We start from the raw sequence: 60,948 nt of genomic DNA, 5'->3' as shown, positions 1-60,948 counted from the left end.
GGACAACACATAAGTCAGTTTAGAGCAATTCCTTCCATTAAAAAGTAAACGTAAAATTCTTGGGACTTACTAAGAACATTTAATCAAAAATAGGAAGTGAAGGTGAATACAAAGAAAAGATGCGTCATTGCTTCCGAGACCATTGTGCAAGGCGACATTTATACGCGACCCCTACATCCACTGCGCCCACACCCCTCCCCCCACCCCCAATTACTCACGAATATTGCCTCATCTGCTAGAGCGCAGTGGCCGAATCCTCTCAAGTGGACAAACACTCAAACATGACACAGACATCTGAAGCCATTTCGCAAAAGCCTTACATATTCTGCAATGACAGACGTACGTTTTTTTGTGAGGTAATTATTCCTTGCAGGATGGGTATCTTTGCCAGCGCCTGCACTTTCTTGGGTCGCCCGTCTGGATGCACGTTTCGCGATCTCGTCACCCGACTGTACCCTTAGCTACCTTCAACCACATTTGCTTACGCTTACGTAGTTACCGTAACGGACCACCCAACATTGCAAAAATGGAACGCCCTGATACAAGTCTACCAACCAATTCGCTTATCGTACCTATGCTATTTCTCTAGCCACTGAAATTTATTAGCGTGTTAAAGCCCTGATTGTTCTTATAATTATGGGTTGCGATAATAACTTACCCTTGTTTGCGGTCTAAACAATAAAAGCCGAGTTTACGCCTGTAATTTCGTTTCAATGTTCGCTACCCTATCGCCAACTTTCCCTTATGTTTATCAGATGATTGAAGCTCAAATGAAAAGTGAAATTGCTAAATACAACCAGATGCCATTTTATAAACCACTATTGCCACGAAGAAGTACCAGACTTAACTAAGAAATAATTTGGGGGGGGGAACCTTGCATAAATGGCCTATACTTCGAAAGTGCCAATGCGCGTCCATAACGCCGGAGCAATAGCCACCTTACTTTTCAGAACGTGAACGTAAGAGAGACTGGAAATGGCATCTTGGGCGAATACCACCCGCTCCTACTTCACCAGATGCAAAACTCGCACGCTTCGCCACCTCCTCATCTTGTAGTACCATATAGGTACAAAGAAACGGCTTCCCACATTCGCACGGTATTTCCCCATCGTGATGCCCAAGAGAAAGAGTCCTGATCAAATCGGTTTCAATATAGCAAATTATATCCTAGTCAACGTGTATTCAAGGCCCAATTGTCGTCGTCTGGGGTCGCTTACTTCGTGGCCACGTCACTGCTCCGAGATGCAATCGTCACCACATATCACTCCGAAGACTTGCCAACCTTAGCGCAAACCATGCGCAGAAATAAGACCAAGTGCGTAATTCAAACTCATTGAAAGAAAAGGTCACAGAAGAGCACTGCACGCTTATACGGGAAAACAACCCGTGGTAGCACGCTCGGTTCTTTCCCACGTTGTGCCCAATCACGGCAACGAGGCCTATGTAAATTTTCTTTTTCAAAAGGAGTTCGAATATGCTTAGGGGTTTTCTGTTTGAGGAGGAGCTGCTTCTTCTCCCGCCTTTCGGGGCGGGTCCTCGTCGCGGGGCTTCTCCCGCGCATGCGCCGTCGTGACGTGCCTGAAGAGGCCCGACCGCCGCGCGTACCGCCTCCCGCACTCGCCGCACTCGTGCGGCCTGACGCCCTCGTGCGCCGTCGCCATGTGCTCGTCCAGGGCGGCCTTCTTCGGGAACGCCGCCTGGCACAGGTAGCACGCGTGGCGGCGCCCGTCGCACGCGTGGCGGCGCAGGTGGTCCGCCAGGCTGCACTTCCGGGTGAACCTCTTGCCGCACCGCGGGCACTCGTGCGCCTTCTCGGCCGCGTGCGTGAGCCGGTGGTTGTTGAGCGTCGTCTTCTCGCAGAAGCGGGCGCCGCACTCGCCGCACGCGTGCGGCCGCTCGCCCGTGTGCGACCGCATGTGGCGCACGTAGGACGACTTGCACGAGAAGTCGCTGCCGCACCGGTCGCAGGCGAACGGCCGGCAACCCTTGTGGGCTGAGACGTGCACGTCCAGCGTGCGCTTGCGGGTGAACGCGGACGGACACAGGTGGCAGGCGTACGGCTTCTCGCCCGTGTGCGTGCGGCCGTGGATGAGCAGGTTCCCCCTGGCGGCGAACCGGCGGCCGCACACGCCGCACTCGTGCGCCTTCTCGCCCGTGTGCGAGCGCAGGTGGCGCACGAGGTTCCCCTTCTCGGCGAACTCGCGGCCGCACAGCCTGCAGCCGTACGCCTTGACGCACGAGTGCACCACCATGTGCTTGCGCAGGGCGTAGTGCGAGACGAAGCGCTTCGGGCAGTAGTCGCACCGGTAGGCCCGCTTCGCCGCGCGGCTGCCGCCGTCCGGTTCTGACCGATCCGTTCTGCTCTCTTCGGAGGTACTGTAAAAAGACATGACAATGTCAAGATTGTAGTAATATAGGACAGTGTGGCTTGTAGGAGGGCCCAGGGGTATGTAATATATATATTGCGCTTGTTCATACCCCACTATAAATACTGAAGGTTTAATAAAGTACTTTCTACAGTATTCTCCGGGTGTATCCATGGTACAGCAGAGAAAAAAAATATTTAAACATTTTTGCAGATTAGAACGAAACGCATGCGCATTGATCCCGAACTTGTTCGTGAAAATCTGATTGCTATTAAGGTGGTGATTTTTGGTACGTTGGAAGTAAATTATCACAAACGAACCAGCGCAGGAAAAAAATAAAAAGATTAAATTATAGGATTTGACGCGCAAAACCACGACGCCATATATAGGCACGCCGTAGTGGGAGAATAATAAAACGAAAATCAGACATCCACCTAATCTTAGCAATTGTTACAAAGGTTACCCATACAGGTTTCTCAAAAGAAAAGCCTCGCAGTTGAAGAAAAAGTTGTCCTGGTCCCGGACCAGGGCGATTTCTTCAAATGCGAGGCTTTTCGTTCGGGGAACACGTATGGGTTTCCTTTGTAGCAATCGCTACGATTGGGTGGATGTCCGATTTTCCCTTTATTAATTATTCTCTCCATCTTGCTGGTTTCCGTAAAACTATTACGTCAAAACGTAGTGAACTACTTCCGACAATCTGGGGTTCTTTAACGTGCACATAGATCTAAGCGCCACGGGTGTTTTCGCATTTTACGTCCATCGAAATACGATTGCCGTGGGCGGGATTCGATCGCATGACCTTGTTCTTAGCAGCCCAACACCATAGCCACTAAGCAACCACAGCGAGTGGAGCAATCGTGTACCCTTTTGTCAAGTTGTGTTTCTAGTAGTCCCAGCTACCTATGGCGTCTAAATAATTCATTGGCACTAAGCACTCTGCGTAATTTGTTGTGTAATTTTATCAAATGGCTTACATCACGCAGTAGAACATGTTGTGGGGTAGTTGGTTCATAGCTTTGAAAAGCCTTCAAAAATGAACGTTACTGGTACGTCGTTAAAAACATCTGTAGCAAATTGGTGGTTGGACAAACCTCACGAAATCGTTGTTTGCTATTGTACCGTATGACAAATATAATTCAAACGATAGACATGAGACAGTGGAGAATGATAACGAAGTGTTCTATATTGGCTAAATAACAAGCGATATAGTGCAGCTGACTTTTCGCGGAGAAGACGCATCTGCGCGTCATGGCAACAGCGAGGTTCCTTGACAGCGCTTATATGACCAACGAGAAAGTGGAGAAGAGATTAGGAAAGAAATATGAGGGCTGGGTAAGCCAAGGGGAAGTGACAGTGGAAAAGAAGTTGCATCTTCATATCATGAGGAACAATTACGTCAGTACAGATAATTCCAATTGGCTCATTAAAAAAAAATTAAGTATCCTAGCTAGTCCACTAAGGGCCCACCGCTGCAAGAGCCGCACTCAACAAGTTGGTAGCACAAAATTTAAAAAAATTATGGCAATTATTTCGAACACTGAACAGACCCTCGCGACCCGCCGTGGTTGCTCAGTGGCTATGGCGTTGGGCTGCTGAGCACGAGGTCGCGGGATCGAATCCCGTCCTTCATTACGGCGTGCTTCATAATCAGAAAGTGGTTTTGGCACGTTAAACCCAATAATTTAACAGACCGTCGCAGCTTGTGTGCTTGCTCTTGAATTCTAAACACGCGGCGTTCGCGGTTTGCGGACGTCGTTCTTAGAAGTTTTGACGCCACCGTCATCTCTAGCGCCATGGAGGGCACAGAGCATCACTGTTATCTTTGAGTGTGCTACCTACGTGAATCGGAGCTCCAGTCACAACGACATTAGCGAGAGCTATAGACGGGAACTCGCCACGCGAGGTGCTTCCGTGGACAAATGCAGACGCTAATAAAAAAACAACAGCGTTCGCACTTTTCACAAAGAAATCAAAACTTTTACGCAAGGCCAGGAAAAAAAAAAGACCCCGCTGGCTCATCCCCGTGTAAGGGCCGCACCTCGTCTAGATTGCGGAAAAAAGTGCGGCTCTTAGACGAGTGCATAGAATCTGAAGAAATTTAAGCTTCGGACAGTCGGAAGACGAGTAACACTAGATGAGATGTATCAAGCGGTTTCCAATTAGAAGTAAAAGAAAAATTCACTGCGATCAGCAGCTTCTGCTAGTGCTCCGGTACTAGCTTCCGGCCCAATGACGAGTGCATTCTTCCAGTGTTGTCAACGCACGCTTGGCTATTTTCGACAAAAGTTGTCGCCAGGGGACACTGACACGTCTGATGAAAAATATCGCCGCTGCTGAGCCAGAAAAGTTTGATCCATTTTTTCTCGCTCCTAGCCATTGTTCGGAGTAAAACAAGAAAAAAAACGGGCTTACAGTATTGCATAGAGCATTTGTTTTATAGCCGCTACAGCGCCGCTTTATTTCCTAACAGTGTTGCACTTTTTTCATTATTCAAGAATTTTTCACATCCCTACAAGTGGGTGGACGAGTTCAGCCTCTTTTATTGCTCACCACTGCCTTTCGCAGCAAGTCTACTGAAAAGAAAAGAAAGCAGTCGGAGCGAATAGGTGTCTTCTCCAAAGGGTGCGATAAACGCACCAAATATAAAGTACTTTATAAAGGGTACTAATATAAAGGACGGTAATGTTCAATTGAGCGTGCTAACAAAGTGAACAGCACATATTCTTAAAAAGGAACTATTGCGTAAAAATATAGAGGCATTTCGTTAGTTCTGTTATCACTGGCACAAGACTGCATAGAAATTGTTGCTGTAGTTTGAGCAGCCCCTCCCCCCCCCCCCCCCATAGCATGAGCGGCAGGCGTCGACACTAATTCTGACCATGCATAAAAAAAATAATAAACTCACCCAGCATCGTCAGTGACGTCGATTGGGTCTCCTTGATTTCTGGAGCTGCTATGCTCTTCGGCTGCATGCCGGCTGGTGGCTGGTCCAGGTGATGGTTCCTCTGACCTCTCTGACCCTTGTGGTACAGCTGACCCTTCCTTCTCCGAATTTCCTGAATAAATATCGAGACCAATTGTTTACAATAGCGAACAAGCACCATCAGGAACCTAAATACGCTTACCCGATAAACGACTCTGCACACGAGAAGAATCTCCCCCGAGGGATTACTGCGACATTAGTGGACACAACAGATTACATCGCTAAATTTTTTTATCGTGTTCACTCAGTCTATTTCCCCCACGCCTACGACGTGCAATACGAACACTTCTGCAGCTATAATGGATGTTATTTACTAATGGGTACTGTTGGGTTGGTTAGTAAATGGTTCGAACTTCAGACAGGCAATAACTACTTCCCGAATTCGTTTAAGGAAATCAAAATGAGGAGCCTACAGTGCCAGTGCTGTCATTTTTCTCTCTTTATGCGATATACTTCAGCTTAAATGTTTATATGTCGCTTTAACTAATCACTCAGTACAACACATTTCCGCTTATATTCTCCCGCTTCCTATTCTTAAAGAATGCCACTTGCAGCATTGGACGTGGAAAGGTGCCCCCCCCCCTCTCTCCCTCCTCAACCTGCATGCAACATTCATGAACTCCTTTGTCCACGTCGTTAACGACCAAAAATGTTATCTTGTATGTCGAAGCCTTCATAAAGATACCCACAACCTCGCTGTAGTCAAAGGGTGAGCTTGCCATACTTAACTGTAAACCTAACCTAACTTCACTCCTGCTTACCGGGAGATGCAGCGCGCCTGGCTTCCTGCTCCTCGTTACCTCCACTGTTGCACCCGGCGGCTTCTTGTTCGCAAGGTGGCTTGCTCTCCATGCCTGTAATGGTGGCCGCAACAAATGTAGGTGGTGATGAATCAGTTCGTTGGCGGTGCAACCATCGCAAAAACGCGCGGCACTGGCTTTTCGCTTAAGACAGGCTGCACCGTATTCAGCATGACACATTCGAAGCTAGCGTAACATTGAAACGAGCAGTGCTGATAGAACGCATCTCGTTTTCACCTTTCGTTGTTCCCTAACGCAATGCGATCATCGAGGAGATGGCAACAACTTAATTAGTGCCGTCTTTCTAGGACGTCAAGCTTTCTTGTACGTTGCCTGTTCTTTTTGAGTGTAGAAACGTGGCTTCCAATGTGGTATCAAATGTAAGAAATAAAATTGAGCCTGAAGTCAGTTTTACAGGAATTGAGAAAAAATTTCGGAGCATTTCTGCGAAAAAAAAAAACAAAAAAAACATCGTGTTTGTAGGAATCTGGGGAGGAACAACTAATTATTATACTACGGAGTGCACTAATACGCCCCCCGAATAGGCGAAATATATTATGGCTTCAGACAGGGAAAAAAATACGTAAGGCTGAACCTTAGCACACAGCAAATCTATACAAGTGGATGTCATTGTCTTTTTTTCTCCTTTAGAATTCAATGTAGTCCATGTTTCCAGTTTAAAAATTAAGCAGGACCGAGCAAGGCCTCCAAAAGCTATGACGTCACGGTGAGCTGACGCGGGAATTTGATGGCAGCATCGCCAACGTCACTGGATTTTGTCCATTTTTTTGTTCGCTTACCTAACCTCTTCTCACGGTAAAAAGTGACTTTCTTTTTACTATTGCGGAAAAACAGCTAAAATTATTTTTTTCTTTCTTAAAGGGACACTAAAGCTTAATATTAAGTCAACGTGGACGGTTGAAATACCATCCCAGAAACCTCGAAACGCTTGTTTCGTGCGAAGAAGAGACTTATTTTAAGAGAAAATGCGTTCTGAAGCGTCCGCGTACCTCTAGCGCAGTTCAAATCACCCGCCCTCCAATCGAGGAGTATAGACGTCATGGTCTCATAGTGACGTTGCGCCGTCAGTGAGTAAAACGGCTCCCGTAGACGGCGCTACGGTTGTTTTGCACAAAACGCAAACGCGCGGCCAGAAACAGACGTAAGACAGAGCCGACAGCAGCGCGAAAGCGGAACTATGGTGGCTAGCGGAAGGGAAAGCACACGACGATAAGCTGGTTCTTTATTTTATGACGCCAACTTCGACGCTCCTTGCAATGGATGACCCTGACAACGACACATTAGCTCGCGATGGTGGTCTCGTGTTCAGCGATTTGAGCACTGATGAACGTGACCTGCTGTTGAGGGCTCGCGCTGCCGGCGTCGTTGGGTACTACTACGACGGCGGCCTGCTTTGAAAGGCACTTCACGCAACTTCAGTAAGTCGGCGTTGAACTCGTAATCCTCTGGACGAAAGTGCAGCGAGCACTCTACGTGATTTTTCGGCTCTTTGCCAGCACGCTGTGGCAGAGGTACGGCACTTAACCCCTTCGAACGGAGAGGTTCACTCGGTGGCACACAGTGATAACTAACGTTGCATTCGTCGCTGCATCTGCCCTTGGCCAAGTTCCGCGGACCGTTCGCGCATCGCACGGCATCACATGAACGTGACAATCTCGCTGCTTGTTCCAAATGCAAGTTTCGCGAGCCAGCAAGACCACCACAGCACGACGCGATAAAGAAACAACTGAAACTCCAAAGTGCGTGCGGCGCAAAGTCGAGCGCTGTGTCGAGCGAAAACGAAGCCTTTCGATCACCCATACTACTGAAGGTAAAGTCAAAATGTTATTTTTTCTTAGAATCGAATAGAAGTAGACAAGTAGCATTTACTTCCGTCTTATAATCTAATGAAATGATCTTTTTAATACGAGTAGTTGAGTACTAGCGACATAAACTTTGATGAGTGCTTTCGTCATCGGGCTACTACCGGAATGTCGCTGGGGGGTCTCAAATCGTGTCGTGCATTTACCTCCATTTCTCGTTTACTAAAGCTCTGTTCGCGATTATATTGTTGCCTTAGGCGTTCTAGAGCATTGCTTTATCACTTTAACTTGACTCTCTGGTAACCATTAGTGTCCCTTTAAGTGTTCCTAGCTTACGAATAGCAAAAGATAAAACACCCACGACGACAGGAACGCCACCAGCTTCTATTACTACATGTCCTGTCCTCCTTCACTGTAACCTAGTTCGCGTTAGTCTCAAGTTTCAATCGAGAACCAATTAGGGCAGCAGCATGTTTTATCAAACGCACGATGGGTAACTTTTAGTGTGACGCAATTCACACGTCTCAACTCACGCCGAGAGCTTATACTGCACTTTAGTCGGGCACCCCTCTAGCCAGAAGAGAAACGTTCCCACATCAGATCCCGAAGTACGGTGTTCGCACACGCTTTAAAAAAAAAAAGGAACAAAAAAGAGCAAAATAACACCACACTACTACAATATGAATGTCCCACGGGCCTAGCACTTGAAATGCGTAGTGACAGTTCTACCGGAAGGCCACGTATTGTGGGAACTCCTGAAGAACAGCGCGTATGGGCAGGTTGCAAGTGCTAGGCGGCGCCCCGTCTTTCCGACCCCTAGCGCCATCTGACGAACAGTTGCGCGAATGTGGTAGGATTACTCACGGCGTCAGCAACCCGCACTGCGTGTTTGGCGTCCTGTCAAACGATAGCGATGGCGCGAAACAGCGTGCCGATATTAATTTTACCCGGTTTCTGGGAATTACAATATCTTCATAGCTTTTTTCGTGAAAAGAATTTAGGGAAAGGAAGTCGTCTATTTGAAGTGGGGCACGTCTACGACGTGAAGGAAGTGTTGAACTCGCACTGATCGGAAGTGACTGCTAGGTTTATTCCGCAAACGAAAAATAATGCACCAGCGAGATGCGTGAAGCTCAGCGTAATTTACTTCGTTATCTACGGTGTGGACGCATGAAATTGTAGGCGAAATTGATTCTTGAAGATCGGCGACAGCAGACAAATCCTAGCGGGGAGCTGCGATTGCCGTGCTGGCATCGCAAGGAAGTGCAAGGACGCCGCGGTAGTTTCCCTGTACATACATGACGACAAATACGAATCCAAAACATCTCATCCAAGAACGTGGGTCGTATGAACGACTCGTAAGACCTACCAGAGGTATTCTGACGTTGTTCTCCCCAAACACAAAAAAAAGGGGATGAACTTACCAGCTGTGTTATACTACGCTGGGAAAATATTTTCGCCCAAGTTACTGGAAGTGCGATACTTTTATGTTGCGATTTTTCAGTGCGTGCAAAGGAGGTTCCAATAAACCACGTTGTCAAAAATTTGGTGATCTCATCTGCACCTTCGTTGATATGCTGCCATGGGCGCAGAAGAGTGTATGCCAGCTCAGCCGGCTGCAACCCCTCCTCAAATCTCTCAGCAAGCCCTAGCGCTGTTCGAATGGGAGAGGATTGGGAAAGAGTTCCACGGCTTTACTGCGGTACAGTGTAGGAACAAACTACTTTTAATTGTTTGATGCATATCCTGGTACGCACTGCAGGCAGTGGCGTAGCAAGGGGGGGGGGGGGGGGGGGCTCCATGTGCAAGGGGCCAGTGGGGGGGGGGGGGTCATATACGTCTGGAGACACAGAAATTGTGGATATCCTCGCCTTCCTCCAATAAACCCGGGGGAGGGGGGGGGACAGCTAGAAGACCTATGGGCCCCGGGTGCCAGACGACCTAGCTACGCTACTGACTGTAGGTGTCCCGTTGCTGCCATCATTGCTGTAAAAGCAAAGAATTCAGAGTTATAACGCACTTGGCATACCGCCGGAACATAAAACAGCTTATGCCGTCGGACGAGCGCTATCCAGTGTTGACGCCGTTCTGCTTCATACGGTCGGCTTGGAAACCTGTAAAACTTTGTTCCTCGTGAGTTGGTGTACGTGCTGCTGCAGCCCACTACACAACAGCTCGGGTTGCACTTTGGCATTGCTCAGAAAAGGCAACAGCTACGCGCGAAACAGTGCGCATACAGGCTTTCCGAACGCAAGCGCGCCGGTCGTATCCGGCCGGTTCTGCGCTCGCCGCCGCGAGGGGCGCCCTAGTAGGCGCGGGAACTACGTTCGCAACCTGCCTATACAATTTCTTTTCCCTATGGTCCACTCTGTGTAGGCGCACGAAGCAGCGGCGCAAGCCAAGTCGCAGACCGTCAAAACGTCTCAGGCTAATAATTAGGCAAAGTGCACGTAAATGTCGCCGCGCGAATGATTCCAACCTACGTCGCAATGGGTATCTGTTGTAGCCGTCGTTTACAGCTCCTTCGCTGTCCAACCGCGTTCTCAACGGGGATCGCATGCCATTTTTTTTCGTTTATCTTGCTGGATAGATCGTTCATAAACCTTGTCGGCTGTTCGAACCGGTGAAATGCGCACCCCTAGCAACAGCCGAACACGTTGGCCGTCTCGCGCGCTGTAGGCCGGCCGTGACTATAGCACGGTCGCCTTGGCAACCGCCCCGGCCCAGCAAGTCAGCGCTATGCCAGGACTGATAAGCGCGCCGAGCCAGCCGAGTGAGCGTACTCCGGGACATACCGGCTGGACTCGGTGTGGTTGGTGACGTGCGCCCTGCGGACTGTGCAATGGCGGCATCTTGCTCGCGGTGGACCCGTGGGTGCACGGGGACACCTACAGTCATCATTTGCCTTCACCGCAGCGCCTTCTCGGCGGAGGGAGGGTCTACAACGCGATGACAGTGATTCGTAAGTGGCACCCAACCCCGACGCGTTGGGAACTCCGTTATACCTAGCTGCTAAGGCAGATTCTTCGCGAGGATTTTGGAAAATGAAATCGCGCCCTCGTACCCGAGCCTTTGTCTCGCCACGTTTTTGCTGCTAAACTTTAGGACGCGAGTGTTGTATTCCCGCGTGCATGTCATGAGTAGCACTGATCAGTTTGAGGCGAGAGACCAATTGCACTGATTTGACACGCCATATTTCATTGCGTGGTACCACACCGTGCATTTGTGTTGTTCCCCGATAACCTAAATATTCTGAAATCCCCTTCGTTGTAGTCACTTTCCCCTGAAACAAACATGTTTTACGTGTTTTGCACTGCGTATTGCTCGCAGGATGACTACAGGACAAGTTACGCTCTGCCTTACCATCAAGGAATCCAGAAAGCAAATACTACGCAATGGCCAGCGAATTTTTTTGTCGGTAATGCGCTGCGGGATCTGTGCCAGTGTCGCACCGACCAACGCAAAGGAAAATCTTATACGATGGTTGTCTGTTGACGTGCTGCATTGAGAAGTAAACGGTATTCTCTGCCGCAAACGATGTGCAGTGCCACGTCTCCTATATTTGCCGTCTTGTCGTACGGACGACGTCTTTATCACGCCGTCCTCAATTTCACTGTGGTCATCGGTCCAGGTTCAACTGTTTTGGATAGCGTTTAAATGTGCCTATTGAGTGGTACTCGGCAGCCTTTCTCAAATGATCTGAAAACCCTCTGAAAATAGCATTACCCCGTATAAGGATGGCAACTAGTTATAACTGTAACACCCACAATTGGAAGTATTCATACATGCGTTTATCTCAAGGTATCGCAAGACAGTGTACCGACAACACTTCACGTGCAACAACAAAATGTTGCATATGTAGCGTACTTTCAAATACTTTCATGCTGTAATAATGGTCAAGAAGAAAAATCAAAAGAAACGTTAGACATCTAGCGCTTCTTTGGACAAACTTGTGCGCATAGAAAAAAAGAAACACCAAGCCCAACGGTTACGGCGAGTATAAGGTCGTCGGTCATAAAATTGAACCCAGTGGTAACGTCTAACCACCAGTTATTGTAAGGCAAGACATTCTATAGGGTAATTGCTGCTGCTTGCGTAGAATAGATAATGCAAAACGATATTCACGTCGCGCGCGCAATCTGATTAGACAAGTCTAATACAACATAGACTAGAATTTGTGGCCCTTCTTCAGCGGGCTGCTATTTCTTGCCGGTGACTACGGGAACTGGAGCAGAGCACGAAAAAGAAAAAAAACACCGCAATAGCGTTCGACCAGTTCTTATCACAAGCATGCCGCCACTATTCACTTGCCGTGGTTTTGCCATCGGCTGCCCCGTGATTGAATCGATTCAATCACGTGATTGCAAGCTGGCGGATCTGCCTGTTGCGCCCACAGCTCAGGAGAAGGCTCGAGAATAAATGCGCTTGGTCTAGAGGTGCGGATAGTGCCGATATATGAGTTTTAGTTGGGCGTCCGCAACAGCTATGCGTACGCGGGAAACCAGCGTAAGAGACACTGCGCATGCGCGGTAAGCAGGCGCACGCGTGGTATCTTGCGTGCGCCCGCAGCTTTTTAAAAAGCTGCGTAGCGTCCGCTGCGGCCTTTGAGGCACGTTATCACGTGTTCTAACATGTCCACGAGAGCGCATTTTTTCGATATTGCTCCGGCCGAGCATATGTCTTCCGCTTGTCGTTTGACCGAAACTGTGTCAAGCCGACGCGCGTCAGAACAAAGCCTGTGAAACTTCTGTAACAGCATTGACAAAGCAGGCGCGCTTGTGTGCTTTTCCGTGGCACATTGAAGCAGACGATTACTTCTCTTGTTACTGGCTGGAACTCACTCTCGTAGACCCTAAACACAACTTTCAAGCTTAAAAACCACGCTCTATAACCAGCTTGTCTCGCAAACAGAATGTGCTGCGAGAAAAACACGGGTCCAAAAATCTTATCTGTCTTTTCAGAGGCCGAGAGCAGCAGTGAGAGCTTCAACAGCGCGGTTGCTATGGCAACGTTGACGTTTCGGGTAGCAGACCCAGTGCTCCTTCGCGAGAAAAATAGCACGTGACTTCCGCCACACTTTATCTAACACCGCCGTGCTGGCCGAGACCTCTCCCACGTTTTCCTTCCTCCACTTGTGTTGCCGGTCCCGAAATGTTTGGTGTAACAGGAGCGTCTTGCAACAAGCGTTAAATTAATGATGTTCCACCGAAGAATGTTCACCGGCGAAAAGTGAAACAATGTTCGAGTAACAATATGCTCAAAGCGAAAATACCTATCGTAGTATTAGCATACGATAATAGAAACACTAGGTATCATCAAGAAGACTGCAGAGCTCTCACGCAGTGCTTCACAAGCAACGACCGCACCGTTTCCGGCCACAAAAAAACGCTTTCTTTACTAGCGAGCACAAACTCATGCAGACAGTGCAACCAACTAATCCCGCCGGAAGAGGGCCCCGTTACAATACAATATAACGAAAGCTTGTTTTGTCGACCACGCATATCGTCAACACAGGCAGCCAAATTATCCGGTGTGGGTGCTTCGGGGTCCTTAACGAAGCACTGCTACTGCCAGCTAGCGCTCGTACCTCTAACTGTGGGGCTGCGGACGTCTTTGCACACCCACTCAAATATTCATCTGTAACCGGCAAAGCAGGCGCATGCCCAGACACCAAATAAAGCAGCGCAGGCAAATATCGGGAGTCAACGGGGAGCTCCTTCGGGCGGTCAGCATTGCCGCTCGATTGCGGAGGCGTCCTTCCTCTTGTTTTTTTCCCCTCCCCCTCCCCTGTGTAGTGCTGTTGAGATGTCCTTACAATGGGAGCCAGTTACGGCGCTGCACTTTTCTATAAAATTTCGTTCCTTCAAAGTCACATACTACTACTACTACTACTACTACTACTACTACTACTACTACTACTACTACTACTACTACTACTACTACTCTACGACTACTACAACTACTGATACGTAAACGGACACATATATGCCGAGCCCGCCAATGCAGTCGCGACTCTAAAAGGCCGACTACGCTCGCATATATCAAAAGTTACCGGGAGACACCCATGCGTATAAATACGTTGGACAGAGCCGCAGTTGTCATGTCCTTGTGAGGGTTTTGCATTGGAGGAAATTTAAAGCAAGCCGCGTACCTCCGTGCTTCGCTGCCAGCGATGCGTGACCGCTTAAGCATATGGTTGTACACTGTGTTAGTACACGGCATTCAAAATAGAATTGTACAGGTTTTTTACATTGTTGTCGCGAAATGTCCCACTGCTTTCACGCTGTCAAATTTCGTAAGGGCGGTGCAGCGCCCGTCTTTCTCACGTTTAGGATAAGGTTCTTTTGTAATCTTGGCACATTGGTCGAGGCGCAAGTCAACTTCGGACGACAACAAATTATACACTTGCTGACGTGGTACTGTGTGAATGCGCCACACGTGGCCTCTCGCCTCAAATAAACGCCACACGTCATCACCAATCTGTAAATGTGGCTCCAAGCCGGAGGGCTGTGTTGTTAGCACATATCAGCTTGCTGCGCAACATCATTTCAGCTTCGGACCAACTACTTCAATATTTGAATATTTTTAAACGCGTTTGGAAATATCATGAAGCTATAGCACTGGCGGTCCGTTTGCGTAACAGAAACAAAACTTTATCGTGACCCAAGTCACATTGACACACCTGAACAGCCACATTTAGCAACTAAACTAGAGAAATATCGGGAGTCTATTTTTTTTTCAATCAGAGTTCGTGTAAAAAAGACTTCGGAGGTTAGTATCGCGGAGATCTAGGCGCGAGAGAAACGACTCGCCGAACGGGCGCGTATTCGTCGCGCAGCGAGAGGCGCTGAAGAGCGTGAAAGTGTGCTGCTTCTGAAAAGCCAACGTGCGCGACGCCGTGCGGCAGCCACGGGACCTATACAGACACGTCCGATGTGCGCACTAAACGTGATGTGCGTCTGTGCCGCGTTTACACGGGCGCCGCACACACACACTCAACGCTCACAAGTGCGTGATCATCTGCGAAAGCTTTCGCTGAACACCGATCCCCAAAGGTGTGTGGGATCCGCTGTGATTTCATATTCTGTTTTCTTAGGGAACATTAAGCCCAGAGCATGGTACAGCTGTTACAAACGAGCGTTACAGTGTAACGATATTTTCCCTCTTATCACGGAGAATATCGTTACGTAGACGATAGTACACTTCACGGGGTGCCTGTTCGTGCGGTATGAACACAAGAGACGCCTCACTTACCAAGGTGTTTCCTCTGCTCGGCCACAGTACAGAAAGGAGATCACGCCGCGGCGGTGTCCTCTTCGTCGTTGTCGTCGTGTCTCGCGTGCATGGCGGTGTCGTCTTCTCGTTCTCCTTCGTCTTTCTCGTCGGGTAGCGGTGCTCTCGGAGGCGAAAAACAATACAGGGAACTGCTCTTACGTATTCGCACATCATTACTCTTAGTTACTGGCCACTGCCACGCGTGATTGTAGTTTAGGCCATTCTATTGGAGTTAGGGCGACCTGCAGGTCATCCTGTTTGGGGTACGTTCCAGCTGGCGCAGTCTGTTCTTGGTCCTTGCTCTAACTTTTGTTTTGCGACCTGTGTTCTTGTTTTTTTTTTCTTTACTTCCCTTCTTACTATATTAAAGTTCTCTTTTTAGTCTCTTCATAAAATTTTAGGCAGCGTTGCGTACTTTCGGTGGCAGTTGCCTGCCTGCCGCCTCCCTCGTTTTCCTCACCACTGTATATCTTTTCATATCGAATAATAATAATAATAATAATAATAATAATAATAATAATAATAATAATAATAATAATAATAATAATAATAATAATAATAATAATAATAATAATAATAATAATAATAATCTTTATTATTATTATTATTATTATTATTATTATTATTATTATTATTATTATTATTATTATTATTATTATTATTATTATTATGACGCTGCACATATTGTGCCCTGTTTGAATATGTGTAAAGCACGACTAGATGCACGAGGAGTGCATAAGGAGTGTTTGTGTTTATCCAGTATGAGTGCAAAGTGAGACTGAAAGCTTCCTTTAGGTATGTTACTGCACAAATGCAATGTCTTGTAGACAAGGCACATGTGGATAACATAGCGGCAAACCATACGTGTTTGTGGGGGTCACTTCAGTGTTTCGGTGCCCACTTTTCTACGCCATTAGTATGGAAATTTGTATGGGTTACCCGACCGCCCCTTGGAGGCGCAGATGCGACCGTCCACGTGGCTCACGTTGCGCAACGCATGCGCAACGTGAGCCATCTGCTCCTGGGCCCTTTCCCCCATCTCATCGCGGCTCTCCGCGTCGCGGACTCCTCACCCTCTTCATCAGCGGCCAACGACCCGCATCGACAGGCCGTGATTCTCCCCTCTACCCTCCACTGCTGGAGCCGAAGTAGTGTGAGCCATCGCTCCTAGATGGCGCCGTTGTCTCGCAGCCAATAAAGCCCCTCAATCTCCCAAAGTAGTGCCATTCACTTCCCTCCTCCTCCGCTCGGCGCGGCCTCGACGGTGGCGCCACTGGTGGTGGGCCTGCCGTAGCAGACGACGGCTAACACGCTACGGGAGGAAATCCGCGAAAACGTTCGTTCGAGTCCTGCGGAGCAGTTTTTTCAATCTAGATCTTGCTTTGTCAGTCGGTAACTGGCCTTAAGAATGTCGTGTCGGATTTGCGGAAGAAATAGAGAAAAGCACCATTATTCAAGGCGTATTTAAGGCGTAAAGCGCGCGCACGTTGAAAGTTCGTGTTGCTGAAACACGACACAAGCACGCGGTGTGCTCAGACACGCGAGTAATTACCAGAGTTTCAGGTTTTGACAGCGCGAAAGTATGTGCACGTGGTTTCGTAGGTTAATTTACGTACCTGCAGGATGCTTTTGTTCGGCCGGCGCGTGAGAGATTCCGACTGTCTGCGATCAGCAATGCCTGGCAGCAGGGCCGTTTCTGTTCCTCGCCTTTTACAGATGTACGTAGCTCATGCACAGGTTGTGGTGGCCATGAGCAACGTTTTCACACATAGGCGGTATAGATAATTTTAACAACGTACCAGCATATGAAGTCGTTATTTATTTATTACAGTGCAAATGGTTAGAATTTGATAGAAAAGAAAGAAGGAACTTGATGGGACAACTGGAAAGAGGTTCAGAAAATAATTATCCCCCTCCCTCATTGGCACCAGCAACACTTTTGTTGAAGTGCTAATTTTATCTCTGTATACTACGTGCGTCTGTATTCTTTTGCGTTGTAAGTTTTCACAAGGAAGCAGTGTTGCGTTAACTGGAACAGTCAAGGCACACAAGACAGAAGAAAAGTTGATTCTTGGGTTTTACATCCCAACACCACGATCTCATAAGGCACGCCATAAGGGGGGCTCTGGATTAATTTTTTTTTTTGCAGCTGGGGTTCTTTAACGCACCCCCAATGCACTGGACACGGGCCCGTTTTGACACGGGCGTCAAAAGAAGAGGTTGGAGGAGCCGTGTCACTTCACAAAGCCGCGCGTTCTTTGCCACTTGCTCGAAGTCAGCCCGCCCGATCTTGTGAATCCACACTTTTCTTCGTTTTGCGTTGCGCCCGGCGGATGGTAAAACAAAAAGCTTTTTGCCGTTACTGGGTCTGTTGTGGCAACCGTAGGCGCAGCAGCACGGCATCGCAATTAAGCACTTGGCCCTAACACATTCTATAAAACTACCGCGCTCCTTCAAACCGCCTGCCGTACTTCGTCGCGCAGGCGGAAGAATGGGGGTCGCAGGCCCAAGATTGGGGGTCGCTGCGCGCTGGAAAGAAAAGATATACAAAAGCGTGGCGCCTGCTCTGCGCCGGAAAGAAAAAAATATACAAAAGCGCGGGGCCCGCTTTCACATGACACAGATTGGCCAATGGGGGAGCGGAGGAGGCTGGGGCGACAGGAGGAGTGGAGGAGGAAGCGCCTGGGTGAGCGGGGTGGCGGAAAGATCTAAGAATGGCGCTACTTTTGGAAAATTGAGGGGCTTTAGCAGCCAAAAAGCAGCCAAGTGCGAGAATTCACGAGCACCAGCTACAGCAGCAGCAGCAGCAGACAGCAGCTAGGTTCAGCAAGACAGGCGCATGGAGGTTCCCAAAGAAAGGTTGGCTTTAGATTAATAATAATCTCGACTTCCTTTACCCGACCATATAAGATGCAAATTCCAATTATTCATAGTCTCGGGAGGAGGAGGAGATTTCAGTTAAGTGAAAGGAGGAAAGGTCTGTCTGGAGAGTGCGCCTCTAGCCTGATACTCCTCACTGGGGTAAGGGGAAGTGGGAGTCACAGGCAAACGTAGGTGGCAGGTGATTGTGATATAGCACAATGAGCTACTGTATACTTATTGTCCAATACGTCAATGCGTGCCTTAGACACACTACACGCCGGAGTAATTGTGTCTGCACAAAATGTTATCGCTCAAACACATTTCGCTCTCACAGGTCTCACAGGTCCTAGAGATGACCGTCTAAGCATGCAGTTTCCCATAGAAAGTTCAAGAGTGATCTTATGGTGCATTGGACGGAGTCAACTCTTCTCCACGCACCTAAAATCATCTGAAAAGGGGCGGGAGTGCCATGCAGTCAACACTGGACTTTAGTGTCCTTCGCTCTGCTGCATATTGAGGGCACTCACAAAATATGTGAGCTGTTGTCACGGGAGCGTTTGTCTACCACAAATCCGTAGACATAGAGCGCGTGTATAATAATGTAACGTGTAGTGCAATACGGAGAGGCTTTTATTCCAGTGTCCTGAATAACGAAAGTGAATGGCGTGGTGGGTGGCATGGTAACAGAGCCGTGGTCAGTTTGGTGGCTGAAGACGCAAAAACATACCAGAGTAATCTATATCAATATCGATATATTGATACCGATATAATATCAGTATCGAAAGTAGCACACTTAATCTAACGACATGACTCTCATTTAGACAGATTTGCCCCCGGTTGCCCCTTTATCGGCACTCCCGCTTTCGATATGCATGGCGGAAGTGGTATGGAGGCTAGACTTGTGACACTTTTTCGCGTAACCAATCAGACGGGATGTTAAAGCTACATTTCACTCCTCTAATAAAGCGATGCACTCTGTTTAAGCTTTAGTGGTAATAATTCGGGCTTTATGACGCGTCTTATTAGGATGCCACAGTGAAAGTTATGATGTACAGAGGAAATGTGAGCAAACATACTTAGAAAATGATCGAGGTAAGAAAAAAAAAACTAGCACATAATAGCGAAGCGGTATAGAGACGCCTGTTCGCAATAACACATGAGTGGAACCGTTATTGGATCTCTCAAAGTATGAGGTAGCGCAAGCTTTGTGAAAAGGAGTCGTGGCTGAGAACTTTTTGCTCGGAAATGCTATATCCTGTATAAAATCAGAGTGCTATAGGAACCAGAGAATGGTGAAATGGCTTTGGGACGGCTTTCATTAGGTTCAGCAGTCAGTTTCCCAAAAACCTCAAGAAAAACACCACCGCATAGTGTTCCAATGGATCCCGGGACACTGTGGGCTCAACGGTAATGAGATGGCCGATGCTGCAGCAAGGCGCGCCCTCAGCAATGGCATGCGAACTGTAGTGCCATTCTCCAGACCGGACATCACATGCCTCCTGTCGGAATTAATGAGGAGTGCGACGAGAACATACTGGGCCCAGCCAGACGCTCGTCACGTCCGCCTTAAAAGCCTGGATCCCGATATGAAATTTCCTATTCTGCGTGGAATTCCACGCCCTCATACATGCCTGATACACAGACTGCGATTAGGCGTCGCCTTCACGCGCAAATATTTGCACATTATTGGACGGACAGACTCTCCGGACTGTTCAGTGTGTGGCGCTGTAGAGACTATAGAACATGTGCTCGTGGTGTGCCCTGAGTATGCGCGAGAAAGACTGACATTGGCAGATACATTGAGACATTTCCACAATGGACCACTGTCGGAGGACCTCTTGCTAGGCGCGTGGCCACAGAGTTGGCAGACGACAGAGACAATGCGTGCACTTTCACGTTTCCTAGGTGACACGGGCCTGGACTCACGCCTGTGATACCAGTTGTGTAATGTGTCATTCACCTCGTTCCTCCCATTATCATCCATCATTGTGACCCCTTTTCTTCCCCTCTTCCCCCTCCCTTACGTAGAGTAGCAGGCCAGATGCTCCATTATCCGGCCGACCTCTCTACATTTTCCAATCATTAAAATACTTCCTTCCTTTCCCAAAAACCATTGAGCGCAGATAGTTAGCCGTTATTTAATGAGAAAACTGAGTAACAAAAGAATGACGCAGAGGTGTGCAAGTTACTGCGCACTAGTTTCGTTTTTTGTTATTTTTTTTTTCGAGCAGAGAAAAATCTGTCTTTCAGCCACCCTCTTCACGGCCAAATCCTCAGTAGTGGGTTTGTGCCGGTGCCGGGTGTCATCATCATCAGCGCGTGCGTGACGCATTCTCAAATAGAGAAGAATTGCTGCCGTGGCCTGCTGTCGCTTTCATTGACTTGTCCCGTGAACTGCGTGAGTCTCCTTACTTATTAACGAAATGTACGACAAGGAACGCTTTTATTGTGACCACGCTACGTCAACGTTCTCACCAACTGCAATACCGTACCTTGTAACAAATATTGTACAGTGGCTGCAATCTGCCTTTGCTTTCGCAAGCTTCGATTCTTCGCCGGCGCCGGATTTACGAGATCACTCGTTTAAAAAGAAGTGACTGCAGATTACAATGTAGCTATATATCACGAAAGCTGGCAAAACATTAAGCAAAGTTGCGGGGCTAGCTGAGACATGAAAGACAGCGATGTCGCGGTATCTTGCACTAGCGAAGTGAGGTAGCGGACGACGGTTTGACCGTACCTGTTGGATGCTGGCATTCTCGCTCATTGCATAGCGAGGATTTTGGGTTCGGTCCCGTCCATGGCGGTTGCTTTCCGGCGAGGGCGAAACACATATACTATCGTGTGCCATGCGTTGCCTGCGCGTTGAACTCTCACCGGTCAAAATTATTTCGGAGTGCCCCCACTACGGTGTGCCTCACATTGAAAGCGTGGTTTTACACGTAAAACACGGAAATGGTTGAATAGCGAAGACCTTGGAATTTATTAGCACGGACGCCATGAGCCATCATTCCAAGCTTTATGGGCCAGCTGCCGGTTCCCGTGATTGCGTTCGACGAGACACCTGCAGTCGCAAGGTTGTTCCACTTGCCACGTCGGACGAAAGTGGCGCTGGCTGACACCCGCAGGGGCATTTTTGTAGACACGCAAACATGCACCGAAAGATATGTGGCTGGTAATGTAGCGCCGTAGTAGCTTAGATGTGCCAATCAGTAGGTACGTAATGGACAAGGAACCCGCCGTGGTTGCTCAGTGGCTATGGTGTTAGGCTGCTGAGCACGAGGTCGCGGGATCGAATCCAGGACACGGCGACCGCATTTCGATGGGGGCGAAATGCGAAAACACCCGTGTTCTTAGATTTAGGTGCACGTTGAAGAACCCCAGGTGGTCGAAATTTCCGGAGTCCTCCACTACGGCGTGCCTCATAATCAGAAAGTGGTTTTGGCACGTAAAACCCCACAATTTAATTTTTTTTAATGGACAAGCAGAACGAGAGGCAAGAAGTGAAGGAAGTCGTCAACGGAAGCAGAGGAGTGTGGTTAACGTACCGTAGGTAAAGAGCAGCGGACGCGTATCGAGAGAGAGGTGGGTTCGGTCCCCCACCTGCGGGGAGTTGCATCTTTTTGTCCACTTTCTCTCGTATTATTTATGGCATTCCAAAAGTAGCAGTGAACTTTTCATGCGCTTTATCTGACTTCACTGTCTATACTTTCGTATGCAGAGTTTCTGTCATCGACGCCTGTCTCACGCTGCCTGTCTTTTTTTCTCTGCGCAGGATTGTTTTTCATTTTCGTTCGAGACGGGCACCTTCGGAGACAAACATGGATACGTCAGTCATGCGTTCGGGGATGATGCGGTCGGGGATATCCAGGATCGCCATACAATCGCCGCCGTGAGTTGCAGCAGGCTTTGTTCTGCAATCTAGTGTGGTTGACATCTCAGATCCTTGCTTAAGTATTTTTGTTTCCAGTTAGTGCAAAGCTCGGCGCCATAATAATAACACGTAGAAACTTTCTTGTTGATTGCGATACCTTACTTGCTGTGTTGTTATTTTTGTTTTCATGTACTCTGTATTCGTGCCTTTGTGCTGCCGTGAACACTTGTAATTGGGACTGCGGACTCGTCAAGCTGCCGAACGGGCATCTTTTATCCACCGCATGTTTGTATGATTCATCTGATAGACAAAAATAAACTGATCGATTGATTCATTTGATTGACTGATTGAATAACTGGCCCCATTCCATACGCATATTGAGTCCTCTGTTTTCCACAGTGTCCTTCATCCGGTTTGCATAGCGAGGCATGATTCAAAGAGTAAAAACTAACGCATCAGAAAGTCAGTTCCCTTGATTATTTTCTGAATTTGCGCAGCGCAAATTATCTTTGGTTCCTCTGTCCCGCATGCAGCCATCGGTCCTGCATCCCTCTGCTTACGATTACGTGCCGTTTATGCCCTGTTGTGCCGAGCATTAGAGATGGAAGGAAGGAAGAACACTTTATTACATCAAGACTCTAGTCCGAGTTGTCCCAGCCGGTGGCAGTAGGGCTCAAAGCTTGTGGATCCGCGACGGGTGTAATCTCCCCCTGGAGGCACCAAAGAGAAGCAATAGTTCATGGTACACTGGTGAAGGGTTCTTTGAAAGCCCTATAATGGTAAATTTCGCATGCAGAACTTGCCTATGAGAAGAGAAAATAAAACACATATATGCTTCAAGGAAACAGCCAGAAAGTCCAGCTATTGTCTTATTAGAACATTATGCAGGTGGCCCACATTTCGATACCTCAGCGACGATATACCTTACCGACGATATACGTCGGTGAAACGTCACACGTTGCGAATTGCTTATTATTCAGCCCTTGTGGCGCACTGAAAGGTTCCTGAACTTGCGAAGTCGAACCTTTGGCTGCTTTTTAACACGATGTGGTCCATCCTTGGGAATAGAAAGAAATAATTCTAGTGAGTGTTCGAAGCGTGATCGAAATCGGACAAATGAAATATAGTAACTTATACATTACGTGGATGTTTTGAAATGTTTACAAAGGTTTCGCAAAAGCCCTGTACCTGCATGTTGGTGGTATTTTGAAAACTATGTTGGATACACCATATTTGCCCGCGTTAGATCAACAATTATATGCCATTCACAAAGTTGTCATACCTCTTTTCTTTCTCGTGGTACTGGCATGTAAACTTCATAGCTTAGTTTTATTAAAAATTCTCAATTTGCAACAAATTTTATAAATGCATTGCCGGTCGACACCAAACGTTTACGTTTGCTGGTAGCTGTCGCTAGACTTTAATATTTTCTTCTAAGATCAACAAACCGCATCAAATTCGGCGCTGTGATGGTCGACAAACAGGATTTCTCAGTTCCCACGTTTTCAGACGCGAGTCCCCGAGTTGAGGCTTTCTCTCCACGCCAACGAGCTTCACGAGAGCGCAAGCGGTCGTGCGTGCTTTTGTAATAACTTAATCGTATTTCATTTTGAAATAAATTCAGCTTTAACTGTATATATTGGCATACTAAAAAACCTCAGTGCATATTTTTAGACCATTGTATTTTGAACAACTACAAGCGTACATTCTCCCGAAATCCAGGTTGCTTTGTATAAGGGAACACCATCGTCGTCGTTAAATTCTGTTTTTCAGTTCGAAGGGGGCCGTCTGCATGAAGTACTGCGTTCTGCTCCTTGTGCTGCTCATAAGCATGTTCCTCATTGGCATTGCAGTCTATTTCGCCTTTCTACAGAAGGGTAAGTTGGCTGTGTTACTCGCTAAAACTCGCTAAAACAGCGCTCAACCCTGTTGGAATTCGCTAGATATTATTGAATTCGCTAGTAAACCTGGTATAAAAAATTTAGCTTTAGGTGAAATTGTTCCCTTAGAATAAGCAGTAAGAAAAACAGAGTTCGAATTTTCTTTACGTCTGTATGAATCCAAGAGACAATGAAGGTTAGGAAAGAATAGAATAAATTACCTGTTCTTTTTAATCGAAACGCAACGAAAAAAAAATAATGAACCGAAAGTTGACGGTTGTGGTTGTTTTTGTGGCAGTTGTTCTACCATGTGAGATAACCAGGAGGCTTGCACATCTCGGGGCGAGGGCGAAACAGTCGACAACCCGAAACCTTGGGGATAATGACTGTGACAAATTAGTTTTGCGGAAGCTCGCCAGATGAAGCATGGTTCATGAGGCGCACAAGTTGTCATGTAGCACGAAGCTACGCGCTACAGTCGGAGTGGGTGAAAAGTGTTGCTTTTGTGCCAGGATAAAGGAGTAGATTTTAATGAAGAGAAAGGAGGAGAGGTCGGCCTGCAGAGACTTTCTCTAGCCTGCTACTCCTCACTGGGGAAAGGGGAAGTGGGAAATACAGGGAAAGGTAGGTAGCGGGTGATTATGTTATGGTACAATGAGATGCTATATACACGTTGTCCAATATGTGAATGCGCACTGTAGACGCAATACACGTAAGAGTAATCTTGTCCATAAAAAAAAGTAATCTTGTCAGAAAAAGTTATTGCGCAAACACATTTCGCACTGACTGCACGTCTCACACGACAAAGGGTTCTGGTGGCTTCTAGCGCGCTGTCTTGTTTAGCGTTGTTGGCGTGTTCTGAGTTACAGAGACGCCGAACAGTTAAAATGGTGAAGCAAGCACGCGCTTTTTTACTGCCGGCGCCCATATGACGATGGCGTCGTACACCGCCAGTGCTGGTGATCATCGAGTGAGATTTGTTCATTTATGTCGGTCGTCACTATGTCACTATCTCAGTCGTCACTCGTCATCATGTCAGTCGTTTTTGTCAGTCGTTATGTCACGCGCGTGACAACCTACTTCTTCAGCTAGTAAATGACCCGAATTTGCACAACCTTAAAGAATTACGGTGCTTACTTTATGCATAATTGTCTAATGCTTTGCTGTCGCCAATGCTTTGCCCCGGCTACGAAAACTGCCACATCTTCTTAGCAAGCTCGACTCTCTCTTTACGGGGGGCAATACTAATGAAGCTATCAATGTCCGCGTACTTTATGCACCACATAGTATCACTTATGAACGCGCTCTACCCCTCGTATTTACAGAAAAGAAGAAGGTCGAAGGTAAGGGCACTGACGTTCCTCCGAAACGTAGCCAGCATGAAATGCGTGTTTTCTTCGTAATATGAAGTATACTCACTTTGCTATTGTTGGTTCTTCGCAGAGAAAGATTTCATTACACCTGAGCGTTGTAAGTCCGCTACTTATCGTTTTTCTGCTTTTAATTTCTCGGGCTCATGCTGCTGCTAGTCGCATTGAAATGGACATCAGCCTTGCTTCCTTGCTCACATTTTTTTTTTTGTGAGGCGAGACCGCCTTTCTGTTAGTTTTGCATTGTTCCTAGAATCTCTCACGAATACGAGATATAATAACATCTAATTCCTCGCCTGTGAACGCTAGAATCAACCCAGGGATTCTCCCTGTAGCCGTACAACGCCTGAACTCTTCACTATTTTCAGTCAAGATAACTTACAATCCTCTGAAAGTAGAAGCGTGACTTCACTTCTCAATGCTCTAGTGGCAGTGAAGTAGGGGCTTTCAGTAAGATTGAGTAGAACAGGTTTACTTTTCACTTGTTTTTAGTTGATTCCCAATAGAAGTTTCACAGTCGTGAAAGGAACACTGGAGAACTTAAAGCTAACTTGGTTTGTTGACACCTTTCAAATGTTGACGCAGACCTGAGTATTGGAAGCCAGAGACCCGAGAGACTCAGAGTATTGACCTAATCAGCCTTGATCTGTAGATTAAATCACAAATTTCATTTATTGTGAACAACTTGTTACGTGATGACCGCCTTCCCAACATTCGATATGATGAATACAACGTGACTTTTCTTATATGCATCGCTAAATCAAAATAACAGCTTTGGGAAACTACGCACTTGAAGATTATCTGCGAAGGCTTCTTTGGCAAAAATACGGATTTCTAGAGAGTGGTGCATCCTCTCTTTGTGGTTCGCGCACAACCTATGGGCGACTGAAAGCCGTCATTGCTATTTTTTTTTTCGTAGATGGCTGCTGAACTAGCGTGTTCTGTCGTTTACAGGCAACAGGATCGATTTCACGCGTAAGTCTTAAAGGTTCTGTCGTCGCCGTTTGTCTGGCGTTCTTTAGTCACACCGAAATCAGCCCCGGAACATGCGTCGTTGGTGAATAAGGCGTACAAAGGCTTGTTAGTCCTGCAAAGAAAAACTGCTCCTTCCTCGTTCGCTTAACACTTTCTGTGTTGTACACCGATAATAACTGAACAAAGATCTGCATGCTCCTCTCCGGCGGAAATTTAACAGGTATAACATGAATAGCTTCATAAGGAGGTTTCTGTATAAAAGACGCTTTCGTACCACAGCGGATGGTTCTATATAGAGGCTGTCCTTGTTTGAACCAGGAGCAAGTGATCGTCGCTGTTAGTTAAAAGCAAGCTATGCGGGTGCATAGTGAAACCGACTGGGCGCTGAAGGAGGCGTAATCATGCTTGTCACCGGTGCTCAGTACAGCCGGCAGCTTGATGAGTCAATGACAGCGCTTTTGGGCCTTACTCTCAGCCAGCATTTATTGCGTTGTGTGTAATGTTTTCGGAGCTACCTTGGAAACTTTCGTCGCACTATTTCGCTATTTCGGGCCAAAGGGCCAAAACACACTTCTTTTCTCGCTGGTCTACAGATTTGCCGAAGGGTCGTGTTGCATTGTTGCTGTTCCATGCCTGGCACTCAAAAGCCAAGGATTTGGCTTTTTGCATCGTCCTGACATAGTTTGTCCATACCTAGCCCTTGCGTCATAAACAAAAAACCTAAATGTTGTCATTCCCAAGAGAAAGAGCAGGCTTTATAAGGGCCCCGAATGGCATTTCGGTGATTCGTCTGTGCAGACGGTCTTACAGGCAACTGTTGTAGGTCAGTCCAGATAAGCAATCGGCGTATTGCCCGTGGCTTCTGGGAATGGAAGGCTGTACAACAAGAATCGTTTTAACGGCGGCAGGTACCGAGGCTGCACTGATAAACAGCACCTTGGACAACGCCCTCATTGGGGTAGTTCAGACTAAAGCTGTGCGACCACTTCAGCTGCGGATTTTCATATGCACTTCTCCTACGTCAGCGAAACCTACCCACAAATCTAATAACCATGCGATTATTTCCGCCTTCCTGCCGCCTACCACCGCCCTTCCGTTTCTTGGGTACACGTCGTATTATTCCAGATTGGCAGTCAGTTAAGTGTTTCTCTCTCTCTCTCTCTCTCTCTCTCTCTATATATATATATATATATATATATATATATATATATATATATATATATATATATATATATATATATATATGTGTGTGTGTGTGTGTGTGTGTGTGTGTGTGTGTGTGTGTGTGTGTGTGTGTGTGTGTGTGTGTGTGTGTGTCCTTATTATTTAGCTCTACTAGAATATGTGCTATGCTATCGGTGATTTCTCCCTAATCGACACTATACCGTTATCTGCACCACAGTTCGGCAAAGTTTTGTTATTATTACTCGTGAATTTACTGAGAATGCTGGATTGTTTTACCAGCTGCTTGTCGATCGATATATTTAGCACTTATTGTGTCCGGTCACCTGGCATTCTGTCTACTTCTACTTTAGTTTCATCGCTTGAAGACGGCGATCAATTTATCTACCAAGCCATCAGCCCCAGCTGCTTGTTCAGCTGCAATGGTGGAGCGGCTGCCCTAGCGTAGCACTGCTTTCGTGTTAAATGTATGCAATGGTGCCTAAAATTTTTCTCGCCTATAAAATAACCTCTACATTTTCCTTTGGTTTTTCGTTCTGATTAGTATCGATTTTGCCAACAAGCACTCTGCGAAGGGCTGCAAAGCGAGATGGGAATAGTTTACTTAAACTTAGAGCACCTGCCTGTGCTTTTTCTTTTCCTATTTAACTATCTCGTAACATATTTAACACTAATGGCTAGGATAGGTTTTCGAAATGTTAAGGTATCGGCGCCGAGTCATTGGCGCACTGTTTGTCTTTGTAGCCAACAACGAGCAACCACCGCTGATATGTTCCTTGGATGGGCTAGAGAGGTCGCTGCGGATCCCCGAGCTTCTTTGTTCGCATCTTGTATTCCTGTCGGCTATCGTGGTGCCTGGCAGCAAAGCGAAGCCAGTGGACGGCGGTGAGACCTAATTACCAGTGGGAAGAAAAGATGACAGTGTTCGTTTTCGTTCGCCTTCAAAGAAAAAAGATAAACATTCGTATGGCCACCGAAGAAAAGTTTAGCCTACCATGAAAGGAAGCTGTTGTTATGAATCCTTGTGAGAGTCAGATTCTTGTGATGCCATGGCAGTATGAATAGGCCTGACTTTTTTCTTTTGCCTTATGATGATACTGGCGTCTAACATAAAACTCATCGAAATCATTAAAATTGTCGAATTTCAAAATAAATGTAATCGTCAGGTGACGCTCGTTACTTGTACCCAAGTCACCTTTCTGCTGCTGTAGTTACTGTACCGTTAATACTTCCAGCGCGCATTAATAACAAGGACGAGGAAGGACTAAACGCGAGCTCTAACTCACGACTGAAAGTTTATTGCGTTGAAACTGCCATATAAATAGGAAAACTCGCACATGCGTACACTCGAGCACCATACATTCCCTCAATCAAAAGCGAAACAAGAAAGGCGAGCGTTAAACCGAGAAGTCCGGTAATTTTAACGATTAGGTGCTTGTAAAGAAAAAATTTTCTTTGAGTAGTGCGAGTGATGCCTGGCTTACGCACCTTTCACCACATTTATTGATAAGGTAGGCCTCTGAAATGAGGCGGGCCTTCTCGTTTCTTTTTTTTTTTTGTCCAGTTTACGCAATGGGCTTGCAACTGCAAGCTGCGCAATGGGTGGCCAAAAGTGACAGGCCTGCGTTTTTTTTTAAATCTCGGGGAATGTTCTTTCAACCTTTTCTTTGTACACCTGCCCGTTTGTCCGATGAAACAAGATCCGCGTGACAGGAGACTCTTGTACACAACATTGTTGCGGCATGCCCTGAATGTATAGGTCTACGCTTTACCTTACGTGAACTGTGCCCCACCGAATCTGACGTTTGTGGTCGTGATTGCCCAGCCTGGCACAGAAAATTTCTTCGGACAAGGAAAAGCATCTCCAACGCCATAACGGTTCGCGACGTTTTTTGAGGCCATGTGCGAACCTGTGTATATACGTAAGGAATAACTGCTGGTCTTTTGCCATCCCCTTCGATTTCCATCGCTTGCTCTTTCTCGGCTTTTTTAAGCATTTTAGCAGTTTGCAAGCCCGTTTTTGTTCGCACACGTGTAATCAGGACAAACAAAAATGAAAAGGCCCACCTCGTTTCAGAGCCCTGCCGAACCAATAAACGTGGTGACAGGTGCGTAAGCCAGACATCACTCGCACTACACAACAAGGATAAATTTTTTTTAGAAGCGTGTAATCGTTAAAATTATCGCACGTCTTGCCTTAGCGCTCGCCTTGTTTCGCTTTTGGTTGAGGGAATGTATGGTGCGCGTGTGTACGCATGTGGCGAGTTTTTCTATATTAAATGGCTGTTAAATGCAATAAAGTTTTAGTCGTGAGTCAGCGCGCTTGTTTCGTCATTCTTCTTCGTTCTTTTTATTATTGCGCACTGTATGTAATAATAATGCAGATGTAAAGACTCTCCCAGCTAGCTACCGCACTGTAGTTGCTGTCGGCGAAGGCAGGAGTTGAAATGTTCAGATAAAACTGATTTGATATGTCCTTCTTGCGTTCTGGAGAATCAAACGGATTCTCTTTAACTCGCCTTCCACACATCTTGATTGTCCTGAGCCTCACGAAGGACGCGTACCACAGCGGCGAACAATGCAAACTGGAAAGACGGGGAATAGTCCCTGTACTTCTGCGACAGGGCTGTACCTGAAATTTAAATTGAGCGTTATTGTGTTAAAATAGCATTGTAAAAATTGCATTGTATTAAAAATTGTTATTGTAAAAAGCCTTTTGGACTTTGCGGTTGGCGCAAGAAAGCCGCAGTATAGATTTCGCGTCGGAAAACCCGACGTAACTGTCATCTTATTCCTCAGAAGGGTTTGGGTGCGAGCTAGTTGATACGGATCATTCATACTTAAAACAGCGCCAAAAAAAAACACGGACAAGAGAAGATACAGGACGAGCGCTGGACTCAGAAGCGTTTGGGTGCGAGCTAATTGGTACGGATAATTCATATTTATAGTAGCGCCAAAAAAACACGGACAAGGGAGGACACAGGACGGGCACAGGACAAGGGAGGACACAGGACAGCGCTCGTTCTGTGTCCTCCCTTGTCCGTGTTTTTTGGCGCTGTTTTAAATATGAATCACATTCCTGGTTGCAACAATTTCTCCCCCTTCCCCCGCCCCTTTCTTTTGTGTGCCATCTGGACCCGAGCAGCAGCCCTATGGTTCAACGAAAGCATTCGATCTCCTCCAAATTTCAGCGGAAAGTGGCTTCGAAAAATTCAAGAATCTCAAGAGGACCTACGGCACTGTGACAAAGCTGTTGTCCTTCGAATTGGCGGTGATTAACTCTCTCAGCATGGACGTCGTGAACAATGCCTTCCTCTCGATCGCCGGTGGGACGATTGACGGCCTCGACATCCGATACTTCAGCGGGAGCGAGCCCTCGCTGCACCTCATCAAGGTGCGTGCTTGTGCGGTGACGAAACAAAGAGCGGCAACGAAAGTGGCTGAGCGTGTAGGGTATTGGAGGGGCCCTGGACTTGTAATGCGTATAGCTTGTACCCATAATCCGTGATGGCAGCAGGTATTGCGTACAAACTAATAGAGCAATTATCCTTTTTTGTCGTGTGTAATTAATGCCTAAGTTGCGCGTAATACGTCCTCGAGCAGCCACAAGATAAATGAAATTTTGTGTGTTGACTACCCGTGGTTATGGCTCAGTGGATAAGGCGTACTCTTTTTTGGTAAACCTATAGGATGGTTTCCTCTCCGCGTTAAACGTGTTACAATGCGGGCTGTAAAAACAAAGAAAAAAGAAGCTATGCTTGTGTGGCCTTGTAACGTGAAGCTGTTTCTTTCGAGTGCAAATACCATCGGTAGCCTACTGGCTAAGGCGTTCCGCTGTAGTGTTTGAAGTCGTGTCTTCGATCCTGGCGATCACTTTTGAAAAGGGGGCGGACTAAAGAACGCTCGAGCAGTCAAAATTTAGTTGGACTCTATAGAGCTACAAGTGGTCAAAGTTGTTCCGAAGTCTCCCACTAGGGGGCGCTTCGTTATAGTGCCCTGGCTCCGCCAATGAAAACCCCCGAATTTATTTAGCTCTCTTTAGGAGTTGCAGTGGTAATTTCCTTTGCCTGCGGATAAACGGAAAAACTTAAAACGCCACCCCGGGTGTAACTGTTTCAAACGTTGCCCCCATATAACTCTTTCCCACACTTCACGATTTTTCAACCAAAGTCATATTTTGCCTTCACGTTTTTTAAAAATTTTGTATACACATCAAACAATGTCCCCCCCCCCTTTTTATCAACTGCTATCTCTGTGGGTTCTTGTTCTTTTAAAACAGCGGGTTAAATTTCGAGCCACAATGGCCAACATGCCGTGCATTTTGCCTTTCCGGTCGCCGATAACCTGCGTCTTGAGTCCACGAGATACAGAAAAAAAAGGTGACTCGCCTTTGGAATAGAAACAGGAACAGCGCAACAAGGGACGAGCGAGTAAAGAGCACAGGACAGAGAGCTCTGTCCTGTGTTGTTCTGTTCCTGTTTTGATTATGAAGATGAACCAACCAGCCCCACTGAACACGCTGCTGACTCACCTAGCTTACTAAGGACAAAGAAACTGTGTCGTGTAGCACACCAAGACAGAGATAATTGGAGGGGTTCCGTAAATATTCTAGATATTTATTATTAAGCTAGAAACAGTTTTCCCACGCATTGCTCCGCTTCCTACCTGACATCAACACTTAAAACCCTTTCGGAGAGGTTCCATACAAGTATCGAGCAAAATTTGCCAGAACTCCTAATAAAACCAAAACCCGCATGCAAGCCTTAATATGGCCGACATGACCAGTGAATGTTATCTTTGCGTCATGTATAATTTTCCTGATATGGTGGTAAACATCGCGAATAATGACACACTCAAGCTTTCAGGCATTCGTTGACATTCTTTTAGGAAGGCCCTAATTTATGCAAAAATACAATTAACTTCGCGTACACGTTGGATATAGTGTTGCCACCATTTTCAGCAACATTAGTCTCTGTGACATTTACAGTTCTGTGAGGACAGCAGGCTGAATTCAGAGCCGTTAGTAAATAGCCTATTAATGCCCCGAACCACGCAGTTTACGTCCGTAATTTACTGCACAAACTGATATCTCGTAGACATTTTACTTTGCCTAAACAATTAACCTCTAACCTGCCCTGTTTTTTTATTGAGCATAAACAAGATAGTTGATCTCTATTAGCAATTATTGGGAACTTCACTCAGCATGTGGTGTGTCCGCGCCAGACCTCTTTCCTGGCAACCTGGGTCGCTAGGTAGTCAGTGGTCCAATCGATAGCACCAGGACTGCTGTGATGGCCGAAACTGGTTCAGCAGCAACCTCCGAACAAACTTGAGCAACTGGGTACACAACTTTGGATCAACGCTATATACAATATATACAGCCCTGCGGTGGAGGTCTGTAGGGTGTGTAAAAAAAGGTTTTCGCGTCCATCCGCCGTTTGAACGCGGCATCCGGGGCGGGGCTTCGAACCGGATATGTGGTGCTTTTGAGCTAGCGGTTTTGATTCCAACCTGGGTCACTGGCTGTGTGCCGATTGGTACGTGGCGCTCTGCAATAAACCTCTTTGATGTCAACTTAGGTCAGCGGGTATGTGTCAACTAAGCACGCCACTTCACAATAATCATCGCATAAAACGTATCAACAATTACTCGCCAACCTTAAGAAGCTTTTGCTGGCGGCTCCTATCTAAATACATCGGAAAGGAGAAATCGTTTTTCTCGGCGACCACTGCATCAAATTTGATGAGGTTTGTTGCATTTAAAGTAAAAAGTTAAAATCTAGTGCCTGTGGGTTGCGAATTGTTGATTTAGGCAGTCATTACTTTGATACGTAATGTTGAAAGTGGCGTATCTTCAGAAAACGAAACTATGAAGTTTACAACTCTGTAACTCGGCAATGACAAGGGATATCACATTCCTGTACACTATATCTAATGGTACAACTAAAGCGGACAAAATTGATGCACTATATATGGCTCAAGTACGCCGCTTACATGTGAGTAGGACTTTTGTAAAACCTTTGCGAACAATTTAACAAATTCACGTGAGATGTAAATTCGTGAACAGTTTGTCCGCTTTGTATGCTCTAACGGATCCAGTTAGCAGAACTACAACATCTGGTTCTCAATGCCCAGCTGCGAAATTGTAAACTTCGCGATTCCATTTTTATCGAACTTGCAAATTTTTGAAAGCTCCTTTCAAAACATTCGGGCCCCAAATGAAAATTTCGCTTCCAGCAATCACCAGATTTGAATATTCTCTCCCAAATGCAAGACGTTTTGTTAAGATTGGCCCAGTGGTTATCTCAGATAAGGGTTTCTGCATTGTGCATGCATTTGAATAGGCTGCATCGCAGCTGGGCCCGAGGTAAAGCTTTTCTGGTAAGATAGGTTGCTAATAGCAATAAATTCTGCAATCATATCAGTGGAGGAATGCACTGTATTTTTTTTCAAAAAGGCCGTAACAAATTGATGTTCTTGAAGTTCTTCCTATACATCACCCTAAGGTGCCCCTTATTTCCTCAAGTTGAGAAAGTTGTGTCACGTTTAAGGTATAAGGTTTATAGGCTTTAAGATAAAATTGCTCTCTTTATCTGAAACGCCACATATGCCATATATTCCATGTCCAATTATCCCATTCTAACATGGCGGATCCTGTATGAAAATTCGTTAGTTTCAAGATATAGCATGGAATTTGTTTTTGAAAATGGCAGTTATGTTTGTACAAGATTACTTAACGGGCTTGGACAATACAACTGTACTCTTCTACACAAACTTGCGCTTCTGTTAGGAAGGGAAAGAATATATTTGCACCTTATCCTGTTTCCGGTCATGTTTCAGGACCTTCGGAAGCTCGCGGACAGCGAACAATATATTATTCACGGCGTATTCGACAGCGTCAAGATCAACGTAATGAAGTGAGCAATCATCAGTTTTTTTTAGCATCGCTTACGACATGCTTCTTTTGCGAAGAGTGGTTCAGTGAGAGTAGTCGAAGAAAATATGATGTCGAACTAAGCGATAATCTCTCTGGTACTACACCTTCTCGTAACGCTTTCGAAATGTGGCTACTGCGACAAAAGCTCAGCCTACTCACTTCATAAGCCTAGCTTAAATTCCTCGTTTTAAGCGGCCCACTACAAAGGCTGTTAAAACTGCTACATGCTTCATGCTTTAGTTTCTTTAGCTACACCTGTAAGCCACAGTGTATTCAACGTATTGGAATATATAAATAGATGTTCAAGTTGTAGCGATGCAGAAGGTGCACTTCTGTTTTGTCGCTGTGCGTTATTTGAGAGCTGGCGCTTAGCTGGAACCGCCTGGATTTCGTTTAGTGCTTCATAGCCTCATTAAATCATCTGACATTTGGAGGAGGCTGTAGGGAGATGTGCTGCTGAAAGGCACAGTTTTATTCGGTAATGTGCGAGGCAGCTATCTTCCGAATTCCTGAAACTGTGTGCCTGCGCACATTTGCCACTTCCAACGCAGGTATGCCGGAACTATTTTGCTGTTCTCCAAGGCTGTATAATCAATACTTTTGCTCGATGGAGCCCAGTTCACTACCACGCAGCTTGAATTCGGGAATCGCAGCAAGCGGCAAAGTTAATAAAGTAGTACAGGAGTGTTCAATAAGTAATGCGATATTGTGTGCTGTCGTTTGAAGTTATCTCCTCATCTTCAATGTATAGGTCTCCTGCCGAGGCGCTGGCGGTGATTTTCGTAAATCACGAGTTAGCCGAAGGGCAAGTCCCCTGCTTTCTAATTGGAACCGGCCTACGCAAAATCTTCTTAGGCCTCGTTCTGGGATAAATATACTCGCCGTGAATAAGGCGGCGTAACAAGATCGCTATCCATACAATGCATAACCGCATGCCTTATATGTAAATATAGTTGCGGAGACGCGCTCCATAACACTTTTAAAGGACCTGCGTGCGTTGTGTGAGCGGGCCAATTTGATTAACCTTCAGGCTACAAAATCAGCCACGGGTATTCGGGGTACAAAAGTTCACGTCGTTCACACTGTGGCGCTGAGGGATCAGGCTTCGCTGAAATCCCGGCCTGCATCCTTAGTGCTGAATTGAGGACCCTGGGCTAAAACCTCAGATTGACCAGATTTCGATATTGACAGTAAGGTATAGCCTAAACAGCAGGTGCCGCCACCCAAGAAATCGTGCCGGTATCCTGCAAGGCCGCACAAATCTGTCTTTCTTTTTCCTGACAGAGACTTCCATATCGCTTCTCTGCGAGTATACAGACATCCTACGCCACCGGGACCCTTCAAGGCAGTGTCTCTGCAGCCGACCGCAGACATTGTGAGCATCGAAGCATAAATGACATGGCTGTCATATTCTGTCTTTTTTTTTTTTATTTGTGCCCCGCCATCTTCGTTGTTCGCCTTAGTAACATACGTGGTGTCGAGATAGTTGTCACGCGACTAGAAGGGTATTGAGGCGTGCAATACGATGAGAACTAACAAGAGACACGAATGGAGCCCGCAGTTGGGGCAACTGATGTATTCGCTAACTGCTTCACGGCATGTAAACCACTGACTTACCCTTAACGGCACAATAAGTGGCGTATCAACGATGTTCGCCTTGCGGGTCGAAAGCCAAGCAGCCCTACTATGAACTTTAGTAAGTTATTCTCTTTAAAACGTACCCGCGTTTCAGGATCTAAGAGTCCGGTTTGCGATTTCAACACAAGGCCGCGACGAATGTAGATATCTTTTTATTCCATTTTCCTCGGCCTTGGGGTCACGATCCACGTGCACTTTCGGTATACAAAGAAACCCAGTGGCGGACTCCATTGTCCCGTGTGCTTTTGGCACAGCTGAATTTGATTTCCACAACTTAGCGCAGCAGGCGTTAAAGATGGGGCAATGTTAAGCGCCTGTTAACCCTCTGAGTGCAACCTCCATATGTGTGTACGGCGGCGAAAACAAATCCCAAGGGCAGAATTAGTGCAAGTCGGGCAAGTCTGAATGAATTCATTGTAACTAATGTACAGAGGAGACGAGGACACAAGCAGTGAAATAATGACACGGGCGCTGTGCTCAGACGCTTAACAAAAAGAAATTTATTCGAGCAAAGGTGCGAGTGCTTCAAAAGAACGATCACAGACAGGTGACTGTTACAGCAAGACAAACATCCACGTGTAACCATCTCATGTGGCCAATGAACCATCACAAAGCAATAAAGGACTAATTGTCCGGTTATGCAACATGCAACAACTAATTGTCCGGCTATGAACGTCCTAAGAAAGAAACTTCATTTTAGGTCATCAAAATTGGGGTCGGCGGCGCACGCGTTGGTCACATGATTGGTGAGTGAAAGACGTCTTCATGGTTTCTCTTGTACCTTTAATTTTTATTCCTAAACAGGAGTATTGCCATTTATTTCGCCAGCAGCTTATGTCGAATGAATAGGCATTTGGTCCAGACGTAGTAGCTTGTCTTCTTATGGTCGGAATGTATTAAAAAGAGAGAGAAAGATTAAAGACAGTGCAAGCGCCACCGATCACTTCACTTGTGAGTTTTTGTAATAGCTATGTGTACGGCCCGTTTTCAAGCAATGCCGAAAATTGGCGCATTTTTCTTCGTTTCTTCATTTTTAGCGGCACGGCGACGTTGTAGCCATCTGTTTTCCTTTAGGCAATCGTAACCAGCTTGGAGCGCACCAAGTAAATGTGTCGTTACGGCCAGCGATACCACGCATACGGTGGTTGTGTGCAGGAGAGCGGCGTCCAAGCCTACCAGGCAGCGGTGCAGGGCGCCAAGCTAGCGGCATCTGGCAACCACTGCATCGCCCTGAGCTTGGCTGCCGTGCAGTACAGCGGGGCGCATAGCTATGGGGACGACGCTTCCGACTTCGCGAAGGCCGCGTATTGTTCGGTAAGTGGATTCCTGGGAAGTACGGTAAGACTACGGACGAAGAGCATTCTCGGTTTCTGCGTGAACGCCCGATTGGCCGCGTACCTGGGGCCAACGGGTGGTCATTTTCGGCGGACTGTATCTCAGATCTAGGGGTTTTGTTTGACAAGACAAAATGCGCGATTATCGTCGTACTGATTTTTATTTGCATTTACCATAAACGTTCTCGTAATTTTTTTTAAGCGTTTGTGGGTGGATTATCTCCTTAGATGTAGATAAATTTTTCATTGGAATGAAAGCTCGTTTGGCAGATAGCAAATTTTCCTCATTTTCTGTTGCCGGTTTTATGTAAATTTATATTGCAGATTTTGGCGGTACCGTCCCCTTAGTATCCCTAATCCCCTATAACCTTGAATCTGTTTCTTTTTCCTTCGACCAAACACTAACCTTGACATCTTGGACTGGCTCTCGAATGCTTTCACGGCGAGCTTGTGAAATAGTGCCCCCCCTGGCTTTTGTATGGCGAGACCTGCCATTCTGTGTTACACAAAGTGTTTTTGCGTGTGCTGCGGAGGAGACTGTGTGCGAGCACAGCGTCTTCGGCGTTCACAATTTCGAATGACTCGCGGAAGTGAGCTCATAACTTCGGGGGGTCTTCTTATTTTTTTTTTTACGTTGCTTGGGGAAATGTTACGCAAGAACTTCGTATAAACTACAAACGCGTGTTAACGCTGCTCACAAGCGAGTCTTCCTATCACTGCCCCCAATTCTGTTCCAGGATGACTACGACCGGAAGGACGCTGTCAAGTCTTCGTCCAGTCTGTCCCACTATGTGCGGAACGATAAAATGAACGCGCTCTTTGTATTTGAGGAGCCCGAAGATTTTAAAAGCAAGGTACGCTGAGCCTCATGCAAGCAGCGTGATATGTATAGCTTTTTTGGTTGGAACTTGAGCCGAGTGACCCCTCAAGTATTTCTAATGGCTGTGTTAATGAAGGAATGCAGACCGACAGGAAAGAGGTTGAAAGGAAGTCGGCGTCTGGTCTTGTGTGTCCGATTTCCTCGTTAAACGTTGTACAGCTAAACATGATGATGCATCACTATAGGTCAACTAAGTAGTAAGCAACTCCACGTGGCCTCTGAGCTTAGATTTCGGTTCCCTGGGCTGCTAAGCACAAGCCGCTACAGTAATTGTCAGTTCAATTTAAAGAAAACTGCATTGAAAGAGAAATAATTGAAAAACAGAACAGTTAAGGCAAGCAGGAGTGCTTTAGAAAAAGAGGACCATTATTAAAACACGTACATGCTCCTCGTCCATCGAGTCATAGGGAAAAATGCCAGGAATATAAAAAAACCTCCGTACACGTTCATAAATAACGGAAAGGAGTTCGATCCAGTACAACTGCCAGCAGTCATATAGATGTCACCTAGTGAATATAGATCAAGTGAGGGTGAACATCCTGGATACTATATTCAGTGACTGCACAGATGCCTGGGTAATTCTTCATTACGTGTGCCACTAGTGAAATATCTGGGCAGGGAGACAATCTAATCGTTAGTGTTCTGTACGTGCTTTCATAAATGTTTAAAAGTGGATCAAGAAGGTCTAATTGGAGATTTAAAAAAAAATGCAGCTTGCCGAAAAATCTGCGGTTTCCGCCTGAGATATTTCTTGTTTAGCCAGGATAGAGATAACGTTACGGAGACAACTGTGCACTTGAACAAGCTTGGTGTTGGGTTTAGTTTGAGAGTTATTACGCGAAAGACACTTTATGCTCCACAGACGAACAAGACAAAAAAAAACATTTTTGATTAGAAGTTAGCCTATAAATGTTGCGCTTGAGTATGTGTATACCTAAGCCAAGTAGTTAAGTGGACTAGGATCGTGAGGATAGCTTCGTATGAATAAAAAAAAGTTGACAATTTAGCGCGAAGGGTGAATTAGTGACAGTACTGGCAAGATACTCGCGTTGTGATTGAACTTCTGGGACGCTGTTGGAAATTCGTGTGGCTCCATAATGACGCAAATGAGCTTGTGCTGCAGAGGAGGGGCAGTGCCCGGGTAGCCATCTGGCGTCTGGGAAAGCTAGCGTCATGGGTGACACCAGTTTCATTGCAGGTACCACATGCCGACGCTACAAGAAAGAGAGATTTTTGTTATAATACAGCCCCTAGTTTGCAGCTTTTGTTTTGATATTGTCATTGCCTAGCTGCGCGAGACAGGATTGGGTGAGATCGATGGGAAACCGCCGGCAGAAGTAAGCATGTAGTGGAATATTAGGTTGGTAAAGAGCGCTGGTAAGAGGGGTGAGGGTTGAGTGGTGGGATAGGGGGTGAGTTAGCATTGTTAATGGTTTAAGATAGATTTAAGGTGCACACATACCCTGCACGATAAAGCTAGTTGTATTGTTTATGTAATATTTATACCCTCTGGATCGGACGTCATAAAGGTGAGAGAGGTTGCTAACTGACTGCTAGTTGTTTCTTGACTTAGTGAACTGCTTCGGTGGGAAGAAAGTGCGTTTTTGTTGCATTGCGTTTGCAATTTTTTTTTGCCATACTGTAGAATATTATAAAGCCAGCTTCCCTTTCTTCCCAACTATTATGCCGGTTTCTCATATGCGCTGAAGTTTGAGGAAGGGGCTGCATGCCTTTTCAGGCGGCGAATTCAGTATGCTGCGAAAAACTGAAAATCACGGTAAGGTAATTTGCCTTTGCTGGGTTCCAGGCCAAAATGGTATCCTTCTTTACTCCACTGCCCCCCCCCCCCTTCTCAGAAGAAAGAAAAACCCATGTAACTGTGCAACAATGTCGGCCCATGGGCGACTAACAGGAAGGGAAGTACTGTTCAAGGACTGTATCCGGGCTGTTGGCGCAGGCTTCATACCAAAGGAGCAAAAGGAATGGGACTCTCGAGTAAATAACAAAACTGAAGAGTAATAAAAAGAGAACAAGGTAAAAGCGGGCCGCCAATGTTTCGACAAGTGGACCTATCTTTTTCAAGACACTGAAAACTGAAGAAACCACACTACAGAAAACGGGGTCACTCGCAACGAAAATTTATTCTAGGCGGATAGTCTCACATTTTATAGCAGGGCGGCTTCCTCACAGAAAATGAAACTGCCTGCTCCCGTTAAACTTCAACGCGAAGGAAGCTATTTTCGTTCGTGTGGCTTGTTCACGCCATTTGTCGTTCAGTCACGCCAAACAGCTGTGAACCACTTAGACCAGCATGCAACATGAAGTCGTAAAGGCCATACAACATTCGATTATGGTGACCAAAAGTGTTCCTTGGAAGCAAGCCAACCGAAATATTTGAGATTTCTTTATAGCGTCCAATTCGTCTTAAAGAGATTCCGAGCCTCCCAGTTTCCGCTGGCGCATTGCACCTAATAAATAAAAATGCAAAATTAAGCTTGGTTAGCCTGCAAAATATGCTCTTGGTTGCAATGGGAAACTACTGTTCTTTAACTATGCTGCATTCCCCATTTTTGAATTTGCGAAGTATAGCACTACATGTTCTTTCTTTTGTTAAGCAAGCTCAAGAATTGCAACTAACGCGTGAGTAGTGTAAATTTCACGGCGACGTTAACTACGCGTAGCCAGAAGCCCAGCACTATATCGCGGAGGGAAACCAGGCATACGACAATGTGCAGACGACAATGTGCGGAAATTCTCCTGCAGCCCGAATGGATCAGCCAGCCGCAGTTGCGCACTTACAGCAGCGGAGCAGTGGCGATGAGTGGTCTTCACTTGTAGAACCATGGGGTGCAGCCGTGGGCTGGAGTGGTAACACTCTTCAGCGCATGGTTTTTCAAGAGAGGTTACGGCCGAGAAATTTGGCTCTGTAGTCGTTCAGTTTCGGTATTTCGTTTTTGGTTGGCTTCAACTTGGCACGAATGCTTTCAGAAAAGACATAGCGCATTCTTTATCCTCTTCGAAGGGCCAATATGTTGTGCTTCCCTCGTGGTCTGAGGAGAGCCATGCTCATTCACTCTGCCGTGCAATTTCTAGGGAATCATTAAATTGTCTCAGGTCTGTGCCGATTACCGTGCTAATTGTGGGCGTTTGCATGGTTGTGCATGCAAACGTTTATCTTTTTTTACATTCAAAAGTATTTTTCTTCTGCAGAGTTTGGGAAAATATGTAGTAATGATTTTTGTTAAAGATGAAAATATTCATTTCCGTGTAATAAGCTTTCAACAAAATAGATTAAACCATGTAGATTTAGGATGCTACATGAACGTTCGAAGCTAAAAGGACAATGTTTGGCTATTCCATGTCTCTGCATTGTCATGCGCACTTAACTCCCGTAAGGTCACTATGGTTCGGACACTACTGCACCACATCTCTCTTTAGCACCTAACGTTATCGTATTCAGAAGGATCTATCTAAATGCTTCTGTTTAAAACGTAATGTGTGAAAATCGGAGATAGGCTTAAATTCGAGGATGCGGTTATACCTTGACAACCGCTTCGTTTGTATCCTAAACACTAAACCCAGGGCATAGAGTTTCTCACTACATTACCTAGACGGAAATCTGGCGCTGCTGCGCTGTGGTATGCATGGGAATGCCGGTATATTGTGACTTCGGATTGGCATCGTTCTCGTAGAGACAGGACACCTTGAAGACGCGCTTGGAAAGTACCGTTACGTCTGTCACAATGAATAATTTTCTACTAAAGCTGCACGTAAAAAGCTGTTTTAGCTTTATTATTACGCGAAAACATGTTTTGTTTACCTATGAGAACTTGTTATTGTGTGTACGACTACATGTTACGTACAAAGTATCAGCGGGCCGCTAAAGTTGGAGGACAGACGACAAGGCTCGCGCTCGCTTTGAAACAGTTGGTCGTCTGTTCTTGCTTTTCTTCGCATGGTCATGCGTTGTGGTTGAGTAAGGATGTAATATGCGTGAATCGAAACATTTTATGAAGATTTTACTTTGAAAGTGTGTTATTTGCGTAGCCATATCCACGTTCTAGACGAAGCTCCTTACAACACCAGCCAACACGAGCCTTGCAGTTACATATACCGTCATTCCCATGACGGCACGGTGCCCCCTTAAGAAACTCCCATAGACGGTGGCGCCAGATTACCCTCTAGGTGTTATAGTGAGAAACTCTATGACCTAGGGTAGGCATTACTAGACCAGCTAGATAGTTTAGTACCGCTAGCTAGACTACAGTTAACACTATCCTAGCCAAGGGGGGAGTGACGCGAGCAGCGACAGTCCGTGTATGCTGCCACTGCTTCGCGCTATCGTGTTATAATACGATGGCGGAGGTGTTTGGGTCGTCGTAAATGTATTGGTGGAATCGTGATATTTAGCGACTCGTTTTGCACGCTATATTCGGACACGATTTTGTATCGTTCCATTCTTCTTGCAACGTTTCCTATAGGTTACGAGGATCGGCAAGTTGCCGAACGCTTGCCTACTCCTGGACGACATCTTCTACGACCGACACACGTGCACTTGTGACGACACGAACTTTAAGCTGCTGAAGACGGCGCGCAAAGTTTTGTGGCAGTCCTTGAGAGGATGACTCCGCAGATGGAGCCATTCGCTTCGAGAACCTCTTGTGTGCCCACACGGCGTCATTTGTTGGAGATGGCGTGGCGTAAATTACTGACTTCATTTTAATTTTCAGACCGCCCTCGAAAGCATAACGTCGTACGCGGAAATATTCATATCTTTGTTACGCGAGTGTGAAATGCTCCAAGCTCTCACTGTTTCGTTTCGGCTCAAAACTCAGCATTGAAAAGGCTGTGGTGTCACTGTTTTTTTTTCTTTTTTTCTGAAGGTGAGATGCTTGTAAGGCAGCACACCCACACTGCTTGCATTGAGGCAACGTTGTGTAGTCGTGTCATTTCGATTGTTTTTCTGCATTAGTCTTCTCCGATCTACCAAAGAGGCTGTGCGCGAAGAATATGCGCCAACTCCGCCACGTTGCTTTCAAATGCTTTAAGAAAACTTTCGCAGTGATATAACGATGCGATCTTACAGTGTCGTGTTCGATACTGCTGTAAGCCAACAATATTCTGTTTGCGATATTACGAAGTGATTTGCTCATAACGCTCTCTGCAGAAATTTTCATTTTTGAGCATTGAAAAGCACAACTTAACGGCTCGTCATTTTCTACGGCTGCTGATGTGATGCCACCTCTTCAGCCACGTAGCTGTTCCGTGAAAGTGACTTCTGCGGTGTATATATCTCTGCACATATACGCTTTCTCGAAGTAAGCGATATTACATTGTTGTTGTTTGTTCATTTATGAGGAGACGAACAGAATGATGCTGGTTGAGCCTCACGTGCACACCGCATTCCTCGCCGATCGCTTCCTGGCACAGGTGCATGGCTAGGTGCCTGCGGAAGTGATGCAGGCGGCTGAAGGTCGTCCCGCATTGGGCGCAAACGTGAGGGCCGTTGCCAGTTGAATTGCAAATCGCCTTTCTTTGCACTTCGGCCATGGAGGCGCCGTCAGGTTCCCTACAAGTAGACACACATATCTGGGTTTCAGACGCTAGGTCTTGGAGTTGCTGGTGGTCCAGTGGTTCCGCATTCTCCTCGACTGTTGCACCGCATTCCTCGTCGATCGCTTCCTGGCACAGGTGCATGGCTAGGTGCCTGCGGAAGTGATGCAGGCGGCTGAAGGTCGTCCCGCATTGGCCGCAAACGTGAGGGCCGTTGCCAGTTGAATTGCGAACCGCGTTTCTTTGCACTTCGGCCATGGAGGCGCCGTCAGGTTCCCTACAAGTAGACACACATATCTGGGTTTCAGACGCTAGGTCTTGGAGTTGCTGGTGGTCCAGTGATTCCGCATTCTCCTCGACTGTTGCACCGCGTTCCTCGTCGATCGCTTCCTAGCACAGGTGCATGGCTAGGTGCCTGCGGAAGTGATGCAGGCGGCTGAAGGTCGTCCCGCATTGGCCGCAAACGTGAGGGCCGTTGCCAGTTGAATTGTAAACCGCGTTGCTTTGGACTTCGGCCATGGAGGCGCCGTCAGGTTCACTACAAGTAGACACACATATCTGGGTTTCAGACGCTAGGTCTTGGAGTTGCTGGTGGTCCAGTGATTCCGCATTCTCCTCGACTGTTGCACCGCGTTCCTCGTCGATCGCTTCCTGGCACAGGTGCATGGCTAGGTGCCTGCGGAAGTGATGCAGCTGGCTGAAGGTCGTCCCGCATTGGCCGCAAACGTGAGGGCCGTTGCCAATTGAATTGCGAACCGTGTTTTTTTTGCACTTCGGCCATGGAGGCGCCGTCAGGTTCCCTACAAGTAGACACACATATCTGGGTTTCAGACGCTAGGTCTTGGAGTTGCTGGTGGTCCAGTGGTTGCGCATTCTCCTCGACTGTTGCACCGCATTCCTCATCGATCGCTTCCTGGCACAGGTGCATGGCTAGGTGCCTGCGGAAGTGATGCAGGCGGCTGAAGGTCGTCCCGCATTGGCCGCAAACGTGAGGGCCGTTGCCAGTTGAATTGCAAACCGCGTTTCTTTGCGCTTCGGCCATGGAGGCGCCGTCAGGTTCCCTACAAGTAGACACACATATCTGGGTTTCAGACGCTAGGTCTTGGAGTTGCTGGTGGTCCAGTGATTCCGCATTCTCCTCGACTGTTGCACCGCGTTCCTCGTCGATTGCTTCCTGGCACAGGTGCATGGCTAGGTGCCTGCGGAAGTAATGCAGGCGGCTGAAGGTCGTCCCGCATTGGCCGAAAACGTGAGGGCCGTTGCCAGTTGAATTGAAAACCGCGTTTCTTTGCGCTTCGGCCATGGAGGCGCCGTGAGGTTCCCTAGAAGTAGACACACATATCTGGGTTTCAGACGCTAGGTCTTGGAGTTGCTGGTGGTCCAGTGATTCCGCATTCTCCTCGACTGTTGCACCGCGTTCCTCGTCGATCGCTTCCTGGCACAGGTGCATGGCTAGGTGCCTGCGGAAGTGATGCAGCTGGCTGAAGGTCGTCCCGCATTGGCCGCAAACGTGAGGGCCGTTGCCAGTTGAATTGCAAACCGCGTTTCTTTGCGCTTCGGCCATGGAGGCGCCGTCAGGTTCCCTACAAGTAGACACACATATCTGGGTTTCAGACGCTAGGTCTTGGAGTTGCTGGTGGTCCAGTGATTCCGCATTCTCCTCGACTGTTGCACCGCGTTCCTCGTCGATCGCTTCCTGGCACAGGTGCATGGCTAGGTGCCTGCGGAAGTAATGCAGGCGGCTGAAGGTCGTCCCGCATTGGCCGCAAACGTGAGGGCCGTTGCCAGTTGAATTGAAAACCGCGTTTCTTTGCGCTTCGGCCATGGAGGCGCCGTCAGGTTCCCTACAAGTAGACACACATATCTGGGTTTCAGACGCTAGGTCTTGGAGTTGCTGGTGGTCCAGTGATTCCGCATTCTCCTCGACTGTTGCACCGCGTTCCTCGTCGATCGCTTCCTGGCACAGGTGCATGGCTAGGTGCCTGCGGAAGTGATGCAGGCGGCTGAAGGTCGTCCCGCATTGGCCGCAAACGTGAGAGCCGTTGCCAGTTGAATTGCAAACCGCGTTTCTTTGCTCTTCGGCCATGGAGGCGCCGTCAGGTTCCCTACAAGTAGACACACATATCTGGGTTTCAGACGCTAGGTCTTTGAGTTGCTGGTGGTCCAGTGATTCCGCATTCTCCTCGACTGTTGCACCGCGTTCCTCGTCGATCGCTTCCTGGCACAGGTGCATGGCTAGGTGCCTGCGGAAGTGATGCAGGCGGCTGAAGGTCGTCCCGCATTGGCCGCAAACGTGAGGGCCGTTGCCAGTTGAATTGCAAATCGCGTTTCTTTGCGCTTCGGCCATGGAGGCGCCGTCAGGTTCCCTACAAGTAGACACACATATCTGGGTTTCAGACGCTAGGTCTTGGAGTTGCTGGTGGTCCAGTGGTTCCGCATTCTCCTCGACTGTTGCGCCGCGTTCCTCGTCGATCGCTTCCTGGCACAGGTGCATGGCTAGGTGCCTGCGGAAGTGATGCAGATGGCTGAAGGTCGTCCCGCATTGGCCGCAAACGTGAGGGCCGTTGCCAGTTGAATTGCAAACCGCGTTTCTTTCCACTTCGGCCATGGAGGCGCCGTCAGGTTCCCTACAAGTAGACACACATATCTTGGTTTCAGACGCTAGGTCTTGGAGTTTCTGGTGGTCCAGTGGTTGCGCATTCTCCTCGACTGTTGCACCGCATTCCTCGTCGATCGCTTCCTGGCACAGGTGCATGGCTAGGTGCCTGCGGAAGTGATGCAGGCGGCTGAAGGTCGTCCCGCATTGGCCGCAAACGTGAGGGTCGTTGCCAGTTGAATTGCAAACCGCGTTTCTTTGCGCTTCGGCCATGGAGGCGCCGTCAGGTTCCCTACAAGTAGACACACATATCTGGGTTTCAGACGCTAGGTGTTGGAGTTGCTGGTGGTCCAGTGATTCCGCATTCTCCTCGACTGTTGCACCGCGTTCCTCGTCGATTGCTTCCTGGCACAGGTGCATGGCTAGGTGCCTGCGGAAGTAATGCAGGCGGCTGAAGGTCGTCCCGCATTGGCCGCAAACGTGAGGGCCGTTGCCAGTTGAATTGAAAACCGCGTTTCTTTGCGCTTCGGCCATGGAGGCGCCGTCAGGTTCCCTAGAAGTAGACACACATATCTGGGTTTCAGACGCTAGGTCTTGGAGTTGCTGGTGGTCCAGTGATTCCGCATTCTCCTCGACTGTTGCACCGCGTTCCTCGTCGATCGCTTCCTGGCACAGGTGCATGGCTAGGTGCCTGCGGAAGTGATGCAGGCGGCTGAAGGTCGTCCCGCATTGGCCGCAAACGTGAGGGCCGTTGCCAGTTGAATTGCAAACCGCCTTTCTTTGCGCTTCGGCCATGGAGGCGCCGTCAGGTTCCCTACAAGTAGACACACATATCTGGGTTTCAGACGCTAGGTCTTCGAGTTGCTCGTGGTCCAGTGATTCCGCATTCTCCTCGACTGTTGCACCGCGTTCCTCGTCGATCGCTTCCTGGCACAGGTGCATGGCTAGGTGCCTGCGGAAGTGATGCAGGCGGCTGAAGGTCGTCCCGCATTGGCCGCAAACGTGAGGGCCGTTGCCAGTTGAATTGCAAATCGCGTTTCTTTGCACTTCGGCCATGGAGGCGCCGTCAGGTTCCCTACAAGTAGTCACACATATCTGGGTTTCAGACGCTAGGTCTTGGAGTTGCTGGTGGTCCAGTGGTTCCGCATTCTCCTCGACTGTTGCACCGCGTTCCTGGTCGATCGCTTCCTGGCACAGGTGCATGGCTAGGTGCCTGCGGAAGTGATGCAGGCGGCTGAAGGTCGTCCCGCATTGGCCGCAAACGTGAGAGCCGTTGCCAGTTGAATTGCAAACCGCGTTTCTTTGCGCTTCGGCCATGGAGGCGCCGTCAGGTTCCCTAGAAGTAGACACACATATCTGGGTTTCAGACGCTAGGTCTTTGAGTTGCTGGTGGTCCAGTGATTCCGCATTCTCCTCGACTGTTGCACCGCGTTCCTCGTCGATCGCTTCCTGGCACAGGTGCATGGCTAGGTGCCTGCGGAAGTGATGCAGGCGGCTGAAGGTCGTCCCGCATTGGCCGCAAACGTGAGGGCCGTTGCCAGTTGAATTGCAAATCGCGTTTCTTTGCACTTCGGCCATGGAGGCGCCGTCAGGTTCCCTACAAGTAGACACACATATCTGGGTTTCAGACGCTAGGTCTTGGAGTTGCTGGTGGTCCAGTGGTTCCGCATTCTCCTCGACTGTTGCACCGCGTTCCTCGTCGATCGCTTCCTGGCACAGGTGCATGGCTAGGTGCCTGCGGAAGTGATGCAGGCGGCTGAAGGTCGTCCCGCATTGGCCGCAAACGTGAGGGCCGTTGCCAGTTGAATTGCAAATCGCGTTTCTTTGCACTTCGGCCATGGAGGCGCCGTCAGGTTCCCTACAAGTAGACACACATATCTGGGTTTCAGACGCTAGGTCTTGGAGTTGCTGGTGGTCCAGTGGTTCCGCATTCTCCTCGACTGTTGCACCGCATTCCTCGTCGATCGCTTCCTGGCACAGGTGCATGGCTAGGTGCCTGCGGAAGTGATGCAGGCGGCTGAAGGTCGTCCCGCATTGGCCGCAAACGTGAGGGCCGTTGCCAGTTGAATTGTAAACCGCGTTGCTTTGGACTTCGGCCATGGAGGCGCCGTCAGGTTCACTACAAGTAGACACACATATCTGGGTTTCAGACGCTAGGTCTTGGAGTTGCTGGTGGTCCAGTGGTTCCGCATTCTCCTCGACTGTTGCACCGCATTCCTCGTCGATCGCTTCCTGGCACAGGTGCATGGCTAGGTGCCTGCGGAAGTGATGCAGGCGGCTGAAGGTCGTCCCGCATTGGCCGCAAACGTGAGGGCCGTTGCCAGTTGAATTGCGAACCGCGTTTCTTTGCACTTCGGCCATGGAGGCGCCGTCAGGTTCCCTACAAGTAGACACAGATATCTGGGTTTCAGACGCTAGGTCTTGGAGTTGCTGGTGGTCCAGTGATTCCGCATTCTCCTCGACTGTTGCACCGCGTTCCTCGTCGATCGCTTCCTGGCACAGGTGCATGGCTAGGTGCCTGCGGAAGTGATGCAGATGGCTGAAGGTCGTCCCGCATTGGCCGCAAACGTGAGGGCCGTTGCCAGTTGAATTGCAAACCGCGTTTCTTTCCACTTCGGCCATGGAGGCGCCGTCAGGTTCCCTACAAGTAGACACACATATCTTGGTTTCAGACGCTAGGTCTTGGAGTTTCTGGTGGTCCAGTGGTTGCGCATTCTCCTCGACTGTTGCACCGCATTCCTCGTCGATCGCTTCCTGGCACAGGTGCATGGCTAGGTGCCTGCGGAAGTGATGCAGGCGGCTGAAGGTCGTCCCGCATTGGCCGCAAACGTGAGGGTCGTTGCCAGTTGAATTGCAAACCGCGTTTCTTTGCGCTTCGGCCATGGAGGCGCCGTCAGGTTCCCTACAAGTAGACACACATATCTGGGTTTCAGACGCTAGGTGTTGGAGTTGCTGGTGGTCCAGTGATTCCGCATTCTCCTCGACTGTTGCACCGCGTTCCTCGTCGATTGCTTCCTGGCACAGGTGCATGGCTAGGTGCCTGCGGAAGTAATGCAGGCGGCTGAAGGTCGTCCCGCATTGGCCGCAAACGTGAGGGCCGTTGCCAGTTGAATTGAAAACCGCGTTTCTTTGCGCTTCGGCCATGGAGGCGCCGTCAGGTTCCCTAGAAGTAGACACACATATCTGGGTTTCAGACGCTAGGTCTTGGAGTTGCTGGTGGTCCAGTGATTCCGCATTCTCCTCGACTGTTGCACCGCGTTCCTCGTCGATCGCTTCCTGGCACAGGTGCATGGCTAGGTGCCTGCGGAAGTGATGCAGGCGGCTGAAGGTCGTCCCGCATTGGCCGCAAACGTGAGGGCCGTTGCCAGTTGAATTGCAAACCGCCTTTCTTTGCGCTTCGGCCATGGAGGCGCCGTCAGGTTCCCTACAAGTAGACACACATATCTGGGTTTCAGACGCTAGGTCTTCGAGTTGCTCGTGGTCCAGTGATTCCGCATTCTCCTCGACTGTTGCACCGCGTTCCTCGTCGATCGCTTCCTGGCACAGGTGCATGGCTAGGTGCCTGCGGAAGTGATGCAGGCGGCTGAAGGTCGCCCCGCATTGGCCGCAAACGTGAGGGCCGTTGCCAGTTGAATTGCAAATCGCGTTTCTTTGCACTTCGGCCATGGAGGCGCCATCAGGTTCCCTACAAGTAGTCACACATATCTGGGTTTCAGACGCTAGGTCTTGGAGTTGCTGGTGGTCCAGTGGTTCCGCATTCTCCTCGACTGTTGCACCGCGTTCCTGGTCGATCGCTTCCTGGCACAGGTGCATGGCTAGGTGCCTGCGGAAGTGATGCAGGCGGCTGAAGGTCGTCCCGCATTGGCCGCAAACGTGAGAGCCGTTGCCAGTTGAATTGCAAACCGCGTTTCTTTGCGCTTCGGCCATGGAGGCGCCGTCAGGTTCCCTACAAGTAGACACACATATCTGGGTTTCAGACGCTAGGTCTTTGAGTTGCTGGTGGTCCAGTGATTCCGCATTCTCCTCGACTGTTGCACCGCGTTCCTCGTCGATCGCTTCCTGGCACAGGTGCATGGCTAGGTGCCTGCGGAAGTGATGCAGGCGGCTGAAGGTCGTCCCGCATTGGCCGCAAACGTGAGGGCCGTTGCCAGTTGAATTGCAAATCGCGTTTCTTTGCACTTCGGCCATGGAGGCGCCGTCAGGTTCCCTACAAGTAGACACACATATCTGGGTTTCAGACGCTAGGTCTTGGAGTTGCTGGTGGTCCAGTGGTTCCGCATTCTCCTCGACTGTTGCACCGCATTCCTCGTCGATCGCTTCCTGGCACAGGTGCATGGCTAGGTGCCTGCGGAAGTGATGCAGGCGGCTGAAGGTCGTCCCGCATTGGCCGCAAACGTGAGGGCCGTTGCCAGTTGAATTGTAAACCGCGTTGCTTTGGACTTCGGCCATGGAGGCGCCGTCAGGTTCACTACAAGTAGACACACATATCTGGGTTTCAGACGCTAGGTCTTGGAGTTGCTGGTGGTCCAGTGGTTCCGCATTCTCCTCGACTGTTGCACCGCATTCCTCGTCGATCGCTTCCTGGCACAGGTGCATGGCTAGGTGCCTGCGGAAGTGATGCAGGCGGCTGAAGGTCGTCCCGCATTGGCCGCAAACGTGAGGGCCGTTGCCAGTTGAATTGCGAACCGCGTTTCTTTGCACTTCGGCCATGGAGGCGCCGTCAGGTTCCCTACAAGTAGACACACATATCTGGGTTTCAGACGCTAGGTCTTGGAGTTGCTGGTGGTCCAGTGATTCCGCATTCTCCTCGACTGTTGCACCGCGTTCCTCGTCGATCGCTTCCTGGCACAGGTGCATGGCTAGGTGCCTGCGGAAGTGATGCAGCTGGCTGAAGGTCGTCCCGCATTGGCCGCAAACGTGAGGGCCGTTGCCAGTTGAATTGCAAACCGCGTTTCTTTCCACTTCGGCCATGGAGGCGCCGTCAGGTTCCCTACAAGTAGACACACATATCTTGGTTTCAGACCCTAGGTCTTGGAGTTTCTGGTGGTCCAGTGGTTGCGCATTCTCCTCGACTGTTGCACCGCATTCCTCGTCGATCGCTTCCTGGCACAGGTGCATGGCTAGGTGCCTGCGGAAGTGATGCAGGCGGCTGAAGGTCGTCCCGCATTGGCCGCAAACGTGAGGGTCGTTGCCAGTTGAATTGCAAACCGCGTTTCTTTGCGCTTCGGCCATGGAGGCGCCGTCAGGTTCCCTACAAGTAGACACACATATCTTGGTTTCAGACGCTAGGTCTTGGAGTTTCTGGTGGTCCAGTGGTTGCGCATTCTCCTCGACTGTTGCACCGCATTCCTCGTCGATCGCTTCCTGGCACAGGTGCATGGCTAGGTGCCTGCGGAAGTGATGCAGGCGGCTGAAGGTCGTCCCGCATTGGCCGCAAACGTGAGGGTCGTTGCCAGTTGAATTGCAAACCGCGTTTCTTTGCGCTTCGGCCATGGAGGCGCCGTCAGGTTCCCTACAAGTAGACACACATATCTGGGTTTCAGACGCTAGGTGTTGGAGTTGCTGGTGGTCCAGTGATTCCGCATTCTCCTCGACTGTTGCACCGCGTTCCTCGTCGATTGCTTCCTGGCACAGGTGCATGGCTAGGTGCCTGCGGAAGTAATGCAGGCGGCTGAAGGTCGTCCCGCATTGGCCGCAAACGTGAGGGCCGTTGCCAGTTGAATTGAAAACCGCGTTTCTTTGCGCTTCGGCCATGGAGGCGCCGTCAGGTTCCCTAGAAGTAGACACACATATCTGGGTTTCAGACGCTAGGTCTTGGAGTTGCTGGTGGTCCAGTGATTCCGCATTCTCCTCGACTGTTGCACCGCGTTCCTCGTCGATCGCTTCCTGGCACAGGTGCATGGCTAGGTGCCTGCGGAAGTGATGCAGGCGGCTGAAGGTCGTCCCGCATTGGCCGCAAACGTGAGGGCCGTTGCCAGTTGAATTGCAAACCGCCTTTCTTTGCGCTTCGGCCATGGAGGCGCCGTCAGGTTCCCTACAAGTAGACACACATATCTGGGTTTCAGACGCTAGGTCTTCGAGTTGCTCGTGGTCCAGTGATTCCGCATTCTCCTCGACTGTTGCACCGCGTTCCTCGTCGATCGCTTCCTGGCACAGGTGCATGGCTAGGTGCCTGCGGAAGTGATGCAGGTGGCTGAAGGTCGTCCCGCATTGGCCGCAAACAAGAGGGCCGTTGCCAGTTGAATTGCAAATCGCGTTTCTTTGCACTTCGGCCATGGAGGCGCCGTCAGGTTCCCTACAAGTAGTCACACATATCTGGGTTTCAGACGCTAGGTCTTGGAGTTGCTGGTGGTCCAGTGGTTCCGCATTCTCCTCGACTGTTGCACCGCGTTCCTGGTCGATCGCTTCCTGGCACAGGTGCATGGCTAGGTGCCTGCGGAAGAGATGCAGGCGGCTGAAGGTCGTCCCGCATTGGCCGCAAACGTCAGGGCCGTTGCCAGTTGAATTGCAAACCGCGTTTCTTTGCACTTCGGCCATGGAGGCGCCGTCAGGTTCCCTACAAGTAGACACACATATCTGGGTTTCAGACGCTAGGTCTTGGAGTTGCTGGTGGTCCAGTGGTTGCGCATTCTCCTCGACTGTTGCACCGCATTCCTCGTCGATCGCTTCCTGGCACAGGTGCATGGCTAGGTGCCTGCGGAAGTGATGCAGGCGGCTGAAGGTCGTCCCGCATTGGCTGCAAACGTGAGGGCCGTTGCCAGTTGAATTGCAAACCGCGTTTCTTTGCGCTTCGGCCATGGAGGCGCCGTCAGGTTCCCTACAAGTAGACACACATATCTGGGTTTCAGACGCTAGGTCTTGGAGTTGCTGGTGGTCCAGTGATTCCGCATTCTCCTCGACTGTTGCACCGCGTTCCTCGTCGATCGCTTCCTGGCACAGGTGCATGGCTAGGTGCCTGCGGAAGTAATGCAGGCGGCTGAAGGTCGTCCCGCATTGGCCGCAAACGTGAGGGCCGTTGCCAGTTGAATTGAAAACCGCGTTTCTTTGCGCTTCGGCCATGGAGGCGCCGTCAGGTTCCCTACAAGTAGACACACATATCTGGGTTTCAGACGCTAGGTCTTGGAGTTGCTGGTGGTCCAGTGATTCCGCATTCTCCTCGACTGTTGCACCGCGTTCCTCGTCGGTCGCTTCCTGGCACAGGTGCATGGCTAGGTGCCTGCGGAAGTGATGCAGGCGGCCGAAGGTCGTCCCGCATTGGCCGCAAACGTGAGGGCCGTTGCCAGTTGAATTGCAAATCGCGTTTCTTTGCACTTCGGCCATGGAGGCGCCGTCAGGTTCCCTACAAGTAGACACACATATCTGGGTTTCAGACGCTAGGTCTTGGAGTTGCTGGTGGTCCAGTGGTTCCGCATTCTCCTCGACTGTTGCACCGCATTCCTCGTCGATCGCTTCCTGGCACAGGTGCATGGCTAGGTGCCTGCGGAAGTGATGCAGGCGGCTGAAAGTCGTCCCGCATTGGCCGCAAACGTGAGGGCCGTTGCCAGTTGAATTGCAAATCGCGTTTCTTTGCGCTTCGGCCATGGAGGCGCCGTCAGGTTCCCTACAAGTAGACACACATATCTGGGTTTCAGACGCTAGGTCTTGGAGTTGCTGGTGGTCCAGTGGTTCCGCATTCTCCTCGACTGTTGCGCCGCGTTCCTCGTCGATCGCTTCCTGGCACAGGTGCATGGCTAGGTGCCTGCGGAAGTGATGCAGGCGGCTGAAGGTCGTCCCGCATTGGCCGCAAACGTGAGGGCCGTTGCCAGTTGAATTGTAAACCGCGTTGCTTTGGACTTCGGCCATGGAGGCGCCGTCAGGTTCACTACAAGTAGACACACATATCTGGGTTTCAGACGCTGGGTCTTGGAGTTGCTGATGGTCCAGTGGTTCCGCATTCTCCTCGACTGTTGCACCGCATTCCTCGTCGATCGCTTCCTGGCACAGGTGCATGGCTAGGTGCCTGCGGAAGTGATGCAGGCGGCTGAAGGTCGTCCCGCATTGGCTGCAAACGTGAGGGCCGTTGCCAGTTGAATTGCAAACCGCGTTTCTTTGCGCTTCGGCCATGGAGGCGCCGTCAGGTTCCCTACAAGTAGACACACATATCTGGGTTTCAGACGCTAGGTCTTGGAGTTGCTGGTGGTCCAGTGATTCCGCATTCTCCTCGACTGTTGCACCGCGTTCCTCGTCGATCGCTTCCTGGCACAGGTGCATGGCTAGGTGCCTGCGGAAGTAATGCAGGCGGCTGAAGGTCGTCCCGCATTGGCCGCAAACGTGAGGGCCGTTGCCAGTTGAATTGAAAACCGCGTTTCTTTGCGCTTCGGCCATGGAGGCGCCGTCAGGTTCCCTACAAGTAGACACACATATCTGGGTTTCAGACGCTAGGTCTTGGAGTTGCTGGTGGTCCAGTGGTTCCGCATTCTCCTCGACTGTTGCACCGCATTCCTCGTCGATCGCTTCCTGGCACAGGTGCATGGCTAGGTGCCTGCGGAAGTGATGCAGGCGGCTGAAAGTCGTCCCGCATTGGCCGCAAACGTGAGGGCCGTTGCCAGTTGAATTGCAAATCGCGTTTCTTTGCGCTTCGGCCATGGAGGCGCCGTCAGGTTCCCTACAAGTAGACACACATATCTGGGTTTCAGACGCTAGGTCTTGGAGTTGCTGGTGGTCCAGTGGTTCCGCATTCTCCTCGACTGTTGCGCCGCGTTCCTCGTCGATCGCTTCCTGGCACAGGTGCATGGCTAGGTGCCTGCGGAAGTGATGCAGGCGGCTGAAAGTCGTCCCGCATTGGCCGCAAACGTGAGGGCCGTTGCCAGTTGAATTGAAAACCGCGTTTCTTTGCGCTTCGGCCATGGAGGCGCCGTCAGGTTCCCTACAAGTAGACACACATATCTGGGTTTCAGACGCTAGGTCTTGGAGTTGCTGGTGGTCCAGTGATTCCGCATTCTCCTCGACTGTTGCACCGCGTTCCTCGTCGATCGCTTCCTGGCACAGGTGCATGGCTAGGTGCCTGCGGAAGTGATGCAGGCGGCTGAAGGTCGTCCCGCATTGGCCGCAAACGTGAGGGTCGTTGCCAGTTGAATTGCAAACCGCGTTTCTTTGCGCTTCGGCCATGGAGGCGCCGTCAGGTTCCCTACAAGTAGACACACATATCTGGGTTTCAGACGCTAGGTGTTGGAGTTGCTGGTGGTCCAGTGATTCCGCATTCTCCTCGACTGTTGCACCGCGTTCCTCGTCGATTGCTTCCTGGCACAGGTGCATGGCTAGGTGCCTGCGGAAGTAATGCAGGCGGCTGAAGGTCGTCCCGCATTGGCCGCAAACGTGAGGGCCGTTGCCAGTTGAATTGAAAACCGCGTTTCTTTGCGCTTCGGCCATGGAGGCGCCGTCAGGTTCCCTAGAAGTAGACACACATATCTGGGTTTCAGACGCTAGGTCTTGGAGTTGCTGGTGGTCCAGTGATTCCGCATTCTCCTCGACTGTTGCACCGCGTTCCTCGTCGATCGCTTCCTGGCACAGGTGCATGGCTAGGTGCCTGCGGAAGTGATGCAGGCGGCTGAAGGTCGTCCCGCATTGGCCGCAAACGTGAGGGCCGTTGCCAGTTGAATTGCAAACCGCCTTTCTTTGCGCTTCGGCCATGGAGGCGCCGTCAGGTTCCCTACAAGTAGACACACATATCTGGGTTTCAGACGCTAGGTCTTCGAGTTGCTCGTGGTCCAGTGATTCCGCATTCTCCTCGACTGTTGCACCGCGTTCCTCGTCGATCGCTTCCTGGCACAGGTGCATGGCTAGGTGCCTGCGGAAGTGATGCAGGTGGCTGAAGGTCGTCCCGCATTGGCCGCAAACAAGAGGGCCGTTGCCAGTTGAATTGCAAATCGCGTTTCTTTGCACTTCGGCCATGGAGGCGCCGTCAGGTTCCCTACAAGTAGTCACACATATCTGGGTTTCAGACGCTAGGTCTTGGAGTTGCTGGTGGTCCAGTGGTTCCGCATTCTCCTCGACTGTTGCACCGCGTTCCTGGTCGATCGCTTCCTGGCACAGGTGCATGGCTAGGTGCCTGCGGAAGAGATGCAGGCGGCTGAAGGTCGTCCCGCATTGGCCGCAAACGTCAGGGCCGTTGCCAGTTGAATTGCAAACCGCGTTTCTTTGCACTTCGGCCATGGAGGCGCCGTCAGGTTCCCTACAAGTAGACACACATATCTGGGTTTCAGACGCTAGGTCTTGGAGTTGCTGGTGGTCCAGTGGTTGCGCATTCTCCTCGACTGTTGCACCGCATTCCTCGTCGATCGCTTCCTGGCACAGGTGCATGGCTAGGTGCCTGCGGAAGTGATGCAGGCGGCTGAAGGTCGTCCCGCATTGGCTGCAAACGTGAGGGCCGTTGCCAGTTGAATTGCAAACCGCGTTTCTTTGCGCTTCGGCCATGGAGGCGCCGTCAGGTTCCCTACAAGTAGACACACATATCTGGGTTTCAGACGCTAGGTCTTGGAGTTGCTGGTGGTCCAGTGATTCCGCATTCTCCTCGACTGTTGCACCGCGTTCCTCGTCGATCGCTTCCTGGCACAGGTGCATGGCTAGGTGCCTGCGGAAGTAATGCAGGCGGCTGAAGGTCGTCCCGCATTGGCCGCAAACGTGAGGGCCGTTGCCAGTTGAATTGAAAACCGCGTTTCTTTGCGCTTCGGCCATGGAGGCGCCGTCAGGTTCCCTACAAGTAGACACACATATCTGGGTTTCAGACGCTAGGTCTTGGAGTTGCTGGTGGTCCAGTGATTCCGCATTCTCCTCGACTGTTGCACCGCGTTCCTCGTCGGTCGCTTCCTGGCACAGGTGCATGGCTAGGTGCCTGCGGAAGTGATGCAGGCGGCCGAAGGTCGTCCCGCATTGGCCGCAAACGTGAGGGCCGTTGCCAGTTGAATTGCAAATCGCGTTTCTTTGCACTTCGGCCATGGAGGCGCCGTCAGGTTCCCTACAAGTAGACACACATATCTGGGTTTCAGACGCTAGGTCTTGGAGTTGCTGGTGGTCCAGTGGTTCCGCATTCTCCTCGACTGTTGCACCGCATTCCTCGTCGATCGCTTCCTGGCACAGGTGCATGGCTAGGTGCCTGCGGAAGTGATGCAGGCGGCTGAAAGTCGTCCCGCATTGGCCGCAAACGTGAGGGCCGTTGCCAGTTGAATTGCAAATCGCGTTTCTTTGCGCTTCGGCCATGGAGGCGCCGTCAGGTTCCCTACAAGTAGACACACATATCTGGGTTTCAGACGCTAGGTCTTGGAGTTGCTGGTGGTCCAGTGGTTCCGCATTCTCCTCGACTGTTGCGCCGCGTTCCTCGTCGATCGCTTCCTGGCACAGGTGCATGGCTAGGTGCCTGCGGAAGTGATGCAGGCGGCTGAAGGTCGTCCCGCATTGGCCGCAAACGTGAGGGCCGTTGCCAGTTGAATTGTAAACCGCGTTGCTTTGGACTTCGGCCATGGAGGCGCCGTCAGGTTCACTACAAGTAGACACACATATCTGGGTTTCAGACGCTGGGTCTTGGAGTTGCTGATGGTCCAGTGGTTCCGCATTCTCCTCGACTGTTGCACCGCATTCCTCGTCGATCGCTTCCTGGCACAGGTGCATGGCTAGGTGCCTGCGGAAGTGATGCAGCTGGCTGAAGGTCGTCCCGCATTGGCCGCAAACGTGAGGGCCGTTGCCAGTTGAATTGCAAACCGCGTTTCTGTCCACTTCGGCCATGTGGGCGCCGTCAGGTTCCCTACAAGTAGACACACATATCTTGGTTTCAGACGCTAGGTCTTGGAGCTGCTGGTGGTCCAGTGGTTGCGCATTCTCCTCGACTGTTGCACCGCATTCCTCGTCGATCGCTTCCTGGCACAGTTGCATGGCTAGGTGCCTGCGGAAGTGATGCAGGCGGCTGAAGGTCGTCCCGCATTGGCCGCAAACGTGAGGGTCGTTGCCAGTTGAATTGCAAACCGCGTTTCTTTGCGCTTCGGCCATGGAGGCGCCGTCAGGTTCCCTACAAGTAGACACACATATCTGGGTTTCAGACGCTAGGTCTTGGAGTTGCTGGTGGTCCAGTGATTCCGCATTCTCCTCGACTGTTGCACCGCGTTCCTCGTCGATTGCTTCCTGGCACAGGTGCATGGCTAGGTGCCTGCGGAAGTAATGCAGGCGGCTGAAGGTCGTCCCGCATTGGCCGCAAACGTGAGGGCCGTTGCCAGTTGAATTGAAAACCGCGTTTCTTTGCGCTTCGGCCATGGAGGCGCCGTCAGGTTCCCTAGAAGTAGACACACATATCTGGGTTTCAGACGCTAGGTCTTGGAGTTGCTGGTGGTCCAGTGATTCCGCATTCTCCACGACTGTTGCACCGCGTTCCTCGTCGATCGCTTCCTGGCACAGGTGCATGGCTAGGTGCCTGCGGAAGTGATGCAGGCGGCTGAAGGTCGTCCCGCATTGGCCGCAAACGTGAGGGCCGTTGCCAGTTGAATTGCAAACCGCCTTTCTTTGCGCTTCGGCCATGGAGGCGCCGTCAGGTTCCCTACAAGTAGACACACATATCTGGGTTTCAGACGCTAGGTCTTGGAGTTGCTGGTGGTCCAGTGATTCCGCATTCTCCTCGACTGTTGCACCGCGTTCCTCGTCGATCGCTTCCTGGCACAGGTGCATGGCTAGGTGCCTGCGGAAGTGATGCAGGCATTCAGACTGGGATACATAGCGCAAAAAAATTACACAGTGACAAGCAGAACACAGGACGAGCGCTAACTTTCAACAAATGATTTATTGCAGCTGGTGAGTATATATATACTCACTGGGACGCCACTACAATAGAGCAGACTGAAGGGAAGGAGGAAAAGACAGTCATGTGACTACTATGCCCAAAAATTCAAGCTCTTTCCTTGATAAAAATATAGACGGCGTGCTAACGCACTCTTCACCTGCTCTGGCTATCTCAGCTGCTTCCACAATTTCCCTCGTAATCTTATTCCTGTGGCGATAGAAAACAACGGTTCGTTCGAAAAGCGGGAAGCATGGAGCGTTCGCGTCACGCTTTCTACAATGGGCAGCTAGATGCCCATCTATTGCAATGCTCTCCACTTTGTTGCTATGCTCCGCCAGACGCACGTTTAAACATCTGCCCGTCTGGCCCCCGTAGTACTTCCCACACGAGAGTGGGATCTTATACACAACATTGCGGGTGCATGCAACAAAAGGATCTTTGTGCGCGGTAGCACAACCAGGCTTTGGTTTCCTCATGGGACAGCTCATCACACTCAACCTCAAGAGTTTGTTGGGTGCTGTAAACACAACGTTTACACCAGAACGTTGCCCGACCTTTTTTAGGTTGTGGGAAACCTTATGAAAGTAGGGAATTACCGCCACTTTACGTTTTTCCCTTTCTTCTTTCCCTTCTCTTACGTAGTCCGCTCTCTGCTCATCGCTCATGCGTGAAGTTAGTTTCTTTTGACGATGCAGGCCTTCAGCAACCGAGATAATTATATGTTTCGGATAGTTCGCTGCTTCCAGACGAACCACCTGCTTACTAAGGCCTTCATCTAGGAAGTGAGCACATGACTTAGATAGAGCGCATGACAGGCATGATAGGATGCAGGCGGCTGAAGGTCGTCCCGCATTGGCCGCAAACGTCAGGGCCGTTGCCAGTTGAATTGCAAATCGCGTTTCTTTGCACTTCGGCCATGGAGGCGCCGTCAGGTTCCCTACAAGTAGTCACACATATCTGGGTTTCAGACGCTAGGTCTTGGAGTTGCTGGTGGTCCAGTGGTTCCGCATTCTCCTCGACTGTTGCACTGCGTTCCTGGTCGATCGGTTCCTGGCACAGGTGCATGGCTAGGTGCCTGCGGAAGTGATGCAGGCGGCTGAAGGTCGTCCCGCATTGGCCGCAAACGTCAGGGCCGTTGCCAGTTGAATTGCAAACCGCGTTTCTTTGCACTTCGGCCATGGAGGTGCCGTCAGGTTCCCTACAAGTAGACACACATATCTGGGTTTCAGACGCTAGGTCTTGGAGTTGCTGGTGGTCCAGTGATTCCGCATTCTCCTCGACTGTTGCACCGCGTTCCTCGTCGATCGCTTCCTGGCACAGGTGCATGGCTAGGTGCCTGCGGAAGTAATGCAGGCGGCTGAAGGTCGTCCCGCATTGGCCGCAAATGTGAGGGCCGTTGCCAGTTGAATTGAAAACCGCGTTTCTTTGCGCTTAGGCCATGGAGGCGCCGTCAGGTTCCCTACAAGTAGACACACATATCTGGGTTTCAGACGCTAGGTCTTGGAGTTGCTGGTGGTCCAGTGATTCCGCATTCTCCTCGACTGTTGCACCGCGTTCCTCGTCGATCGCTTCCTGGCACAGGTGCATGTCTAGGTGCCTGCGGAAGTGATGCAGGCGGCTGAAGGTCGTCCCGCATTGCCCGCAAACGTGAGAGCCGTTGCCAGTTGAATTGCAAACCGCGTTTCTTTGCGCTTCGGCCATGGAGGCGCCGTCAGGTTCCCTACAAGTAGACACACATATCTGGGTTTCAGACGCTAGGTCTTCGAGTTGCTGGTGGTCGAGTGATTCCGCATTCTCCTCGACTGTTGCACCGCGTTCC

General features: G+C 49.4%; 2 protein-coding genes across 5 annotated transcripts; one reads left to right on the top strand and one right to left on the bottom strand.

The window, feature by feature from the left end:
- Positions 1–1,093: 1,093 nt before the first annotated feature.
- LOC135921839 (gastrula zinc finger protein XlCGF57.1-like) lies at positions 1,094–15,357 on the bottom strand. The gene is made up of 4 exons (XM_065456213.1): positions 15,230–15,357; positions 6,114–6,206; positions 5,275–5,425; positions 1,094–2,376 (listed from the first exon to the last, which is right to left on the bottom strand). The coding sequence occupies exons 2-4, from the start codon at positions 6,202–6,204 to the stop codon at positions 1,479–1,481; spliced, it is 1,140 nt and encodes a 379-aa protein (XP_065312285.1). The 5' UTR covers positions 6,205–6,206; positions 15,230–15,357; the 3' UTR covers positions 1,094–1,478.
- Positions 10,351–43,028, top strand: LOC135921838 (uncharacterized). 4 transcript variants are annotated; one of them, XM_065456209.1, is made up of 13 exons: positions 10,354–10,937; positions 21,888–22,004; positions 23,760–23,863; positions 25,192–25,209; positions 25,310–25,336; positions 26,191–26,211; positions 28,138–28,278; positions 30,585–30,787; positions 34,233–34,309; positions 35,614–35,704; positions 37,123–37,281; positions 38,039–38,155; positions 42,663–43,028. In XM_065456209.1, the coding sequence occupies exons 2-13, from the start codon at positions 21,934–21,936 to the stop codon at positions 42,804–42,806; spliced, it is 1,173 nt and encodes a 390-aa protein (XP_065312281.1). In that variant the 5' UTR covers positions 10,354–10,937; positions 21,888–21,933; the 3' UTR covers positions 42,807–43,028. The 4 variants fall into 4 exon arrangements, with proteins under 4 accessions (XP_065312284.1, XP_065312281.1, XP_065312283.1 ...); XM_065456210.1 differs by lacking the exon at positions 10,354–10,937 and adding an exon at positions 20,415–20,510; XM_065456211.1 differs by lacking the exons at positions 25,192–25,209; positions 25,310–25,336; positions 26,191–26,211 and having other exon boundaries at positions 10,355–10,937.
- Positions 43,029–60,948: the final 17,920 nt, after the last annotated feature.

Source organism: Dermacentor albipictus, chromosome 9 (assembly GCF_038994185.2).
Source record: "Dermacentor albipictus isolate Rhodes 1998 colony chromosome 9, USDA_Dalb.pri_finalv2, whole genome shotgun sequence".
Taxonomy (NCBI): Eukaryota; Metazoa; Arthropoda; class Arachnida; order Ixodida; family Ixodidae; genus Dermacentor; species Dermacentor albipictus.
This window is presented reverse-complemented; position numbering and strand designations above follow the sequence as displayed.

Excerpts from the sequence above, each read along its gene's own strand:
- LOC135921839 (XM_065456213.1), bottom strand. The coding sequence starts at position 6,204 with ATGGAGAGCAAGCCACCTTGCGAACAAGAAGCCGCCGGGTGCAACAGT. Across the intron at positions 5,426-6,113 it reads CAGGCGCGCTGCATCTCCCG|GAAATTCGGAGAAGGAAGGG; the intron begins GTAAGCAGGAGT and ends ATATTTATTCAG. Across the intron at positions 2,377-5,274 it reads GACGTCACTGACGATGCTGG|TACCTCCGAAGAGAGCAGAA; the intron begins GTGAGTTTATTA and ends GTCTTTTTACAG.
- LOC135921838 (XM_065456209.1), top strand. The coding sequence starts at position 21,934 with ATGGATACGTCAGTCATGCGTTCGGGGATGATGCGGTCGGGGATATCC. Across the intron at positions 28,279-30,584 it reads AGCGAAGCCAGTGGACGGCG|CGGAAAGTGGCTTCGAAAAA; the intron begins GTGAGACCTAAT and ends TCCAAATTTCAG. Across the intron at positions 38,156-42,662 it reads CCGAAGATTTTAAAAGCAAG|GTTACGAGGATCGGCAAGTT; the intron begins GTACGCTGAGCC and ends CGTTTCCTATAG.